Source organism: Peromyscus californicus, unplaced genomic scaffold, assembly GCF_007827085.1.
Source record: "Peromyscus californicus insignis strain IS unplaced genomic scaffold, ASM782708v3 Scaffold_17__1_contigs__length_78620276, whole genome shotgun sequence".
NCBI classification, from domain to species: domain Eukaryota; kingdom Metazoa; phylum Chordata; class Mammalia; order Rodentia; family Cricetidae; genus Peromyscus; species Peromyscus californicus.
This window is the reverse complement of record NW_026294469.1, coordinates 76,903,080-76,975,168: the sequence shown is the minus strand read 5'-3', so window position 1 is coordinate 76,975,168 and position 72,089 is coordinate 76,903,080. Positions and strand designations below refer to the sequence as shown.

At 41.0% G+C, this 72,089-nt stretch overlaps 1 protein-coding gene across 3 annotated transcripts; it reads left to right on the top strand.

Annotated features, from left to right (window-relative positions):
- Positions 1 to 15,238: 15,238 nt before the first annotated feature.
- On the top strand, positions 15,239 to 46,567 carry Socs6 (suppressor of cytokine signaling 6). Of its 3 annotated transcripts, XM_052742731.1 has the most exons (3): positions 15,239 to 15,410; positions 21,661 to 21,785; positions 41,183 to 46,567. In XM_052742731.1, the coding sequence occupies exon 3, from the start codon at positions 41,310 to 41,312 to the stop codon at positions 42,927 to 42,929; it is 1,620 nt and encodes a 539-aa protein (XP_052598691.1). In that variant the 5' UTR covers positions 15,239 to 15,410; positions 21,661 to 21,785; positions 41,183 to 41,309; the 3' UTR covers positions 42,930 to 46,567. The 3 variants fall into 3 exon arrangements, with proteins under 3 accessions (XP_052598691.1, XP_052598692.1, XP_052598693.1); XM_052742732.1 differs by lacking the exon at positions 21,661 to 21,785; XM_052742733.1 differs by lacking the exons at positions 15,239 to 15,410; positions 21,661 to 21,785 and adding an exon at positions 15,744 to 15,847.
- Positions 46,568 to 72,089: the final 25,522 nt, after the last annotated feature.

The following is a 72,089-nucleotide window of genomic DNA, read 5'->3' as shown; positions in this document are numbered from 1 at the left end:
AGCACACAGGAGACTAAGGCAGGAGACCCAGAGTTTGAGGATAGCTTGGATTACATAATGGAAGCCTGTCTTAAACCAAACCAATCAAAAATCTAACTACCATATTGTCATGTGTAACTTGTAGTGATCATAAAGTTTATGGATGGGAGAACTGTAGAAACTGGTTGGACCTCTTTTGTCACAGCAAGGGGCTATGCTGTCAACAAGAAAGAGAAACCAGAAGGATCGATTTGAACAAGAATATGGTGGGTGTGATTTCTTTTTATGAAGATATGGGATTGAGAAATGAGGTAGTTAATATATTTTAAACATTCACAAGTGAATGTTGAATGTTTTTTGGTCTAGAAACATTAGTTGTTTATTTCATTATGTTGTTTAAACACTGAACCATTACAAGTTAAATTTGAATAAATCGGGTGTTAATGGAGAAGAGAAATTAATCTGGGCAAGAGCAATATGCTCCCTCCCAAAACAACGATTACAAGAAGTGAAGAAAATGTTTATTATGAAACCTCCAATTACTATTGTCCTTCTTTTTGTCTGACAAAATACCCCAGCAAAGGGCATGTGTGATGGCTCCTGATAAAATCACTTGCTACAAGTCTAATAACTTGAATTAGATATCTGGAACTGATGGTAGAGGAGAGAAACAGTTCCTGAAAGTTGTCCTTTGGCTTCCACACATGGCACACCCCCATCACAATAATAATAATTAATAATAATAATAATAAATAAATAAAATAATTTTTTAAAATATCCTGACAGAAGCAGCTTGAAGGTAAAAGGGTTTCTTTTGGCTCATAGTTCCAAAAGGATGCCATCATCACAGCTGAGAAGGAGTAGCAGTGGGAAGGCGTGGCAGTGGGGGGGGGGGCGGCAGTGGGTGGGGGCTGGTCTAGTGGCAGAAGCAGGAGGCTGGCTGGTCACACCGCACAGCAGAGAGAGAACAGGTAACAAGGCTAGGCTGTAAAGCTTCAGGAACTTTTCCCCAGTGACTCTCTTCACCCAGACAGGCTACACTGCCAAATGGAACTACAATCTTCCCAAAGAGTACCAACTGGAGATCAAGTGTTCTAACTGAGCCTTTGGAGGACACTTTATATTCAAACCACAACTGTTTTTTTTAATAAGGTCAAATAATATTCAAAGGTTTCACAGCAAAATAAATAAATAAATGCTGTTCATTTTTGTTGTGAACCTAGCACTGATTACTATGGTTTGTGTATTATTTGAGTGTTTCCTTCAGAGGTTCACATGTTGGAAGTTTTGATCCCTGGTATGTTGGTGTTGAAGGGCTGGAACCTTTAAAAGGTGGAGCCTCCTGATAGGAAGTTAGGTCACTGGGGTTGCCACCTTAGAAAGAATTAAGGTATGTGTGGTAATATTGTGTCCCCTCAATATAGTGTGTACCCTAATAAACTTATCTGTGGTCAGAGAACAGAACAATCACTAGATAGACATAGAAGCCAGAAAATGGTGGCACACATATGTAGCTAGAGTTTTCCTGCCTTGCCCACAGTCAGGACAAATCTCTGTCACCCGCCAGTCGCACAGCCGCTCAGACCCGACCAAGTAAACACAGAGACTTATATCAGTTACAAACTGTATGGCCGTGGCAGACTTCTTGCTAACTGTTCTTATATCTTAAATTAATCCATTTCCATAAATCTATACCTTGCCACGTGGCTCGTGGCTTACTGGCATCTTTACATGCTGCTTGTCATGGTGGCAGCTGGCAGTGTCTCCCTCCGCCTTCCTGTTCTCTCAATTCTCCTCTCTGTGAGTCTCGCCTATACTTCCTGCCTGGCTACTGGCCAATCAGTGTTTTATTTATTGACCAATCAGAGCAACACATTTGACATACAGACCATCCCACAGCACACACACCTTTAATCCTAGCATTCTGAAGGCAGAGATCCATCTGGATCTTTGTGAATTCAAAGCCACACTGGAAACAGCCAGGCATGGTGACGCCCCAGGAAGTGATGTCTGGGCAGAGAAAGGTATATAAGGTGTGAAGAAACAGGAACTCACTCTCTTTAGACTGAGGATTTTGTAGAGGCAAGAACTAGTGGCTGGCTCTGACCTCCAATCCCCAGGCAAGTTTATTAGGGTACACAATATATCACTACACCCCTTCTTTGAGTAGTAGGGGCATAGCTAGAACCAACATACACATGCAAATTCTGGTTGGTTGATTTTGTTACTTTTAGCTGCACGATACTGGGCAAGTTACTTCTTTGTGATTTGATTTTCATTTATAAAGTTGCGTGTATTAATTAACAGCTCCTATACTATAAATCGCCTGAAAACTTGGTGGTTATGTTAATTACTTTCCTTGTCATTGTGGCATAATACCTAGTGGAAACAGCTTTAAGGAGGAAGGACTTACATTGGTTCATGGTCTTGAGATACAGCCCCTTGTCCGGGAATGGCTGGTGACTCGAGGCACAGCAGTATAGCGTGGAGCACAGGGGGTTCACATCACCGCTTCTGACAAGAAGCAGAGGGCCAGACTGGAAACAGGGCTGGCCTATAACCCTCAATGTTCACACCTATTACTCCTGTCAGCTAAGCTCCATGTCCAAAAGATTCCACAACCTCCCCAGTTAGCGCCACCAGCTGGAGTCTAAGTGTCCAAATGCATGAGCTTTCAGGAAACATTGCACATTCAAGCCATAACAACGTTTACAAGAAGCATTCATCATTTCACAGGTTCCTTGAGTAATGAGTTCAGAACTGACTCCATGAGTCAGACATCAGTGTCCACTTATTTATCTTTTTGGTTCTTTAATTAAAATGGATGGTGCCACTCTATGTTAGAGAGAGCAACTTGCTTTATTCAGTCTGCCAATTCAATGTCCACCACATCCAGAAACACCTTTATAGACACACCCAGAATTTTTGTGCCACCTATCCCAGTCAAATTGACACATGGCATTGACCATCATAACTACCTTCCACGATGTCCAAGAAAACATGACGATGCCTTTCCAGTACCTAACAGAAATAGTATTCAACATATACGTGGTAAATTGAAAAAGAAAAACTTGATTTTTCAAACTTTATGATTGGTGTATTTTTAATTTATTTATCCACAAAAGAACATAGTTGATGTGTGCTAATAAGGAATTACTATATGCAATCTCCTATTAAGAAAGAAATATTACTTTCTAAGACTGTCTCATTGAAATAATTACAGGGACACAAATGCTCTCACTCCTAAAAGCTATCTCTAAGGAGATTCTCGGGTTTTTCATGCATGATCAAGTAATAAAAAAATTCTCTCATTACTTTCAGATTTAAACATTTCCAGTCCATTGTAATGTCAAATTCAGTGTGCTGCAAATGTAGCTTAGCAGGGAGAGCACTCAGCTAGCATTCCAGAGGCCCCAGGTTGTAGTGGGTAGCCATTCCAGCTTTGATCTGGAAGTTCCAACCCCTATTGAGGCTTCGGTAACTGTCACGCCTACAAGGCGGGGCCAAGGGAGGACCCTGAAGATCCGAGATCCAGATGCACCAGCTCTCTTGGTTCTTGGACCCTGGACGCTGGAGGTAGACTGAGCAGAATTCTCCAGAGAACACCACGGGACTGCGCCACACCTTTTCCAGACCCTGTAACCTATCCCTTCATTTGTAAGTTACCCCACAAAATAAGCCTCCCTTTTAACTACGTGGAGTGGCCTTAATAATTTCACCAATAAAGGAGCACGGTTCTCTCTCTCTCTCTCTCTCTCTCTCTCTCCCAATGGAAAGTATCGGTGTGGCCTTGGAGGCACTCACCCATGTGAATACTGGGTTCTCTAACCTACAGTTCCAATTCAGTGTGTTTCTACCAAAAGACCCACAGTTGCCCTCTGGTCCCTGTCTGTCTTAGTTAGGGTTTCTATTGCTGTGAAGAGACACCATGGCCACAGCAAGTCTTATAAAGGAAAACATTTAATTAGAGTGGCTCACTTACAGTTTCAGAAGTTTAGTCCATTATCATCATGATGGGAAGCATGGCAGTATACAGGCAGATATGGTGCTAGAGAAGGAGCTGAAAGTTCTTACATTTGACCTGCAGGCAGCAGGAAGTGGTCTGAGACACTGGGCATGGCTTGAGCACATATGAAACCTCAAAGCCCACCTCACAGTGACATACTTCCTCTAAGAAGGCCATACCTACTCCAACAAAGCCAATGCTTCCTAATAGTGCCACTCCCTATGAGCTCAAACCACTACACTGTCTTTCCAGGCATGCATCAATCTGCTCCCCTGCTTGTCCTAACAAATCAAGCCCAAATCCAGACTTAGCAGTAGACTTTGTTCTGAAAGATTATTGCCAACACGCAGAGAGGACCTATTGTACTATGGGAGAGGAACTGTTGCTGCTGACTAAGGCTATCCAACGGGAGGCTTTGATTTACTCAGGCAGCAAGGGCACAGTCCAGGGTCTCTGTCTGATTTTCTTAAATCACCTCATCACTGGGCTTATATGAGGAGGAAAACCCTGTTTCTCCATCACTAAAAGATGACATATGTATCTTTTTGTACCCTGAAGCTAGACGGTTGAACTCGCTCAGGCAGAACAGGTTCTGAAGCACCCTTTTTTGCAAATCTGGCAGGGACTATCTAGAACTTAATGCAAAGGTGCTTAGCACCTATTGTTCTAGCCTCAGTCAACACTCGCAGCCAAGAGGACATTAAATGAGCCCTGGCAGGGAAAGTCCCTCAGTGGGAACTGTGCTGCATTTCTTTCTGAGAGTTCTTTCTGGGCTCAAACTTTTGGCCAGCTGAGATTAAGATGTGACTCAGGATAGGAATGCCATTTCAAAGGCATTTTAATTACTAAAGACAGAAAGACTCAAACGAACAATGCCTCTGTTAGGAAATGGAATGGCAGCTGTGGATTCATTAAAAGAGCTGACATGAAGTTACCCTTCATATATGAGCTTTATTAGGAAAGAGGACCTCATGGCCATGGGAGCTATGATTGGGCTTTGAGGTGAGAGAACATTAAAAAGGGACAGTCCATCATATCAAAGACAGTGTGTTGAGGCCTTCGGTGGAAAAATAGGCTTCCATTTAAAACTTGGAGAGGAGCATCATTAAGAGAGATATTTTAAAGTAAAAAAGAGAGAGCCTCTATGGACAGGATGGCATGGGCAAACCCAAAGGAGAACCTTCAGGGTAATCCCCCCAAACACAGGAAAATATCTGACTTTATATCTTTCAGGGGTAATGGGAAGTTCCATATCATGGGATTTAGTTCAACATAGTGCAAAGCATGGACGAGCCAGGCAGCATAAACCAGTGGTTATTAGGCTGCAGTACAACATGGCTTCTTAACTCTCTGTTCTAGAGAAAGAGAGCTACATAGAGGCATGGCCTGATTTCTTCTTCAGGCCATGTAATGTGGTCATCTAGAGTGACCAGCACCTTAAAAGCCCATGAGCTAATGCTTTTATTTAACATACATAATATACTTCTGACACATGTTTGTTGCTAATGGAAGACAGTAAAATCAGGTCTGTATGATATACTCTGAGCTTTAATAACCCATGATGGAGCTCTGGACCTCACTATTTATATTCCATATATTTGCTTTGGGCTGCACACTAAGTGATGTTGAAGCAGGATAGAAAACCTTGGATAATTAAGGGACACAGGAAGGGAAATGAGGCCCTTGCCCTGGACTATGGTTGAGGACTTTTGCCAGCTTTAGAGCTAAGAATGCCAGCATAATTAACAATACACTCATACAGACAGTATTCCTCTTTTTTGTTTGTTTGTTTTAAGATAGGGTTTCTCTGTGTAGCCCTGGTTGTGTAGGAATTTGCTCTGTAGATCAGGCTGACCTCAGACTCAGAGATCCACCTGCCTCTGCCTCCTGAGAGCTGGGATTAAAGGCGTGCACCACCACTGCCAAGCAGTATTCTGCTTATGTAAGTATTTCAAATAAGAATCTTAAAATTTCTGTGCAAGTATAAGGGCCTCATTTTGGACCCCCAGCACCGCACCCACGTAAAATTAGGCACAGTAGCACAAATCTCCAATTCTGGGGGTGGGAATTGGGAGTCAGAGACAGGCAGGTCCCTAGAGTTCATTGGCCAGTTAACCTGAACTGATAAGCTCTAAATTTCAGTGGAAGACTCAGGTTCAAAAATAAGGTGGAGATCGATCAAGGAAGACATCCAACATCAGCCTCTGACCCCCATACACACGTGCACACACATGCACAGACCTACACACACACACAAACACACACACACATACTATTGTTGAGAAACATAAGGGTGACATTCTTGAGAAACCCACAATCTCACTTGGGTGGACATCATTCTTTCTCCAGTGCTTCTTTTTCTATTAAGTCCAAGCTTAAATCTACATTTTCTCATCTTATTAAACTCCAACTCTGCTTCAATCCGGCTATCCTGAAATTCTTTTCTATAGTAAAGAATAAGAAATTCTTTTCTATAAGTAAAGAATCTCAGCTTCACCCAGGTAGAGGTCTCTGTGAAGAACTCCTAGGGCTGCTACAGGCAGCAGTATGGAGCTGACTTCAGCTAATGCCCCTCTATGGCTAATGATGAGCAACCACATTATTTCAAAGCCTTCCTTTTACAGTGATGTTTCTCTCAATCAGATAAGCCTATGTTTCAATCAGATGTTTCTTTTTCATTATCTGGTATCTTCATTCAGGAGACTCTGAATAGAAAATTACAAAAGAACTACCCCAAAGTAAGTGTCTGTGCTGTGGGGTATCAGGCTGTGCTACATGTAAATGGAAAGAATGGTTGCTCTGGAAGCAACTAGAAGACTCAAATTTTGGAAAACTATGTACTTTCTTTCTACTTGCCTAAAAGTAGTGCACAAGTTTACAAAGAAAAAAGATGCCCTTCTGTTTTCTGCCAGAGAGAATAAAGGTGATCCTTGAGGATTGTTTAGAACTCCATGAGCCTAGAAGTGGTTCCAGAGTTATCTGCTTTAATGTCGACTAACTAGCCTTGTTTGCTTACCCAGACTTTGCCTTCCGCCTTTTGCCACCCATACAAACTTGCATTATTTTTCCTTTGTCTCATCATTTTTCTAATACTTCATGTTTCTTTGTTGAAAATCCCATATTGAGGCAAGAGAGACAGACAGGGAAAATTAAAGGGACATTGGGGAAGGAAAGGATTCCCTCACTCCAAAATCTGATGTAAGCCACCTGCTGGCAAAGAGTCAAGTGTTCCACCACAATTAACAAAATTGCTATGAAGATTGCTGGCATGGAGGCAATATTCCCTTTGTATAGTGCTGTGGGATGTCCTTCTGTATGCTGTGAATATGCGTTGCTCTCATTGGTTGATAATAAAGCTGTTTGGCCAATGGCGAGGCAGAATAAAGTTAAGCAGTACAATCAAACTGAGGATGGAGATAAAGAAGGTAGAGTCAGCAGCTGGCTGGCAGCTGCTGAGGAAGCAAGATGTATAGAAAATGAGCTAACAAGCCACAAACTACGTGACAAAGCACAGATAAGAATTATGAATTAATTTAAATATAAGAGCTAGATAGTAATAAGCCTGAGCCATTGACCAAGCATTTATAATTAATATAAGCCTCTGAGTGATCATTTGGGAAGTGACTGTGGAATGAGGCAGGACAGAGAAAAGCCTCTGTTTACAGTACAGAGACATTTCACATAAAAATATTAAGATGAAATGAAGCATGCTTTGCAGTGTAACCATAAATGACAAGAACATTAAACCTGGGTCCTGTCTTTCCCAGGTTTAAGCCTAGAATTTTCTGGGAATCTACAAATAGGACTACAAGCTTCATCCACAATAACATGTTTTAGCTTCCATGTACAAACCTTGTGACCTCTGGTTAACCTTACAATTCATGTCGGTAACCACCCCCAGGAACCGTCTGAGATGTAACTTCAGAAGCATCAAGATTGTGTATTTGGCTACTGTAAGGCTATAAAGACACTTTAAACTAGCTCCTGCAAGTTTTCTTATAACTTTCACATTTATATTATGTCAAGTGTGTGTGTGTATGCAAATACAAACAAACACATGAAATAAAAAATATCTTCTTAATAAACTCAAGCTGTGCTTCATATTGACTCATCTTTGAAATTCCTTTCTGTGAGCTCCACCTGAGTAGAGTTCTCTGAGAAGAACTCAAAAGTGCTGCAGCTCCTCTCTGGGCCACATCTACTGCAATTGATAACATAATGAAATTCAAAGTTACCTCCTGCCTTGGGCATCTCCCATTATGTGTGAAATATACACATCAATAAGTTCATTTTTCTCTTGTGGATCTGTCTTTTGCTCATTCTGTAATAATTAAGATTATATGAGGGTTGAATAAAAGTCATACTTCTTTGCCTACATCACCCTAGGAGTTTGTAACTTTGAATTAATATCGTAAGAAAAAAATAAAATGAGAAAAGATTTAGTTACCAACAAAAACCCTGTCCTTAACTAAACTTTATGTGGGGCTCTCCAGGTCTCTTTCCCAACTTGGCTCCATCAGCCAGTCCCGTGTGGCTCAGTCTTAGCATTCCTTTAAGAAAGCTTGTGTAGAACCTCCATAGTTTGTATCTAGTCACTTTCGCTATCGGACCAGTTTCCTCGGACTCCCCTGTCCCTGCTCTGTCCTCTGGGTAATGACTGGTCTCCCTTGCCTGCCTGCAACACGGAGCAAGCCCAGTTGGCTTAGCTAGAATCCCAGCTGCCAGTGAGGTTTCCTCTTCGTTATTTTGCATCCACTGCCCACAGATGCTCTGCAGCTGTGTATCCCCAATGAACTAGTAAATACCATGTGTTTGGAATTGAGCCTACACTATGCTTCCTTCCTGAATAAAACTCACTCACCATTTGCTAATAATCTGTGTACCCTCCAAATTCATATGTTGAAATCCTTATGATACTGGCAAGGGAAGGGGTCTTCATGAGTGGAATCAGTGGTCTGATAAAGGAGAACCCAGGGAGTTCCTCAGTCTTGCCTTTGAAAATGGCTCTCCATGAACCAGGAAATGGTCTCTAAGCAACCTTTGCTTATTGGCATCTTAATCTTGGGCACCTAACTTTTAGAACCATGAGAAGTAAATGTTTGTTGCTTATGGACAACATGGTTTACAGTGTTTTGTAGTAACTATCCAAACAGACTGACACTGCTTGAATTGCCAATGGTTTCTGACTTTCTTTAATGTAAAAAATCAGGATTTTGTTGTTGTTTGTTTTGTTTTAAGATGGAGTGTCACTATGTTTCAAAGGCTGGTCTTGAATTCTTGAGCTCAAGTAAACCGTCTGCTTTAACCTTGTGAATAGCTGAGACTATGGGCAAGAATTAGGTTCTTAAAACTTGATTAACCTTTGTCAGAATCTGGTGTTTGTAAGTGAGACTTTAAACATGCCTTGAGATAAATATCAAAATATATCTCACAACTATGTGTTATAAAGTTTGTTAAAGAGTGACTAAATTATAAGCAACTCAAAAGTTTGGCAAACTTGATGACAGTTACTTAATTAGTTCCATATATGATATACACACAAATTACCCACACAGAGTCTCATTCACAAATTGACAATACTTTTTCTAAGCACATCTGGGAATTTTGTGAACAGAAATAATAAAAAACACTATAAATCAAATTTATTGTCAGTCTGTTCTTTCCTACCATGCATTTGGTGTCACTCAGACCTAGCATTTTCGTGTTTATGTCTTAGAAAACAAATGCACTGGCATCATTAAATCATTCATTTATCCAACAATGAATTGTTATCCCTGCCTCACACAATGTGCCCAGCACTAGCAAGTTCTGAAGGAACAGTGATGGATGTGATGCCTCTCTCTGCCCTTCTGAATTTTACAGGCTCAGAACAGAATGATGTTTAATAGGTAATCACATAAGAAATCACATAGCTACATTCATAGGAAAGTCTGTGAATGAGAAATAAAGATATTTTTCATTTATTAAGGATTTGTGATAAACTCACCTTGTGTTAAGTATGCTATATAATACTTAGTTCTATTAGCAACCCTATGAGATAAGAGCCATTATAAGTGTTGATGGATTTCTACAACCTAACTATGGCCAGCCATGTCTGAAGTCTGCATGGTTAGTGCTTGCCTTTGTTTGTTGTCAACCTGTATCATCCAGTTTTAGAGAAGACCTTGGTCAGTTTAGAAAAAAACTGATCAAATTACTCATTCCCCACCATCCCTTATGTGCTATGTGACCACTCTGGCCTGTCTGCTACAAGCATTCTCCTCTTGTGGCTCAGGACAAAATACTCTAAATTTATGGCACCTTAATATGCTGAGAACTTTGAACTGAAGGTGTTGGAAGGGCCCCAGATCAAGTTATTTCTGCTTTCCTGTCTCCTGTCCTATCTCTACCTTCAAATAAACCATAGAAACCAGACTCTGTTCTCATGGTGAGTCATAGAAACTAGACTCTCCCTTCCTCAAAGAAAGCCATAAAACATGAAAAGGTTACTTTCTTCCTTGTCCTTGATTCTGGGAAGACCCCCATTCCAGAGGGAAAAGTTGCAGAGGAATGCCACACAGAAAGACCTGAGAAGGGGAAAAAACCCAGACCTTTCTTCTGGCTTTCTCCAGGTCAGTCTGTTCCCCTTACAGTCCTTTTGGCCCAGTCACATTTCTGAATATACAATTCTGTCCACTCTTAATGGCACTGAAGCACAGACACAGTTTTTCTTTGGGTCTTTGAATCTCTATCTCTGAAGCTTCCCGTGCCACATAAAACCCTGATTAAGTAAATATGTTATGCTTATTGCTAATTGCCCTGATACTTTTTCAAAGGAGTGCCATCCAGGACCTTTATCTTTTTTAAAATTTATTTAACCTATTTATTTTATGTGAATTGGTGTGAAGGTGTGAGATCTCCTGAAGTTACAGACAGTTGTGAGCTGACATGTGAGTGCTGGGAATTGAACTTGGGTCCTCTGGAAGAACAGCCAGTACTCTTAACCACTGAGCCATCTCTCCAGCCCCAAGGACCTTCATCTTATGTGAAGGATATATATTATACCTTTTCACTCCTATTCTCTGATTTAGCCATGTCTTCTGCCTCTGATGTTCCTCTTAGTAATTTATGTGCACCGACCTCTCTGACTACAAATCCCACTGTCTCCTTGTGTTTGGAATGGAGCTCAGCTCTGTAATAAGATCTCTTTTCTTCCTTTGTAAGAGTTCCTGAATAAAATTTATTTTCTAATGACTTCATTGTGCAGCTCTGGTGTTCTTTAATACTGCAGTGGGTTTCCATTTTCTGACTGGCTCTATGTTTTTGCCATCTTTATAAAATGGATACTGAGGCTCAGAAATCAATATCCCAAAGTCTGACATTTTGGCATGGTCAGTGTTTCAAACTAAAGAAGTACCAAGGCTTCGGGCGGTGGTAGCGCACGCCTTTAATCCCAGCACTCGGGAGGCAGAGCCAGGCGGATCTCTGTGAGTTCAAGGCCAGCTTGGGCTACCAAGTGAGTTCCAGGAAAGGCGCAAAGCTACACAGGGAAACCCTGTCTCGAAAAACAAAACAAAACAAAACAAAACAAAAAAAAAAAAAAAAAAAGTACCTAGGCCTATCTGACCATATCCCTTCTATCTCTACCTACATCTTCTCTTTTCCTTTCTATAACACAGACATTTTACTGTACTTGAAGAAAATTGAGGATATTTTCACTCATGAAGCCATTAGGGTTCTTGTGGTATGTTCTACCAAGGTGTGCATGCTACCATTGCACCCCCAGGGCTACCTAGGCATGCTGATCATCGTTGTGGTTCACAGTCATCACAGATGTATAGTCCTTTGGAAGCTTCATGGTGCCTTCTGGTACCATGAAATGTAGTTCCCAGAGAGGAGGCTTTCAGGTAAGTTTCAGCTCAGGGTTCTCCAGGTCTTATGTCTAAAGCACATGGTGTCTTCATCAATAGGTACTTGCCTTCCACCTCTGGGAGCAACCAAGAGCAATATCAATAGTCTCTTGGACAACTCTGACCAACTACTCAAAAGAGGATTTCTTGTGTCTAGTGTTGAGTTTTTGTTAGATGGTCTTTGACTCTTACAGGAATCATTGTCATTTAAAGTCTATGTGTACATTTTTATAGCAACTTATGTGTATTATATGTATTTTTAGGTAGATTGTTAATAGTATAACTCCTTATGACTTTTTCAGATGTCTTACTATTATTTTACCATTCTCTCCTTCTTCTGTATTTATCTCCTTTTTACTTTCCTGGTTTCTGTAGTTATTCCATGTGAGTTATTCACTCCCATCTGAAGATTTGGAGCTAGGAGCCTCAGATGAGCCAGAACATTTAAGAGTTGCCTTTTTGGATATGGGTTATCTCACTCAATGTAGTGTAACATGAATCTTAAAAGGTCTTATTAATAAAAACAAACCAAAGCCAGTTATTGGGGTGAATGCTGGAAGATCAGAGAAGCAGAACAAGCCACAGCCACCTCACCTTGCCAATTCCTCAGCTGATCTTGTTTCCTCAAACTGGAAATCTCTGTGTCCTCATCTGAATGGATCTCAGCTGAACTGCTGCTCCAAAGCCTAAAAGCTTAACAGACTCTAGCTCCTGGTCCTCACACCTTATATACCTTTCTGCTTCCTGCCATCACTTCCTAGGATTAAAGGTGTGTGTCACCATGCCTGGTTGTTTCCAGTGTGGCTTTGAACTCACAGAGATCCGGATGGATCTGGATCTCTGTCTCCAGAATGCTAAGATTAAAGGTGTGTGTGTCATCATTTTCTGGCTTCTATGTCTGTCTAGTGGCTGTTCTGTTCTCTGACCCCAGATAAGTTTATTAGGGTGCACAATATATTGGGGAACACAATATCACTACAATGCAGTATTTTCTAGTTCCACCCAAATCTCATGATTTCAGTTTTCTTTACAGTTTAATAGTACTCCATGGTGTATAAATACCATATTTTCATTACTCATTCACCAGTTAAAGGACATTTAGGCTGTTTCCATTTCCTAGCGTATTAGTCAAGTTTCTTTAGAGCAGTGGTTTTCAACCCCCCTAATGTATTGACTCTTTAGTATAGTTTGTCATGTTATGGTAACCCCCAACCATAAAATTATTTTGTTGCTACTTCATAACTGTAATTTTGCTACTTTATGAATCATAATGTAAATATCTGATATGCAAGATATCTGATATGTGACCCCTGTGAAAGGGTCATTCGATGCCCAAGGGGTTGCAGCCCACAGGTAGAGAACTGCTGCTCTAGAGTAACAGAACTTATAGAATGAATCTATCCATTTATCTATCTATCTATCTATCTATCTATCTATCTATCTATCTATCTATCTAGGGGATTTTTTAGAGTAACTTACAGGCTGTGGTCCAGCTAATCCAACAATGGCTGGTTATGAATGGAAACTTCAAGAATCTAGAAGTTGCTCATTCCACAAGGCTGGATGCCTCAGCTTGTCTTCAGTAGACCCTGGGATCCTGAAGACGTAGGCTCTAATTCCAGTGAAGGAATAGACTTGCTAGCAAGGCAAGGGCAAGCAGGCAAAGCACAAAGGCCTCCTTCTTTCATGACCTTTTATAGGCTTTCTGCAGAAGGCATGACCCAGATTAAATGTATTTTCCCATCTCTAAGATTTGGATTAGAAGTAGATCTTCCCACTTCAAATTAAGTAGAAATCCCTTCCATGTGTGCCCTCTATTTGGAAGGTTTAGTTAATTTCAGATGTAGTCAAGTTTCCAACTGAGAATAGCCATCACACCTAGCTATTGTGAATAGAACAGTAATGAACATGGCTGAGCCAAGTATCTGTGGAGAAGGACATGGAGTTCTTTAGGCAAATGTCAAGGCCAAGCACTCCCACTTTTTGAAGGTAGAAACTGGTTAAAACTTAGCAACTAATCTATGTTTACATAGTTCTATGGACTGTCCAAACTGTAACATGGTCCAGGTCTGCCACATTCACAGTCCAGGGTCTTGGCCATGGATACTGCTGCTGATGGCCATTGGTGTCTACTGCTCAGTAATAGTTTCCTGTCCATAAAGCAGATGAGGAAACATCATTACCGGGGGCAAGAGACCGAAAAGCTTCCTTCTACTTAATCACTATTAATCTCTTTGGTAATTTGATTTCAGTCTATATTCTGTTACTCACTGAAAACAGATATCTGACTTCAAGTTAAGTGGGACTGGGCTTATTGGCTCAAGACTAAGGTGGCTATCTTGGGGGTGGCAAGAGAGAGATGGAAGAAAAGAAGGAGAATATGAGGTGAGTTACATTTCAACCAGGATACCAGTAGTGATAGTGTTAATCCATTAATCCATTCAAGTAATACTGAGAATGACAGTGGTCAGTCTCATAAATAACACACATTGCCAAATGGCACTGCTATACCATCCCATTATAAAACCGATTTAACCCACTTTCTATTATTTATCCAGATTTTGTGTTTAGATGAACACCTTCTACTACTGAACGTTTCTGGAAATTAATAGCAATTATTTGAACTTCACTATTATTTTCTTAAACTAACATATTCGATGAAAGATAGCAGGCCTGCAGTTTACACCTGAAGCTCTTCTAACTCTTCTATTCCCCAGCCTTGTTTCTTTGTATAGTTTCTTTTTAAAAGGCCCATACCTACCATTCAAGAAACACTTTCAAAGCTCACGCTAATTCTAAGCTAGATTTTAACAATATGTATTCACCCACTTTATTGAGATATTAATATTTTCTTTAATTGCTCACCATTATAGGAAAAATAAATTCCCATTGGCCTACTTATAAACAGTAATAAAATGGGTCTGCTATACATTAGAAGCATATTGTGTTAATTTGTAAAAAAAAAGTGAGTTAAGTTGCCAAAGCCTAAACACACACACACATACACCTATTAATTGCAGGAATTCCACTGAAAATAACTCCACAGAAGGGTAAATGAATTGAAAGAAGGGATAAGCGCTCAGTTTTCTTAAGCTGTCCTCAAGACCAAGCAGGAGTAGGTGCTGGAAGGCTTTCCCACTTGTGGCTGAGCGTGGACGGCCTGGCTCAAGGCGGCCTGGGAATCCCGGGAAGAATTGCAGAGCGTGCTCCCACCCTCTCTACCTGGAGCCCCTGAGGACTGAGACCCGCCCGGGCTGCTGGCTCTGAAAGGGGCGGAGCCGCTCGCACCCGCGGCCCCGGCCCCGCCCCCCGGAGCCCCCTCCCACCCCGACGCCCCGCCTCCCGGGCTGTGCCGAGGGCGCGGGCGGCCCGGGCTGCTGTGCGGCGGCTCCGCTCCCGCCTGGGCCGCGGCCGCGCGCCCTCCCTTCGGGGAGGAGGAAGAGGAGGGAGGAGGAGCGGCCTGAGGAGGGCCGAGCGCGGCAGTCGCGCCGCCGCCGCCGCCGCCGCCGGGAGGAAACGGAGCCGGCGGCCGCAGGGTGAGCGGCGCGAGGGGCGGCGGCGGTGGTGGGGCCCGGGGGCCGGGGGAGAGCCGCGGGGTCGCGTGCGGCCGAGCGCGGGGAGGTGGGAGGGAGGCCCAGGCCCGCGCCCCGACCCTCGGCTCCACGCCGGGCCCGCCGCCGCCGCCGCCGCCGCCGCCTTTGTTGCCCGCGGCCCGCGGCTGTGCGAGGCCGGGGCTCGGCGAGGCCTGGGCGGCGGGGCCTGCGGGCCGGGCCGGGCCGGGCCGGTCGGTCGGGGCTCCCGGAGCGGGACCAGGGGATCGTCGCGGCCGTCCGGACCGGGGGTGGCGCCCAGGGGCCGGAGCGGGGTGCGGCGGAAGGGCCGCGGGAGGAGGGCCGGCCGAGGAGGCGTTGGAACTGCCCCGATCCCGCACAGGCCCTCCTCCCTCCTTGGCGCCCGGAGTTGGCAACTTCAGGTACACACACCATTGTGGGGGCCCCCGAGCGAGCCGCGCCGCCCGTGTTTCCCCGAGCAGGGCCTGGCCCCAAACTTGGAAGAGTTGTGTGCACCCAACTTAGTGTGCAGTCAGAACGCGATCCGGGGTTCCCGTCCCCACTTTTTTGTAATTGGAGGCCGGTGAGACGGAGGTGGAACTCGGGCTTCCGGTGGGGAGATAACGTGGGATTCCTGAAGGTCTCACTAAGGCGGCATGCTGCTGCTGTGCCCGAGGACTGTGCAGTATACTAATTAGAATTATAATGTGAATTAACACACGGGAGACTTCCCAGATACAGGTTTTAATTTACAGTGTTCCTTGGAGTAAAGATAAACTTGTAATCAAACAAAGGTAAACTCCTTCCCCACGCAAAGGTGAAATATCAGCCACAGTAGGGCAGCAGTGTACTTTTAACCCACCAACTCCCACAGTGGAATCCACGTAGTTTGCTTGAATGAATGAATTTCACTTGGAATTCTCAGTGCCGTGGAGGCAGTGAAAATCACGAGTGGTATTGCTTACAGGCTTCACGGATAAAATTCAGAAGAGGTAGTGTATAATCTGTGGCTTTCTTCTGCACTGATTTCTCTTCAGCGCTGCGTGTATGGCTGTGGGAAGAAAGAAGGTTTAGGGTCCGTCCCTGCCCCAGGAAAGTAGGTCACCTTAACCATTCTCCCTAACCCTTGTTTACTTGAGGGCACGACTTCTGGACAGTGGGCTTCGTCAGGGATGTAGGAGAGTTTATTTTCCAGGGCCGGATAGGGTCAGGATGTGCCAAGTTATTTACCTGAACCTCTACCTTTTCTAGGACTCCATTTAGCATCTCTTTAAAGACACTGCTTGTTTGCTTTTATCTTTTAAGACATCCTCTGAATTGGTCCCTGGCCCTGTTCTTTTCCCTTCTGACCATGGAACTAAAACACTGTCTCCCTCAGGGATCCTCTGAGTGCCCTCCCCTGTTAGGACACCTGCAGGGAGTGGCCAGGCAGGGATTTGGGTGCCAGCCGAAGCACAGGGTGTGGTGTGGAAAAGTGCTGCTGTACCAACTGGATTCCAAGACATTTACCTTCCCATGTGCTTCTCCAGTCTTGCTGTAGAATGGAGAAACCGTTGTTTTTAAGAGCTGTCTTTTCAGAGAATAGAAACCAAGTGCCTTCGTGACCTTCTTGTGTAACTTCATCCTTAGAGAAAACCCTGCTATTTTTTTGCACTGTGGACAGTTTTAGGAAACTTTGCGTTAGCAAGAGAATCTCTCATTTTGCTTACAGAGGTAATTGTGTGATTTTATTTAAAAGTCCTGAGGTACATGGAAAGGAGGCAAAGCCTTTATGTCCATTTCTGAGTTCTTGGTGGTCACTGGCACTCTCAAGAAAATGTGTTCACAAGAAACAGGATGATACACACATATGTGTACGGCACTGGAGTGTGAGGCTTCTCTTCTGACCTCTTGCAGTTGTAAAGGTGGTGCTGATATCTGGGGTACCTCTCTGTACTTTTGTAAAATTATTATTTTCATGAAGAATCAGAGTGTGGCTGTCTTAAACTGGCTGTCTTGTTGATATCTAAATGATCATATTTAAGATTTTCGTTTTCATACTGCACACAGAATATGACATGTGTTAGGGTGTTGATTCACTAGCATTGTGACCTTGAACAGACTTTGGATCTCTTGAGTCTTATGCTCAAGTGGATCTAAATCTATCTCACAGGTATATTAAGTATGTATTTTATTTGAAGTAAATTCAAACTCTTAATTGGGCTACAGGATTTCTGCATAGGTTTGCACCTTGTCTTATACCATAGTCATACCCCGGCCCTTCCATTCCTCAGCATTCCATGCTGCTTTCCAACACCCAGCCTTGATACACTGGTTCCGTTAACCCTCAGTGTTACAGAACATGGGAAGGTAAATGTCTACCAGGGGCTACTTGTGTGGCCTTATAGCCAGTGTCCACACCTCAGAGAACCTTCCTAAGTACCTTGGAGTAACAAATTGGCGTGTGTCCTTCAGACATGCTGTCTAATTATTCTCTTCTTTCTGCTCTGTTCTCATACAAGTTCATAGGGTATACGCCTGTGATGGTCTCTTTTCCCTTTGTGTCCTTAACATATCCTGTGGAACGTGCACACTGAGCAGGGTCCTAGTGTGCAGAAAGTGTATGTAGTACTCATCATATGAAAGAAAGAAGCTCGATGTGTAGGTATTAGGTAGCCTTTGGTATTGTGTGCTGTTGTCTTTGTCCCAGCTGGCCTGCTCAAGTGAATACACATGACAGTGGTAAAATCCGTATGACCCAAACAGCCCTTCACAGAGAACTGTTTCCCTGTGGAGCCATCATGTATGTGAGTTTCTCATGAACCAAACTGGCTTAGGGCACAGATGGACAGATCTGCCTCACTTTCATAAGGGTGGTTGTTTGCCAGTGTGGAAAGTAACTATTCTGGAGCATATTTCCTCACTGTTCCTTTACATAGCTCAGTGAAGTCAGGCCTCAGTTATCTGGAACCTCTTGGCAGCCGCAGTTTTCAACAGAGAATCAAGCAAGAAAGAAAAACCAATTTGTAATTAGAAATGCCAGACACTTAGAAGATTGATTGCAGCAGTCTTTCATTGGAACACAAATCTAGATTGAATTTTAACACTTTGATTTTGTAGAATAGCTTTTTTAAAAGTTTTGTTTCATCTGTAAAGCAATAGTTTCTGAGGTGAGATAAAAAATCGAGAGTGCATGTGACTAGGTTGATGTTTAGAATATAGCAAGTGATGATAGTAATAATTAGTTTAAAATGTGCTTGGGTCGGTCAACAGGAATATGCTGAGGAACCAGCAATGTCTCTGTATGATGCAGACATTCTTCTTAAAGAAGCCAATGTGAGAAAAGGGTATAAGACAGTGGTAAGAGAAATGGACATGGGAGGGGAAAGCAACTGGGCATCTGCATGGATAACTGGTAGTGTAAAAGCTGCTCTGTGTGTGTGTGTGTGTGTGTGTGTGTGTGTGTGTGTGTGCGCGCGCGCGCGTGTGCTGTATGTGTGGCAGGGGTTCACAGGTCACAGCATGGGTGCCAGGGGAGCTTGACTGTTGGCTTAATACTCTTAGATGGTGTGAATGAAGTTCCTCGACGTGTGGTATAAAGCTGTCTTCCTCTTTATAGCCACCTCACTAAAGTATTGTCTTAAAATTATTGAAAAGGTTTTGAAGACAAATTATCCCATTTTCCCATAGCCAACTCTTGGACATTAGAGAAGAAAGAAATGATGGAATAGAAGATGTCTAAAGACCTTAGTGGCAGTGTGAACTTGTGTTTAAACTACCTCCTTACAAAGGCATAGGATTGCGTGGCTCCTATTAGATAAAGATTTTTACCAAAACCTAATCATTTAGTTTTGATCTTTATAATTAGCTTGGTTTACTAAGTGCTTCAGAGAGCCAGTGTAGCTAGAGTTTTCCTGCCTGGACCACAGTCAGGACAAATCTCTGTCACCTGCCAGTCCCACAGCCACTCAGACCCAACCAAGTAAACACAGAGACTTATATTGCTTACAAACTGTATGGCTGTGGCAGGCTTCTTGCTAACTGTCCTTACAGCTTAAATTAATCCATTTCTATAAATCTATACCTTGCCATGTGACTCGTGGCTTACCGGCATCTTCACATGCTGTTTGTCATTGTGGCGGCTGGCAGTGTCTCTGACTCAGCCTTCCACTTCCCAGCTTTATTCTCCTCCTTGTCCCGCCTATACTTCCTCCTGCCTGACTACTGGCCAATCAGTGTTTTATTTACCAACCAATCAGAGCAACACATTTACCATACAGAACATCCCACAGCAAGCCAGTCTTTGCTGTAGACATTATTCTGACCATAGTGTCAGAAGTGTCAAATGATTGAAGCAACAGTGTCAACACTCTGAGGTTAAGTTCTCATTGGTGATGTACTACTTTGCATGTGTGTTACTTTCCTTGCGCAAATTTTGTTTTGATATTTATAATACATTATTCCAAAAGTTTAGCTTTGGGTTTTTTGTTTGTTTGTTTTATCTTTTTTCCCCCCCAGACAAGGTTTCTCTGTGTAACCTGTCCTGGAACTCACTTCTGTAGACCAGACTGTCCTTGAACTCACAGAGATCTACTTGCCTCTGCCTCCTGAATGCTGAGATTAAAAGCATGTGTTACACCCAGCAAGCTCTGTTTTCAATTGAAATAGTACCTTCAGTGAGTACTTGTCTGTTGGCATCCCTTTTAATGAAAAAAACAAAAAACAGCTCCCATATTTAGGGAATAATGTTACCAAATATCACAGACTGGTGGAATATATAAACAAGTAGGAAGTGTCTTGATTTTTGTACTTTTATACATCTGTAAAATTGTAATTTCAGGCTAGAAGGAATTCAACAGATTATGGTCAGTCTTCATTCTTTTACAGATGATTAAATAAGTAAATAAATTCAGACCAGTGTTTATGGAGTTAGTCTATTTGTATGTCAGTTCTTTATAGCATTTCAACATGGCATCTCATGCACATATCTCTTCTTGATATTGATGCAAGTGGTTTAATTTAACCCTGGAAGTTGGGCATTTGTACTTCTGTCTTCATGGACAATCTCCTGGGTTTGGCTAGGGGAGATATAGAAGCAGGGACAGAAAGAGCCCGTGTATCAGTCTGGAAGTTGTTTGGCAAGGGGAATCCCTTGTTCTCCTTGAGTTGCTGGAACTCACACCTGTAGAAACTTCTTGGAAAGGGAGGAAGCAGTACCTGTCTGGCTTTGTCTTGTGTGTCAGAAAATGCTTGCTCCAAGTATTTGGTTTATAGTCTGGCTATGTATAGAATTTTAGGTACAGTTTACTCAGAAATAGGTTATGTGGCACTGATGGATTAACCCTAAAATCTCAGTGTGTTATGAAGGGTGACAGTTGGCTTTTTGCTTTCCTAGTTTTTGGAGGCATGGGATCCTTATGACTTCTTTTGGGTCTGTCTGTTCTTCTGCAATTGCTGTCCTATGACTCCAGGCAAGTGGAGAGGATAACGGGTTGATTCACTGTTAATCCACTACCCAGACTCTATTGTGTGGTCTTGCAAGAATGCCAGGGAATGTGGAAGATTCAAGGAGAGCTACTGAACTGTTGTGGTGATGGCCGCGGAGGTTTGAAAGCAATGCCATTGTCTCCGGCCTTCACTATTACCTTGGGGCAGCTACCACTTGTTTATAGCAGTTGTGTGTCTCCAGAAGTCTTTTGTTGTTTTTGTATTATCTAGTAAATACTAAAGTTTCTCAGTGGTATGTCTCGTCCTTATTCTTTTATTCATAGAATGTAATATTCCATTGATTTTAGACTTAAAAGACTTTAAACTTTTCCTTTGTAATTTCTTCCCCCTAGTTTTTATGATTTTTTTTTTTTTTTACTTCTCTGAAGCTCTTTGTTGGCTACAGGAAGTCCTGGATTGATTGATTTATTAGTTATTTTCTCAGTTTTTCATGTCAATCTTTTGGGGGCGTTTTTGTTGTTATATATAAATGTTTCACAATTAATTTTGGCTTTATTACCCTCCTGCACCTCTTTAAAAAAATAACCTTGGACTTGTTTCAAATTTGTGATCTTTTCTCAGGCCTATTTCTTCTTTCTTCCCTTCTAGGACTGAATTTACTTACTTATTTTTTCCAGTGCTGGATCTGGAAAGCAGGACTTGGCACATACTAGGCAGGTGTACTATCCCTGAGCTGGGTGCTGCAGCTCAGGCTTGTCTCTACCAGTTCACATTGTTCCCACGGGTCATACTTTTCTTTTGCTTTCAGGTTTTCATTGTGTATGGGGGAATGGTAGTATGCTCATCAGATTTTTGTCAACTGGACACAAGCTACAGTTATTTGGGAAGAGGAACTCTAAATTGAGAAAATGCCTCCATAAGGTTTGCCTGTGGGTAAGTCTGTAGTACAGTTTCTTGATTAATGATTGATGTGGGAGGGCCCAGCTCTTTGGGAACAGTGACACCTCTGGGCAGGTGGTCCTGGTTGATAAAGAAGGCTGAACAAACTATAAGGAGCACTGGTAAGCAGTGTTTCTTCATGGCTTCTGTTCCAGTTTTTCCAGGTTCCTGCCTTGAGTTCCCACCCTGACTTCCCTCTGTAATGGACTGTGGTCAGAATGTGTAAGCCAGATAAACCTTTTCCTCCCCAAATTGCTTTTGATCATGGTGTTTTATCATAGCAATAGAAACTCCAGTCAAGAAGGTAGCAGTTAACATGTATGCTCATTTTTGTTGGTGATGGAGATTTTTGTTGCCGCTTGTTTTTTGAAATAGTTTTGCTATGATGCCAAGACTGAAACTCACTGTAGTCTAGGCTGGCTTCAAACCTCCATTCTTGTGCCTCAACCTCTCAAGTGATAGGATTATAGGCCTCTATCACATACTCTGCTCAAAAACTATATTGTTAATAAATCAGGACCTCACATAAAACTAGCAGCTAGCTGGTGTAACTTGAATCTTAAAAGGTCTTATTAATAAAAACAAAACCAGGAGCCAGATATTGAGGTGAATGCTGAAAGATCCGAGAAACAGAACCAGCCACAGTTAACCTCACCTCGACAATTCCTCAGCTGATCTTGTTTCCTCAAACTGGAAACCTCTGTGTCCTCACCCGAATGGATCTCAGCTGAACTGCTGCTCCAAAGCCTAAAAGCTTAACAGAGGCTCTAGATCCTGGTCCTCACGCCTTATATACCTTTCTGCTTCCTGTCATCACTTCCTGGGATTAAAGGCATGTGTCACCATGCCTGGCTGTTTCCAGTGTGGCTTTGAATTCACAGAGATCCAGAGGGATCTCTGCCTCCAGAAGGCTAGGATTAAAGGTGTGTGTGCCACCATTTTCTGGCCTCTATGTCTGTCTAGTCATTGTTCTGTTCTCTGACCCCAGATAAGTTTATTCGGGTGCACAGTATTTTGGGGAACACAATATCACCACAAGCAGGCTTGCCCCCCACCCCTCCTTTTTTCCCCCTTGTGTTAGAGCTCAAACCCAAGCCTTGGTTATCCATGTTAGGCAAGCAAGTACTTTACCACATTCTGCATCTCCTGCCCAAGGCCTGTTAAGCTACACTGGGCAACATGAGTAGTTTTAAGTTGTATTGTTTTGGAGAGTCCAGTCGGTGGACACGTGGAGATAGATGACAATTTATAGGAGTTGGTTCTCTCCTTTCACTGTTTAGGTTCTGGGGGACTGAAATTCAGGCCATCAGGCTTGGCAATATCAGTATCTTTTACCTGTTAAGCCAACTCACTAGCCCAAGTTGGATCATTTAATAGGTAGACGCCGGGCGTGGTGGTGCATGCCTTTAATTCCAGCACTTGGGAGGCAGATGCAGAGGCAGGCAGATCTCTGTGAGTTCGAGACTAGCCTGGTTTACAGAGTGAGTTCCAGGACAGCCAGGGCTACACAGAGAAACCCTGTTTCTAAAAACCAAAACAAACAAACAAACAAAAGGTAGAAGGAGACCTCATCTTTGGGAACTCTCAGTAATTGATTATTTTAGATAATTAGTTTACAAAGCAAGCAATCTTTTTATGAGATTGTTAAATTTTTTGCTTAGTAGGGTTGCATTGTTTAAATGATTATTATTATTCTCTGAGCTCTAATGATTAATGGATAAAGTTTAATAGTAAATCTTCTGTTATTCTAAAATCTCATTCTTAATTTAAGTGTAATTTAGAAAATGCAGGGTTTTTTTTACATAAAGCTCATAACTTATGGCAGAGATAATAAGAATTATATGTTCTATATGCAAAAGCATTTGATTGATGAACAAATTTCTTTTTAGATTGGAGTTTCTGTACCATCTATAGACTTCAGCAATTTGTTTCTTTTTAGTCATTATTTGTATGTCTGTGTTGCCTTCAGAATCTGAGTTAAGTGCCAGGGTGGCAGTGGTGGCGATTGCCTTTAATTCCAGCACTTGGGAGGCAGAGGCAGGCAGATCTCTGAGAGTTCAAGGCCAGCCTGGGCTACAGAGCTGGTTCTAGGACAGCCAAGGCTACACAAAGAAACCCTGTTTTGGAGAGAAAAAAAAGAAGATGAGTTAAACTTTTTGACTATAATAGTTTAGTACATTGAAGAGATTTTTATTTATGAGCAAATTATATCTCTAGAGAAAATGCAAATTCTTGAAAAAATCACATAGTAGCATTATTTTGCTGTACTACCTCTGCTCCAGAATAAAAACAAGCTGGCAAAATACAGATCTTTGGATTTTTATGTAGTTGTTCAGTTTGTCCAGAATTCTTAAAGAACTTTATCTACTTGGCAGCTTCATCAGAAAAGTCACACTGATTTTGTGGGCAGTGAAAATGGTGAGCATTTTGGGGAAGTGAAATGTTTCAGCTAATACCATTCTGTGGACATTTATTAAAATGTTAGTTGATTTTAATTTTCAACTGTCAGTAATATGTATCAGTAAATTCTATTAAAACAGTTACATTTATAACAGAGGACAGGGTTTATGACATTACATAACTTATCACTGAGTATTACAATAGATCTTTTCAAATAGTCAGCTGTAATTGTGCCTTAGTCAATAAAATGGGTATGTGGGGATCGTTAGGATTTGATAGTAAGTTGGGTAGCATGCACATGATTTCCTTTATCAGTGTTGCCCAGGTGCCACTTGTTTATTATTGAGGAAACAGTTTGTTGAAATGTCTGTCAGTTGTTTTATAGATGACCTGGCCCAGGTATGTAGGTGTGTTAGTTACCATGTATTTTTAGTACAATTATCAATTTCCAGCATGAAAACTGGTGGTTTCCATTGTGACACTGTCCAGAGTAGCACAGACCCCACAGGTAGGAGCTTAGTCCGCAGACTTTCCCCATTCAGATGCCAGCTTGACGTCCTGGCCAGCCATTAAGTCAGAGGTTCCTAGTGAGGACCTCTTCTGATTAGTTAATTTGTAGAACTCAGTGAAAGACTTAGTTGACTGATTTATTATAAGGATTACATGCCAGGAACAGCTGAGGAGAAAGGCTGCATGGGATGAGGTGTTGTATGTGATTTGCAGCACCTATGCCCTCTTGTCATGCCCAACTCTCCAAATACTTATTGTGTCCAGAAGTTGGTGATCCGGTTAAAGAGTGTTTATAGTGCCCAATCAGTCTCTTAACTCATCCCTTCCCTCTAGGATGTGGGGGGTGGGGCTAAAAGTTCCCACTCTGTAATCTAAGTCACTTCATTGGTTTAAACTCTGGTATGATTGAAAGTCACCTGCCGTATCTAGGAAGATACTTTAATCACTCAGGAAATTATAAGGTTTACCATAGCCTTCATCTTTAAAGCATGCAGAGAGACTTGTATGTTTAACTTGCAGAGCAAGTTTTACATGCACTTTTCTAAGAATCTTTTATTATAACCTATTTATTACATTCCTGCTACATTCAATAGGAAATAAATGTTCACTTACAAAAAAGTTAATGCAGCTAGCCTTTAAAAATTAATGAAATGAATGTTCATTTTTCCTTAATTACTTTATTCATTAACAGGTTGCACTTTAAAAAGTAGTAGATATCTCATGCGTTTAATCCCAGAACTTGGAGGTAGAATCAAGTAGATCCCTATGCCTTTGAGGGCAGCCTGGTCTACATACTGAGTTCCAGACCACCAGGCTACAAAGTGAGGTACAGTCGCCAAAAAAAAAAAAAGTGGTACACAATCTACCAATTCAGTGCTGTCTTTTGGTGTATACAGACATTTAAATCTATTATGCCCATTTTACACCTGTGTTGGCACTTGCTAATTCAAACCACGTATAATATCATAGGAAATATTTGGTCTTCGTCTCAAGTTCCATCCAGAAGAGGCTGGAGGGAAACCAGCAAGGGAGTCTAAAAGTGAGGTGCCCTTGTAGCAAAGACACAAATGTATTGACAAGTTTCAGTAGCATCTTAGATAAGGACTGAGCACTTAGCCCCAGGCTGCATGTGCTGTGTTGGAGATGGCTGTGGCTGGTTAAGAGACTGTGGAAAGTAGGAATTATTGCTGCTGATTTTACAAAGGTCTTTGGTGACCACTGCTATGAGGGGAGCATATTCTAGGGAATATGGCTTGCAGAAAGTGGGATATTTATGTGAGAAATAACATTTTTAGTAATGATCCAACGAAGGGGAAATTGTTAGGAGATGAGGTGTGTGAAGACAATGCTGTAGTGCCTTTAGAAAGGAGCTGAGGAGTCTATGTGTAGCAGATACTGCTAAGTAGATTGACACATGGTAAAATCTACCATTTCCTCTTTTCCTTCAGTTTTGGGTGCTGAGCTTTAAGCATAGGACTTCATGCTTGTTGGGGAGGCTCTCCACAGCTGAGCTTTATCCCTAGCCATGAAGTTTCCTCTTGATGACTTATTTTCTCTGGAATTAGAGCCGGGCCATCAGCTAAGATTGAAGATGGAGTATTTAAATGTGAGGAAAGATGTGGGTGGAGTGGTTAGCAACAAAAGAGAATGAACCAAAAAAAAAAAAAAAAAAAAAAAGTTGATTTCGAGGTAGCATTAAGAATTAACCTCAGCTGTCGATCCAAAGTTCGTGAGATCCTTTGAGCTTGGTTCAGCTTGGTTCAGTTGTCTCTGTAGATTTCTCCATAATGATCTTGACCCCCCTGGTGCTTGGTTGTGGATCTCTGCATCTGCTTCCATCAGTTACTGGATGAAGGTTCTATGATGACAGTTAGGGTGTTTACCAATCTGATTACCAGGGTAGGCCAGTTCAGTCCCACTCACCACTATGGCTAGTAGTTTAATCTGGGGTCGTCCTTGTGGATTCCTGGTGGAACCTGTGTGGGATTGGACTGGACCCTCTGCATACGGGAGACAGTTGTGTAGCTGGATCTGTGTGAGGGGCCTCTGGCAGTGTGATCAGGGTCTATCCCTCGTGCATGAGCCGGCTTTCTGGATCTTATTACCTACGGTCGGACACCTTGTTCACCCTTGATGCAGTGGGGAGGGACTTGGTCCTGCCTCAACTGAATGTACCAGGCTTAGCTGTCCCTTCATGGGAGAACTTAGCCTGTTGGAGAAGCGAATGAGGGATGGGGGGTGGAGCGAGAGGAGGGATGAGGGGGAGATCTGTAATTGGTATGCAAAATGAATAAAATTTTTTTTAAATTTTAATTCAACAAGAAATAAAAAAATTAACCTCAGATATATGGCCCTGAGAACTAAAGGAGACCAATCTGAATGCCTGTTTTTCCAGCCATTTTCAGCTATGCAGGTGTGGCCTAGGCAAAGACATAACCGCTGCTCTAGTGTAAGTGGAGGGAGGAAACTGACTGGGTGTCTGCAAGGGAGTGATTACTGTGGTTAGCTGTGGTCCATAAATTGAGTAGGGAGGGAGATGTGCTATTGAAAATAGGCTTGTCATTTAAATTTTGAATATATAAGGCCAGTCGACCATGACTCACTCTGTGTGTGTGTGTGTGTGTGTGTGTGTGTGTGTGTGTGAAATCTTTTCTTATTTTTGTTTGTTTCTTTTTTCTTTTTCTTTTTTTTAAGATTTATTTATTTATTCATGTATTCTATGTATATGAGTGCTCTGTCTTCATGCACACCAGAAGGAATCTGATCCCATTACAGATGGTTGTGAGCCACCATGTGGTTGCTGGGAATTGAACTCAGAACCTCTGGAACAGCAGCAGTCAAGTACTCTTAACTGCTGAGCCACCTCTTCAGACTGTGTGTAAAATCTTGTGTATATCAGCATAAAAATTTCATGTCAGATTCACAAAATGTTCTTTCCCATAGATAAAAAAGAGGAGGACGTATTGAGGTTTTACTAAAGCAAAAATAATAGTCTCATCCATTGACTTACTTTTTGTTTGTGAATTTGTTTGTTTGTGAAATAACTTGACTCCCCAAAGGAAACTTTCTGCTTTGCTTGAAACTGGTGGATGTACTTGGCCATTCCCACGTAAAATCAGTTTTCAGAAAAACAAAAACCTCACAGATTTTACTCACTTAAAAACACTCCAAGTTCATATTAACTAACATGTCTAAAGAATTCTGCCATCTAACAACAGCTCTTTCTGGTCCACTTTACTCCCTATTCTTTCTACATAATTGAGACCACACTTTACATATAGTTTTATTTCCTGTGTTTTGCACTTAACAAATGAACACTACGAGCTCTCCCCGTGTTATTTATAGCTGTATAAATACCAATTTCAGAGTGCTCCAAGTTCCATTGTGTAGCTGTGCCAGCATTTGTTTTACTGCTTTCATACTGTTGGAAATTAGGATGTTTTTGATTTTTAAAACTCAATTATTTTTAATCATAATTCAGGGAGCATTGTTATTTCTTTAAATGTAGAAAAAATAGTATTGCCAAGAGAGAGTATGATAATTTTTAAAAGTTGAATATTGCCGAATTAATTTGCAGATCTTTTAAGCAATGGCTAATTGATTAAAAAATTTTTGGCTAATTTGACTTGAAAAATGCTCTTACTGGTTTTTTACTTTGATTCTTATGAGGGTCAATATTTTCTCTGACACCAATTAGTTATCCAAGTGGAAAATTTAATCCCTACTTCATATAAATTAGTATGACTAACCAAAAACTTAAATATAAATGGCAATTTTTTTTTGTAGAAAACACAGGCAAAACTGTATTTCAGTGTCAAAAGGATTTCTTGAGGGAAAAAAGGGTCAAAAGAGTGCAAGAGAGACAGAGACAAAGACAAGACAGAAGGACATAATCATTATGTAGCAAGGGAAAATGCAGACAAAGCAGGAAACAAGGGAATCTGTGGGACTGATAGATTTCTAGGCATCTAGAATGTATCATAAGTTCTTTGTATAATGAAATAGAGCTATTTAGACGATTCTGAGTGGTCCCTGTTTTTATTAATTGATCATTGGTGTTAAACAACTTGTTTGTGGGGCATGAGATAGCTCAGTGGATGACGGTGCTCACTATCAGGGTGATGACCCAAATTGTGTAGAAAGAACGCAGCTCCTGCAGGTTGTCCGATACAAACACATTACATAAAGCAATCCTGACAGCACAGCCCACACAGACACATAAAGATACAAGCCTTCAGTTTGATCATAATGATTTCTACATGTTGTCAAATTTGGTTTGCTGATACTGAGTTAAGGCTTTTTGGATCACTGAGGAATACCCACCTCCAGTTCTCTCAGTGTGTTTGGCTTTGGTATCAGGTAGTACTGACTGCCTGGAGTAATTTACAAATTATCTCTTTCTTTATCATCTGAAAGAATTTGTTAGAGATTTCCTGCTATCTATCTTACAAGTTTCTACGTTGTCATTCACTGTGTGTGTGTGTGTGTGTGTGTGTGTGTGTGTGTGTGTGTGTGTGTATTTTTCCCCCTGGGTTGAGTTCTATATTATACTTGCTATTCCTTAGAATTGGCTTGATTTAAACTGTATGTTCTCAAGGGTCTCCTGTGTGCCGTCCACACTGGCCTCAAATTCAATTACTGGGATTACATGAGTGTGTTTATAAACTGCTTTTCCAAGCACCACTTTATTTATATATATATATATATATATATATATATTTTCTGTTTGAAGTATGTTTTAAACTTACGGCTTCTGGTCTTTAGTCCATGGATTATTTAGAAGTATTTTGTTTAATTTCCTAATACTTGATGGTTTTCCAGATTTATTTCTGTTGTAGATGTATAATTTAGTTCTGTTGTGATCAAAGAACATATCCTATATGATGTCAGTCCTTTTAACTTTGTTGAGTCTTGATTTTGTCTATCCTAAGAATGAAAACTTAAAAACAACATTCAAAGCTGTTGTTAGTGTTCAGTTCCCAGGTTGAGCATCTGTCATCCAGAGTGTTTGAGACAAGTGTTTCTTTCTGATTTTGGATTCTTTTCAGAGTTTGAATATTTGATTGTATATAATGAGATGACCTAGGGAAGAGTCTGCGATTGAACGCACAATTCTTGTGTTTTGTGTTCCCTTAGTGTACATAGCATGACGGTGATACTTTTATTTTTCTCAGCCTTTCCTTTTGGCTATAATCCATCACACCAGGTTAGGTGTGAAATTGTCAAAATGTTGGATTTCTGTGTGTTTCAGGTTTCAGATTTTTAGTTTAGGGATCTTCAACCTCCTAACCTCTCACCCTTTCTCTTTCTCTTCCTTTTTTCCCCCCTCTCTCTGCTTCTTTTGTCTGTCTTTCATTCTCCTTTCTTCTCTTCCCCCATTCTTCCATCTCTCCCCCCCCCCCCCCCCCCCCCCCCCACAGTGGGGATTGAACTCAGGCTTTGTTTCTGTCAGGAAACTGTGTTTACTAGTGAACTGGGAGCCTGTCTTTTTGAAATCTGTAAGTGTTATTGAATTGTTTATTTCTCCTTTCACATCTTTACTTTATGTACTTTGGGGTTTAATGTTAACCACTATGCATTTATAGTTACTATATCTTGATGATATATCAACCTTCATTTCATTTTAAAGTGTCTGTTCTCTAGTAGTACTATGTTTAAGTCTCTAGTAGTACTTACTCTCTTAAAGCTTGTCTTTTTTCTAATGTTAGTTAAGCTATTTTAGCTCTCTTGGTTACTCCCTTGGTATTCTTTTGTATCCTTTCAAATGATATGTATGCATCATTCATATTAGAGGAATCTTATAGATAGCATGTCTTAGTTTGTTTTCTGTTTCTGTTGTAAAACACCATGGCCAAAAGCAGCTTGGAGAAGAAAGGGTTTATTTGGCTTACATATTCTGGTTTAGAGTCCATTGAGAGAAGTCAAGATAGGAACTCAAGGCAGGAACCTGGAGGCAGTAACTGAAACAGAAGCAATGTGGGATTGCTCTTACTTACTGGCTTGCTCTCATGGGCCTGCTCTCTGTACAAATCACGGCCACTTACTCAGCAGTGGCCCTCCCCACAGTACCCACATCCATGTCAATCAAGAAAATGTGCTGAGATGGTGCCTGCTTTTAATCCCAGCACTCTGGGAGGCAGAGGCAGACCAGGCTCAGAGTTGAAGCCAGCCTAGTGTGCATAGTGAATTCCAGTGCTACACAAGAGACATTATCTCAAAAAACAGCCTTCCCCTCCCCCACAAAAAAGAAAGAAAATATCTCCGTAGACTTACCTACAGACAATCTGATGGAAGCATTTCCTCAGTTGAGGTTCTGTTGATCCCACTGATCAAGAATAAGACCACTACCACATTTTAAAGCCAAATTTGAAGCAAGCTTTAATTAAATACTGGCCAGTTGGATGGGTTCTGGTTAGGTCTGAACAGGTTCTTGGGAAATGGCCCCAAGTCATGGTTTGCAGCAGCTTAAGAAGCATTTCCCATCAGGTCCAATCAGGGCAAGCATACATCTTGACATACCTCCAGCCTATATCCAATTTGGGCAAGCATATATCCTGACATATTTCCTGCCTGTGAACCAGGTCAAACAAACTTGTTTAGGGGAGTGAAAAACATGTGGCTTGTTATCTCCCATAAACAATAGCCTCCAGCATTTCAGGAACTATCTGTCCTTGAGCAAGAGGCTTGCAGATCAGAGACATTTTTGTTTCATGGATCTCTAAGGCATAATAATTAAAACTTAAAATGTAACTTTGGCTCTCATAGTTCCTCTTCCCAGATGACCCTGTTTTGCATCAAGTTGATAAGAAAATAACCAGCATACAGCACATAACTCTCTTTTTTTATTCATTCTGACAGTCCTTGATTAGGATAGGCATCTACCAACTTTTTCTGTAAAATACCAAGTATGTTAACTTTTGCATGCTATAGAACCTCTTAACTCCTTGTTTTGAGGAGGCAACCATAGACAGTCTGTGATGTAGAAGTGTGATAGTTGCTTGGTAAAACTAATTTACAGGCACAGAAATTTGAATTTTATATAATTTTTTGTGTCATAAACTATTGTTCTTTTGATTTTAGCCAGCTAGTAGTAATACCGTAACTATTTTTCCTCGATGAACATACAAAAAGAGTGATGAGCTCAGTTTGCCCACAGAGTACATTTTGAACCATAACGCCTTAAAAGTTTAGTCCATTTACATTTATTGATGTCACATTTACATCTGTCATTTTGCCAGCTTTTAAATTTACTTCATTGTATATTTCTTCCTATGATAGGGAACTCTTGTGTTAAATGCATCTTTTAAATGTTAACTTCAGATTCTCAGAGTACTTTGTGACTACATCGTAGACCCTTAGTTATTTCTTACCACAGTGTACTTCAAAATAATGTTAATTCTGGTAAAAATATAAACTTGCTCTTTCCTATGTCCTTCTCATCCTTTGTGCTGTTTTGCATACATTGTATCTGTGTGTATTGTTGCATCTGCATGAGTACAATTGATTTATATTTTCCTGTGTTCTTTAAAGCAGAGGAGTGAGAGAAATGAGAGGATTTAAATTAACCTTTACTTTTATCATTTCCAGTCATTGCCAAATGACACTTTCTCTGGAGCACTTTCCTCCTGGTGTGTTTGTAGTTCAGACCTGCTAGCACCCCAGCCTCTTTTTAACACATGGATGTTAATGTTCATGCTAATTCTTCCTGATTACCCACATTGCTTTGGCTGTAGAATTCTTGGTAGCAGAATATCCTTCAGCATTTGAATGTGCCATCCTAGTCCCTTCTGGCCTCCCTTGTCTCCTTTATATCTGTGCTTTCCTTTCTGATGAATCCTTCCTCTCTTGCTCTCAACCTTGCCATCTCCTGCATAGATTGCTTCCTCCAGCCTTCAGTAATGTTCCTGAGCATGTATCTTAGTACTACTTGACATATGAGCTCAGCTTCAGTTATTTCGTGGGGGAAAGAACTCACAAGCCTCCTTATTGCATCATGCTACAGGTACCCCCTAGGCATATTACTGTTTTTGCCTGTATTTCTGGATGAGGAAACATACCGTGGGGCATGCAGAACATTAGGAAATAAGTAGTCTTGTGAAATGACCCAGGAAGAATGGCTTATCTGTGTACTTGATCTCCCTGTGAATTGTCCTGCTTCATTCATGTCAGTATGTTGAAATAGGTGGTCACTTGTAAGTCATTCACCAGCTTTCAGTGCTTGCATGTTATCCAGAGGAGTCCTTGTGGACTTGGGAGACGTTATTAAACTGTCTGAGGCTTATTTGGTTTTTCTGTAACATAGGAATGACGGTGGCCTCTTTTAAGTAGAACTCTTGTGAAGGGGCAGGAAAGTAAATGTCCTTTTTGGTGCATTCTGACTTCCATAGCTGCAGTCATCAGCTCTATAGTCAGCCAATGAGAGGAGATGTATGAAATCAGATCCCTACTGCTAGTTTGAGTCACTGAATGGTGCAGCATCCTAAGTGCTTTTCTACTGTATGTGATTGCTGGAACCTGAAGTCCTGGAGAGTAGTGCTTTTGTCCTTCAGCCTGTGTTTTTAACTACTGCTTGTAGCTAAGTCTTCAGACTCTTCTGGGAGTACAATGTTTTGTCAATGTCTTGACAGTCATATGTCTTGGAATGATAAAGGAAGTGGTGGAGGCAAAGAAATGGGTATAAATGAAGGAAACCTCTGGAAATTGTATGAGTGATGGAAACTACTGCTTTGGATGAGTTTGGGTGTCAGGTTGTTAAATGTCAGGGATTTGGCTGGATGAGTTGTAAGTTCTAGGGAACAGACCCATCACAGTAGATTGAGTTGTGATTGAATTGGAAAGCAGTGCTAAAGTGAGTGTGGGATGTATAGAATGAGGTCAAACATGAAAAGGCTGTCTTCATTGTGACATTTAAAACTAGAAAGACTTGGACATGGCTAGGGAGGGTTTGAGGGGAGTACCTTTGGTAGAGCCTTGTCTTGTAATACACTGTTCAACTTTGGCAGATAAGGTGGCTTGGAGTGATTGTTACAGAAAGTCCTGAATAAGGAAAGTGGGCTTTCTGACCATATTTTCCTATTCTTCTAAGGTGTGACTATTGTTGTTCATGTATCACCTGAGGTATTTAATGTACCAGTTTAGATGTAAACACACACACAGAAATAGGACCATTTTTGCATTTTGTTTTATAGCTTTCTTTTTCTCAGTAATGTTTTTTGAACATCTTTCTTCACCTATATGATTTATTGAACTAGTCTATAGATATTTGATGTGTGTGTGTGTGTGTGTGTGTGTGTGTGTGTGTGTGTGTGTGTGTGTTGTTTCCTACAGTTTAGGTTAAAGCTGTGTTTTTTCTAAGATGAATTATGCATTATAAAGGTGTGTGTAGTGATTAAGTAGACTTTTGAGTCAACTGATCAGGTGTGTGATTTTAGGCAAGTATCTTGTGTTTGTGCCTCAGTTTCCCTATTTCTTTAATGGGACTATTACTACTTACTACTAGCTGCAAGCATTTGGCCTACTGGTATATGACATTGCTTTAAGGACATCTCATATATAGGCATATTTTAACTCCATAAGTTACATAAGTGGTAGATTTAGTTATATCTAAGATCATATCATTGCTAAGGAGAGCTGAGAGATGCATAAACTCAATTTAGTTCCACAGTGTCATAACTGCTTCATCAAATTTACAAAGCTCTAAGATGATAAGAACTGATGAAACAGTGTATTCAAAAGACTTAGTTTCTGTCACTCTGGCAATATGTAGCTTATATTTACCACTATAAACAACTGTAAGCAACAGTAGGTTTGTTTAAACCAAATGATGGAAGGACATTGTTGTCTTATAGCTTTCGCAAAGAACATATCCAAAAGACAAACATGTCTACTTGCTTAAAGCATGTATGAATTGTTTTTCAAGTAATCTTACAAAGCTTTTTGCAAATTCTATTTGATCAACAAGCTATGGTGTTGAGTTTGGGATATCCTTCCCAATATCATGCTGCTGATTTAACTCCCCCAATTCCTGGGTGAAGGTATTATCTTTATATAATTTATTTTTATTTTATGTTCATTGGTGTTTTGCCTGCATGAATGTCTGTGTGAGAGTATCAGAAGCCTTAGAACTAGAGTTACAGACAGGTGTGAGCTGCCATGTGGGGTCTTGGAATTGAACCCAGGTCCTCTGGAAGAGTATCCAGCGCTCTTTACCACTGAGCCATCTTTCCAAGTGTTCATTATTATCTTTTTGTTAAATACTAATTTTTTATTTTATGTATGTATGCGTGTGCCTGAATGTAGATGTGTGCACCACACATGTGCAAATGCCCTCAGAGGCCAGATGAGGGTCAGGTCCTCTAGAACTGTAGTTCCAGATGATTGTGAGCCATCTGATAAGGCTCTAACTAAATGCCAGGAATTAAATGCAGGTCCTCTACAAAAGTAGAAGAACTTTTCACTGGTGAGCCATCTCTCTGACCAGAAGATACTTTGCTTTTACTTTTTTTTTTTTTAACATTACATTTTACCTTTTAAAAGAATTTCATACATGAGTGTATTTACATAATTCCCATGCTTGCCTCTTCCTCCTTTTGATTTTAACGAGAACCACTGCACTCCTTTTGCAAATACATGACCTCTTCAGCTATTGTTGCACATGCATATGTGCACAAATATTGTAAACACCACCCGATGAGCCTTTAGTATTGCTTACGTGAATATGTGTTTAAGGCTGACAACTTGAGATTGGATTACCTTTCAAGGGACCCATCGTTGAAGAAGATTAATTCTCTATTAGCCATTAATTGCTTATAGCTCTTTCTCTAGAGGTGGGATTTTGTGAGATTTCCACCATCTACTTCAGGTTGTCATCTGGTGTCACTTTGCAGGTCTTGTTTAGGTGACTATATTAAGATTCCATGGCTGTGCTCTCTGTCATATCTAAAAACATCTAGTAGCCGATGTTCTGGACTTTTGGACTCTTAGAGTTTTTCTGTCCCCTCTTCTGCAGTGTTCCCCAAGCCTTAGGTATGGGTTGTGTTGTAGATGTATCAATTGGGAGTAGGCACTCCATGGCCAGTTGTTCTCTGCCTTGTGGCCAGCTATGGATTTCTGTGATGGTTTCTGCTGCAAAAAGAGGCTTCTCTGATGAGCTACACTTAACCTGTGAAAATAAGAAAATAGGTATTTAGAATACAGTTGGGTAATATACTGGTTTAGCAAAGTGGCAATAGTAGGTTCTCCTGGGTCTATGACCTCACCAGCCAAGAAGGGTAGTTGGCTAAGTTTTCAGTACCAGGTTTGAATTCTTTTCTGTTGAATAGACCTTAGTCAAATGGGATGACTATTGGTTACCCCCAAGATACAAATGCCACTATCGCACCCTTTTTGTATAGCTTGCTATGCTGGTCATTGTTGTGGTTTCTAGGCCTTACAACTGGGTGGGTCTATTAATTTCTTTTCTCCGTTTGGATAGTCCTCAGGGAGGGAGGCTTTCAAGTTAGTTCCAGTTTGAAAGGCAGTTTCCCATGCCTGGAAATAGAGTTTTTGTTAGCTAGTCTATTGCTGTGGGATGGTCTGTATGTCAAATGTGTTGCTGATTGGTCAATAAATAAAACACTGATTGGCCAGTAGTCAGGCAGGAGGAAGTATAGGCGGGACAAGGAGGAGAATAATTCTGGGAAGTGGAAGGCTGAATCAGAGACACTGCCAGCCACCGCCATGACAAACAGCATGTGAAGATGCCAGTAAGCCACGAGCCATGTGGCAAGGTATAGATTTATAGAAATGGGTTAATTTAAGATATAAGAACAGTTAGCAAGAAGCCTGGTATGGTCATACAGTTTGTAAGCAATATAAGTCTCTGTGTTTACTTGGTTGGGTCTGAGCGACTGTGGGACTGGCAGGTGAGAGAGATTTGTCCTGACTGTGGGCAAGGCAGGAAAACTCTAGCTACAGTCTATGGCTCTTAGAAATTTCTGTTTGAGTTTTCAAAATGAGGTATAATTCATCTACAATGAAATCATGTCTTTTAGTACACAGTTCATAGAGTTTGACAAATGGATCCACCCATTTAAGCCCCACTGTAATTAAGTCTTATCACCCCCAAATTCCTTGAATTTCTTAAATTTTTAATTTTGGGGAGAGTCAACCTCTCCAGTATCCCAGGCTGACATTAGACTCTTACTTAAAAGAACAATTGACAAGCATTATGGTCATTCAACTTAAGTTTCAGATTTTTTTTTTTCTCATGAATGGTTAGAATGAGCCTCTCATTTCCATGAAACCAGTAAACAGTATTATTGTTAATGGCCCATTTTAAAATTTCAAACAAAGATTAAAATTGTAAAAATCTGTGTCTCTCACCATTGCCTTAACTGCTTTTTCTACCTATGGACTTTTCTAGTGTAATCAGTGGTGATATTCACAAATATGATTTTTGTAAAAAGTGGAAACAAAAACAAACCCTTTTCTGGTGTTGTATTACTAAAGCATAATATTACATAATCATGTATGAGCAATGATTCAAATGCAAGATACAATTAATTTGTATGAAACAGAGTAAAAGTAAACATCTTGATGCAGTTTCAGATTTCCAGTACAATTTAACTTTTAAGAAATTATCATTTGGGGCTAGAGAGATTGCTCAGTGGATAAAGTACTTGCTACACAAATATGAATACCAGTGTAGCTAGAGTTTTCTCCAGTCCCGCCTGGGCCTCCAGCCACTCAGACTCAAATAAACACACAGACGCTTATATTAATTAAAACTGTTTGGCCTAGTGGCTCAGGCTTCTTGCTAGCTAGATCTTACATCTTAAATTAACCCATTTCTATAAATCTATACTTTACCATGTGACTCGTGGCTTACCGGTAGCTTTACATCTTATTTCTCATGGCAGCGGCGGCTGGCAGCAACTCCTGACTCAGCCTTCCACTTCCCAGAATTCTCCTCTCTGCTTGTCCGGCCTATACTATACTTCCTGCCTGGCTACTGGCCAATCAGCGTTTCATTTACCAACCAAATCAGAGCAACACATTCACAGCATATAGAGCGATATCCACAGCATACCAGAGTTTGGATCCTAGAACTCATGTAGAAAGATGGATGTTGCAGCCCACCTCCTGTAACCTGAGTGCTAGGGGACTAAAGATAGGCTGATTCCCAAAGCTCATTAGAATAATGAGCTCTAGGTTCATCCAGAAACCCTGTCTCAAAAATAGGAAACAGTAGTAGAGGAAAACATTGCAACATCACATCCACATGTACGCATATCTATGAATGTGCGAACAGACACATGTACAGAAACACAAAACAACCACTCGTTGAATTTATATACTATCAAATTAAAATATGCACAGGTATATAAAAGGTATTAAGCAAAATACCTTTTCTTCCCATGGTCTCTGTTTATTAGATTTTTTTTTCTTACCCTTGGAATAAAGAGCATATTGAAAGATGAAATGCAGAGGCAGATGTAAGCTCAGCTGCGTTCTCTGTCAGCACAAGATTTTTAGTAATGTGAAATGGTGCTACTCTCCTCTGTTACTGTTTTTATTGTTTGGAAAATACAGTTCTTTCTCAGGAATTTGATTTATGTTAATGCATAATGAGTATATTAGTGCTTTTAAATAAACAGATAAGTATTTTTAAACTCAGTTTTAGTTTCTAATAGGACAACTTTCAACAGACACAAAATCCATAATTAAAACATTTTGTGATTCCCAAACAGCGTTTTTCAAGGTCTTCTAAGAAACTAAAAACACAGAAGGTGGAAAGTTTGAGGAGCACTGACCTAAGACTACACCTGTAGGCAGGGTGTGTGGCACAGGGGAAGAACTCGCCATTCCCAGGAGCAAATGATTTCGCTTCATTGGACAGGTTTTAATTTCTCTGAGACTGAGGTTCCTTTTTGTAAAATGAGGGTAACAGAGCTACTTTGTTAACTTTAAATCATTGTTTGACATGTCTCTAGTTTTTATAGTAGATGTTAAAATGAATGATACACAAGGATACCTGGAACCATCCCTTTAAAAAGAGGTGGTAGCGCCCAGAGTGAGGGCGCTCCCCCACCTGTAATCTCAGCACTTGGGCTCATTGAGTTCAGGGTTTTTGTTGGGCTACATAGTAAGTTTTACGCCAGCTGGTCTACCCAAGACCTTGTCTTAAAAAAAAAAAAAGTTGTAAAAATGCAGTTAGATGTTATTTTCTGTCTATAGAGTATTTTTTTTTATTTAAACAGTTTTTAATGTTTAGTGTATGTGTGCTTGCATATACCATTGTTGTTTGTGTATAGGTCAGAGGACATCAGGCTTAATGGCAAGTACCTTTACCTGCTGGGCCACCTCACTGGCCCTGTAGAGTTTTTTGTTTGTTTGTTTTGTTGTTTTTTTATGCCTAAATCCTTTTCCCTTGAAGTATCATACAAATTTTCAAGTGTATGCTTAAACTTAAAACTTTGAATTAGAAAAGTGTCAAGATTGATTCAGAACACTTACTTGGGCACAAGACAGATGGTAATCCTATAAAAAGATGGCATATATTTTTGGAAGTGCAAACAGGAAAATAGATACTCTTTAAAAAATTCTAGAGTAGTCTTTGCCTAGAAGATGTAGGAAAGAGATTAAAAAACATATGGCTTAATTGAGCTACTTTCTAATATCTAGGATTGGATCATGTTCCCTTAATATTAGAATCGGTTGCATATGCATTAGTAGCATTTTTCAAGTAGATACCTGCCAAGTGCTTTTCTCATCTGTGGTGCAGCTATGTGATAATGGCAAACAGGACTCTTGGAACCCCAGGTTTAGTGACTTCATTTACCATCTCAGAATCAGCTACCAAGTCTATCTGGGAGTTAACCTCTGCTTGGGGACAAGACCAGGTACTTAGTGAGTTCACTCAGGGTACAGCTTAATGTTTAAAGTAACTTGTGCTCCAAATATTTATAAGTATTCTATTTTTACAGTATTGTAGCATGAATCTTAAAAGTTCTTATTAATAAAATCCAACCTGAGGCCAGTTATTGGGGTGAATGCTGGAAGATCAGAGAAGCAGAACAAGCCACAGCTTTCTCACCTTGCCAATTCCTCAGCTGATCCTGTTTCCTCAGACTGGAAGCCTCTGAGTCCTCATCCAGAATGAATCTCAGCTGAACTGCTTCTTGAAATCCTGAAAGCTTAACCAGGCTAGTTCCTGTTTTTCATGCCTTATATACCTTTCTGCTTTCTGCCCTCATTTCCTGGTATTAAAGGCGTGAGTCACCATGCCTGGCTATTTCCAGTGTGGCTTTAAACTCACAAAGATCCGGATAGATCTCTGCCTCCCAAGTGATAGGATTAAAGGTGTGTGTGCCACTATTTTCTGGCCTCTGTATCTAGTGGCTGTTCTGTTCTCTGACCCCAGATAAGTTTATTAGAGTGCACAATATTTTGGGGAACACAATACCACCACACAGTATCTTTCAAAAACAGTATATGACAGTGAGACTTAAAACTGCTGCTGCTTTTTGTGGAGATGATAGAGCTGTTCCTCTTGATAGGTTGTCTGGTCTGAGTGGTTTCATTGAGCATGATTTCATGCAGATTCTGTCTATACAACAACCAGCTGCTGTCTGTAGTTAAAACAACACTTGTCAGATTCTTTTCTTCCCTCAACTCCCACCTGTGTTAGCAGTGTGTTTCAGATGAATTTGTACTATAATTTACCATTCATGTATCTGTCCCTTCTCCTGACTTAAGACCGTATAACTAGCATTCATATTATTGCACTGTGTTGTGTGTGTAGTAGTGGCCAGTCAATCAGAGTGAGTTAGAGCTGTGGTCTCCTGATAATCAATTGCGTTGCACTAAGTAGTTGGAAAGGTGTTACGTTTCTTCTTCTTCTAGTCAGGCAGTGCCCCTGTGATGGCCAAGAGCTATGGCCTTCAGGAGTATGAGGGGCCATAGAAAAGGCTGGTCTCACAGTACGTGTGTGTGCTTGAAGTGAGGACTTGTTCTTCCAAGGCATTCACAGTGCCTCACTGTGCTTTGCTCCTTCACCCTGGTGCACGGGCAGTGCTGAGTTTGCTCCTTCAGACCTGGTGCAGAAGATGAGCCTGGTCAGATAGAAAAGACCTAGTCCTGACCTGTATAAAAAACACAAACGCCTTTAATCCCAGCACTCGGGAGGCAGAGGCAGGCGGATCTCTGTGAGTTCGAGGCCAGCCTGGGCTACCAAGTGAGTTCCAGGAAAAGGCGCAAAGCTACACAGAGAAACCCTGTCTCGAAAAACCAAAAAAAAAAAAAAAAAAACACAAACAAAATATAAGGAGTAAATGAAGGACCCAGTATTTGCCCAATGCCCCGTATATAGCAGGCAGTTATCCTAAACTTCAGGGTGAAATTCCTAAGAATAGATTTGGACTCTTTTGTTTTGAAGCTTAAAAAAAATTCTGTTTTATTTGAAAACTAAAATGTTTAATTTTTTTTTTTTTCTTTTTCAGAAAATAGCTCCAGAGGTTAAATGAAGCTGGGCAGAGTTCATCCATGAAGCATCACAGCCCCTCCCGATGTTTGGGGATAGTTGCTCCAGAGAGAAATTGACCCGTTTGGATTAGGTAACTAGTCACAATGAAGAAAATTAGTTTGAAAACTTTCCGGAAATCTTTCAACCTGAGTAAAAGCAAAGACGAAACCGAGTTCATGGTGGTTCAGCCCCAGTCCCTCGCTGGCGACTTCGTGAAAGATGACTCCTTATTTGGGAGCTGCTATGGCAAGGACATTGCCAGCTGCGACATTGGCAGTGAGGAGGAGAAAGGGAAGAACAGGTCCAAAAGCGAAAGCCTGATGGGCACCTTGAAGAGGCGATTGTCCGCCAAGCAGAAGGGCAAGGGCAAGGGCGGGACTGCACCTACAGACGAGGACACCTTCTCCTCGGCTTCAGCGCCCGGGGGCCTCAAGGACGTGCGTGCCCCACGGCCCATCCGTTCTACATCACTGCGCAGCCACCACTACAGCCCCACACCCTGGCCGCTGAGGCCCACCAGCTCGGAGGAGACATGCATCAAGATGGAGATGCGGGTGAAGGCCCTGGTGCATGCTGCCAGCCCAGGCCCTGTCAATGGTGTGCGCAAGGAGCTGCGGGAGCTGCAACCCAAGGAGTTGCGGGACCTGCAGCCCAGAGAGCTAAGGGACCTGCAGCCAGAGCCACGCCCTGAGTCCCGCTGCAGCCCTGGTTCGCCCAGGGACCTGCGCCTCCATCTGGAGGAACACGTGCCTGTAGTTATCGGACTCATGTCTCAGGACTACCTTCAGTACACCGTGCCTTTAGAAGACGGGATGTGCCCTCTGGAAGGGCCGCGCAACTGCTGCCTGGACACGTCCTCGCCCATGGAGGTGTCGGCCGTGCTGCCAGGGGCCAGCGCCTTCTCTGAAGACGACAGTCAGGTGGACCAGGACCTGGTTGTAGCCCCGGAGATCCTTGTGGATTCTTCGGTGAACAACTTGTTGATTGGCACCACAGGAGTCATGTTGCAGAACCCTAGAGCAGGTCATGACGATGCCCCTCCCCTCTCACCATTGCTACCTCCAATGCAGAATAACCCAATCCAAAGGAACTTCAGCGGCCTCTCAGGCCCGGACATGCACATGGCCGAAAGCGTGCGCTGTCATTTGAATTTCGATCCCAACTCTGCACCTGGGGTTTCAAGAGTTTATGACTCGGTGCAGAGCAGTGGGCCCATGGTTGTGACAAGTCTTACGGAGGAGCTGAAGAAGCTTGCAAAACAGGGGTGGTATTGGGGTCCTATCACACGCTGGGAGGCAGAGGGGAAGCTGGCAAACGTGCCTGATGGTTCTTTTCTTGTTCGGGATAGTTCCGATGACCGCTACCTTTTAAGCCTGAGCTTTCGTTCCCATGGTAAAACACTTCACACTAGAATTGAGCACTCAAATGGTAGGTTCAGCTTTTACGAACAGCCAGACGTAGAAGGGCATACATCTATAGTTGACTTAATTGAGCATTCAATCAGGGACTCTGAAAACGGAGCATTTTGTTATTCACGGTCACGGTTGCCAGGATCTGCGACTTACCCGGTCAGACTGACTAACCCAGTGTCCCGGTTCATGCAGGTGCGCTCTCTGCAGTACCTGTGCCGCTTCGTCATACGTCAGTACACCAGAATAGACCTGATTCAGAAACTGCCTCTGCCAAACAAGATGAAGGATTATTTGCAGGAGAAGCACTACTGAGAGATTAGGAGCCCTGCTTCTTGCACTTTGGGGTTCAGAAACAAGACTGGAGTACAGTTTACAGACTTACATCGCCATTGAAGTCTTTGCTGCCATAACTATTTTAGTTTTTATGTCTGAAAGGGTCATCAATTTGTTCAGGGTTGGGGAAGTGTCTGCAAGGTGTCTTGAGTTTATTTTGATTCTTTGGAAAGGGTTGTCTTGAGTCTTGAGGATCTAGAAGTGTGAGTTATCTTTCTTTAATGTAATAATCACAATGTGAATGACCAGATTCTCCCTAATGCCCCCCCCAGTCCTTTGCTGCTATCCACTGTGATTCTTATGCATTAAAGCACATTTCATGTGTGTTCAACCCTAAGTAAAGTTGAATGAAACGTACAGAATAAAAATTGCTATGACGTTAAATGGCCCAGTTGAATAAATGTGTGGGATAAAACATATTTACATGTACACTGAAAAATGATTTTTTTAAGTCTCACACTTTAAAAAAGATTTATTCAGAATTTTGAATTGACACAGTCTTGGTTAATGGAATGTAAATCTGCAACATATCTTGTACAACACTTTTCTAAATTATTTTCTAAGGATGTGATAGTTGTTTTGAATTTTTCTGTTGCCTTTGTTTTCATCTTGTGGTTTGTCTCTTTTGATAAATGGCCTTACATTAAAAATTGTAAACAAATATATACCCAATTTAGAAATTGTTGCCTTTTCTGTCATTAAACTCGGGTACAAATTGGCATAACTTAAAGCCCTGTAAAGCCCAAACCATTGTTACAAAAGTGAGATAACCCTGGTATCTTGTGAGCAGTGTGTATGAGTGTGTGTATGAGAGAGGTTCTTTCAGTTAAATGTTTGATCTGTGATTTCTTTAGTCAATACTTTTCTCCATAAACTTGACAAAACAAGTTTCATAAATGAGTTGTATTTTCTTACATTAAAGTTTATATAAAGTTGTAAATTGATTTGAATAGAAAAGTTATTTTGAATTTGACTTATCTTTCTTCTATGTAGTCATTAGAGTGTGCTGGGGTTTGACCATTCTGTCCCCAAAATAACCCTGACTGACATCGATTAAATAATTGGAAATTGTGTTGCATTGTGTGAGAAAAACTGTAAAACCATATCAGATATGCAAAAATAGTTTCCTGCTGTGACTGCCCTTTGAAGATTATGCTAATTCTTAAGTAACTTGGCATCTCTTTTTTTTTTTTATCATTGTGTTGGAGAATGATGTGCCAGGTTTTAAAGCTTATTTTGGAATATAGACTGTTAAGTTCAGAGTTCTGCAATGGTGTTACTAAAACTTTTAAGTGATAGTATTTGAAGATTGCCCCATTCAGAAAGTATTTCCAGCTACACATGCTTTAAAAAAAAAAAAAAATCACAAGGGGAAAGGTCTTAAGGTCAAACTTTCTGGCTTTGTCATCCAAACATATATGTATCTTTAAATTTTTCTCTATTTTTCTAGGGTTAGAATTGAGATATTACAAGAAAAGGCACAATGCCATTGTGTTACAGTGTTAATGGCATCTTGACTTCTAAGGAGCAAGGTACTTACTTTTGATGGAATGTTGGTTGGACCTTGTTACAAAGATTTTCATTTTCTGATGTCTTTCATCTAATATGATGGAATATGGAGTATATTGTAATAATACATGCATTCATTATAAGCTGTTGGAGTAAGAACTATTGCAGAGTTGTAGGCTTGTTATCAAATTAATGCAAGACACTTAACTATTTTTTTGGAAAACTATTTATTTTTAAACAACTGAAAATATATCTAGGGTGAAAGTCTCTGCATCTACGTTAGATGGCAGGTGTCACATAGTCACCGTATTGATGGTGAATGTCAAGATGGCTTCATATCTCAGAAACATGCACATGTTCTCAAGATCATGGCTCACTAAAGTCTCTGGACTGTCCCCAACATGTCTCACATGAACATAGCTTGTTTCCTACTCTTTCTCATGGTGCCCTGTGTTTTGGATCTACCCATTAAATGTCAAGAGTATTCTGATTTTCATCTAAATCTTTCTAATAATAAATTTTGTGTTATTTTTAGGGCAATCTTTATTATAAAAAACAACTTTTGATACTTAATATTAAAAAAACAACTTTTCATACTTAATATGACCTGTCCTAATTCAATTTGAAATCATCAGGTTCTGATAGTTTATGAATAAAAATCAGCATTTATTGAGAAATCAGATTCACAGAAAGGTGTATTATCAGTATTTTTGTTTTTTTGTAGCCAAGACATCCATTTGACAGAAATAAGAAACAGTGGGAAATAATGGCTTTGTAGGATGCTGTCTGTTAAAAATGGAAAGAGAAAGATTGTCCTTGTCTTGTATCTTGGCTTAAATAGAAGTTGGTTAACTTTCTGGGTTTCTTTGAACTTAGATGATACAAATACAACCTGTAAGCTGTTCTTAAATCTGCACATTTAAAATTCCTAGGTTAAGGCAAGAAAATAGCAAGCAGGAAAGCTGCGTCCATTTGTAACAAGTGATTCAGTTTTTTTACTCAAATATTTCACCACTAAACTTGCTGAAGGCTGGAAGTTACTTTGGGGCTTCCTAAGACACTTAACACATTTTTATAAATATGAGAACTACAGAAAGTACTTGAAAACTACCTTGTTTTCTCTAAGGAAGACTGTTTTCTTTCTACATGGTGCAATAATCTGAAAATTTAGGTCACATATCATAGTAAATAACCATGGAACTAAAAAATAATTTTAAGGAAACCAGCTACAGAGGGCAACCGTCTCGCTGTTGAATAAAATCATGTGCCATAAAGGCTAACTCATTGGCATTAAGGAGATAAAACAAAGTATATGTCATAGTTTCTGAGCCAGTATTACTGAAATAGGACAGCAGTTACTGAAATCTTACCGGTTTATGCAGTTTCTTTCCTAGTGCTAAGTATCTCTAACTGCTTTCAGGAATGCCAACTTTAATTACTGTACATTTCACTTTATATATGAAAGAAACTTTTATGAATGATTCAAAATAATATGTTTTGATTTAAATCTGAATTTCTTTCATTGAATGTGAAGGGTTAATTGGAAAATGAAATGACATTACCAGCAATAGACAGTTTTGTTGAATATTCTTTAATGAAGAACAGTTGCCACTTCCACAAATAACTTTAAAATTATAAAGGTATTGGTACGTTAATAATAAAATTTGATTTCTTTTAATACTTTTTTAATCCTGTAAAGTTTTTATAACATCCTTTTTATTGATCAGTCATAATATAACAAGGCAAATATGTACTTTTTTTGAAAAGCGACCCAAATTCTCCAACCAGAGAGGATGAGGAGGTCTTAGAATTTCATAACAGTATGTATTCATGTTGGGGTAAAGAAGTCTCATAGTTGGTGTGCTATGAAATTAATACCTGCAATCCAGATTGCTGTAGTTTACACTTTGTATGTTTCAAATCAGGTGTGTACTGTTTGTACTGAGAACACCACAGAATGAACTATCCAAAGTCCATTGATTTAATAAGTGTTTTGGTTTGTAAGCGAAGTATAGTAATTTCTTGCACATTTTTTGGAAATCAATTGTATAAAAAATTATGTATCTGCTTCTAGATACAGTGTGTAAATAAAAGTTTCATTCACAACATCTGCTGTCATCTGTCCAGGTGCAGGGCCTGACTTAATTAGTATATGATTAGCTAGAGTTTTGACATGTTCCATGAAATGGGCAGATACTGAAGAGTGGGAAAAAATAACATTTTAGTAAAAAGGGAACTGTGAAGTGTCATTCAAGATGACCAACCTAGGGGTCAATTGATGGTGCTGATAAACTGCAGTGGTTAATATAATGGTGGCTGGAGTGCATTGAGAAACTTGCTAAAAGACTAAATTAAAACTAGCAAAGGTAACAAAACCTTACAAAAAGCAAGTTAGGCTAAGTGATAAAATGTTTGGATTGGGACATTAAAAAGCATCTCATTATTTAATCGTATTTTACCAGAAAAAAATATGTTTTCCAATAACCACTGAATTTTATTGTCTGCTTTGTAAAAAAAATTGTGTGTGTGTGTGTATTCACAAGTTGAAACACAAGATGGTATTGGATGTCCTCTGTCACTCGCTGCCTATTACTTCTGAAAGCAGGGTCTTTCTCTAAACTTGGAACTCAAATTTTCTTGGGTAGACCAGAAGCCAGCAAGCCTTAGGGATGCTGTCTGTCCCCCTCAGGACTGGGGTTACAGTCGTGTGTGGGCCACCCAGCTTGTTAAATGAGTGCTGGGATCCAAACTATTCCTCATTATGCAGCAACAACCCTTAACCACTCTCTAGCCCTAGTTGTCTGCTTTTAAAGTTCCTGTCTTATTTTTCTCTAATGATAAAATACCCTGGCCAAAGCAGTCTGAGGGAGGAAAGGTATTTTTGGCTCACAGTTCAAGGTATATAGCCCATGTTAGGGAAGTTGAAACAGCAGGTGCCCAAAGCAGCTGGTCGTAGTAAATCCTCACCTTAAAGATCCATAAATGTTGCTGTTGTTCAGTTTCACTTCTCCACGTAGTCTAGAAGCCCATCCAGGGAATGGTGATGCCTGTGTGAGTGGGCCTAAGTCGTAAGACAATTCCTGGTGATTCTAAATTGCTTGACAGCACTCGCACAGTACCGAAGCATCTTGAGTTAAATATTGCTTGAAAGAGTTCCCCCAACATTATCTTAAAGTAAACCCTTTAAGAATGTCATAGCTAATTGAAAGATGAATTTTAATTTTGCTTGTTCAGAAATACTTTTGCTGTTTTTTTTTTTTTTTTTTTTTTTTTTTTGGTTTTTCGAGACAGGGTTTCTCTGTGTAGCTTTGCGCCTTTCCTGGTACTCGCTTTGGAGACCAGGCTGGCCTTGAACTCACAGAGATCCACCTGGCTCTGCCTCCCGAGTGCTGGGATTAAAGGCGTGTGCCACCACTGCCCGGCCAGAAATACTTTTAAAAATTTGGTGTTAGTAGAACTCAAATAATAGAGAGCTTTATTCAGAGTTTCCAGAGCCTATTCAGTTGATAACATTGATATGATGGAACTAATGAAAACCTTGATTATGAGCCTAAATGGACAGGCCTCAGCCATTGTATGATAGAGTAGACTAAGAACCTATCAACATGTGCAGATGGACAGATTTTTAAAAAGTGACCCAGATGCTGATTTTCTTGACTGTAGTATGTAAATAGTGCACAAAGACACCACTTAGCACTGTCCTGTGTCTTAGTTTCTTTTCCTTTTGTGATAAAATACTCCGAAAAATGCAATTCAAGGGAGAAAGGATGTATTCTGGTTTGTGTTTCAAAGGTACAATCATGGTGTCACAACAGCAGGAATTTGAAGCAACTGATCACATGAATCCACAGGAAGCAGAAAGCGGTGAATGCTTATGCTCGGCTCATTTTCTCTTTTTTTTTTACACACTCTAGATCTCAGGCCCAGGGAATGATACTACCTGCTTTTAGAGTGGGCCTTCCCACCTCAGTTTAAGATAATCCCGTAGATCTCTACATGAGCAATCTGGACATGAGGTGGGATAATGAAGGGCAAGGGTTGGGGAAAAGAGAGCTTAGGGGAGCAGAAGATCCCAGCTGGATCAAGAACAGAGAGGGAGAACAAGGAAAGAGATAACATGATAAATGAAGACCCCATGGGAATAGGAAGAAGCAAAGTGCTAGAGAGGTCCCCAGAAATCCACAAAGATATCTCCCCAATAGATTACTGGCAATGGTTGAGAGAAAGCCCGAACTGACCTATTCTGGTGATCAGATGGCCAAACACCCTAACTGTCATGATAGAACTCTCATCCAATGACTGATGGAAGCAGATGCAGAGATCCACGGCCAGCCCCCAGGTGGAGCTCCAGGAGTCCAATCGGCGAGAGAGAGGAGGGATTATATGAGCAAGAGATATTGAGACCATGATTGGAAAAAGCACAGGGACAAATAGCCAAACTAGTGGAAACACATGAACTATGAACCAATAGCTGAGGATCCCCCATGGAACTGGATCAGGACCTCTGGATAAGTGAGACAGGTGATTAGCTTGAACTATTTAGGAGGCCCCCAGGCAGTGGAACCAGGACTTGTCCTTAGTGCATGAGCTGACTTTTTGGAACCTAGGGCCTATGCAGGGACACTTTGCTCAGCCTGGGTGAAGGGAGGAGGGGACTGGACCTTCCTCAACTGAATCTACCAGGCTGAGCTGAATCCCCAGGGGAGTCCTTGCCTTGGAGATGGGAATGGGGGGTGGATTGGGGGAAGAGGGAGGACGGGAATCCGTGTGTGATATGTAAAGTTAAATCAATTATAAAATTAAAAACAGCAACAACAACAACAAAAAGATATGTAAAGTTAAATCAATTATAAAATTAAAAACAGCAACAACAACAACAAAAAGATAATCCTGTATAGGCAAGCTCAGAGCTAGATAATCCATGGAGGCCTGTTTCCTGGTTTTGTCCTGTTGATACTTAACACTAATTGTCATACCTTCTTTTCCCAGTTATTATCTTACTTGATAATAACACATCACTGTGAAGTCAGAATGATTCTCTAAAATCCTCTATGGCATGGCTTAAGTCATTTCAAATCCCAAGATTTAATAAAATCTAAATAACAAGTAGCTTCAGGGTTTAGCTTAGCCAAGAATAGTTGTTCCATTTACTGCCCTGCAGGGCAGACGTCAAAGGCAAGACTGAACTTCTTTTATTGGCCCAAAGACCATCATCCCAAGAGGATGTACAGATCTGTAGCCTGCTTCTTGACTGTCTTATCTAGGGTGTGTTTAGGAACATGGTGAAACTTATTACCAACCCAGCTTTTGGTTCTAGAGCTCTCCCTAATGTAGTTGCAGGACTGTTTCTGAGAAAATGGATGGCTCTTGTCAGGAGAGCACATACAGCAAAATTTTGAAGACCCCAATGTGTCCTTCCTGACCTCATGGGCAGTGTTCATGACAATCCAGAGCATTTCAGACTGTCTATGAGTAAAGCCGGACTCAGGCCTGCAGGCCCAAGGATCTGAGATGCAGTCCAGGTAGTATTCAATAGTGAGAGCATATTTGGAATGATATCTTCAGAGTTGAACTTCTTACAGTTATTTTGAGCACTTGAAATTTTTGTGTTTTATGTGAATTACTTATTTTTTTTTACATTTTAAATTTAAGAAAATTGCATCATTTCCTCTTTTCCCTTTTCTCCCTCCAGCCCCTTCCAACTCCTTCCATGTTCTCCCCTTCACTCTCATATTGATAGCATCCTCCAAGATTGTTAGACACATGTGCACCCAGGCACATGAACACACACACACACACACACACACACACACACACACACACACACACAAATATATAAACACAACCTGCTTTTATCCTCCATCCTATTGCTAGAGTCATTCATTCTACCCCGTAGAAGAAGAGGGGGACTTGCTGAGAGACCAGATGGTGTCCCTAAAGGTCTTACAGTCTTTGTGAGGAGGGCAAGAGGAGAGAACCATGCCCTGACGATGAAGGATCTGGTGCTACAATAGCAGCTAACTCAGTGGAAACATCAGTCTGGCCTTGGAATGCTAAATTTACTCTTATGCTTAAGAGCCAATTTCTTTTACTCCCACCTTCAAATTCTTAACTCCTTGCCCCTGCCCCAGGCCCAGATGTTTTCTTTCTTTTCTGAGGCTTTTAACTTCTGAATAAAAATAGTTAACCTTTATTTCTGTTGAATTTGTCTTCACAGAGCCTGATAGTTTGGCCTCCAGTGATGTTTTTTCTTTTCTTTAAAATCTCTGCCCTGGGTCTGGAGAGATGGCCCAGGCTTCCCTTTAAAAAGGTTCACTGCTCATTAGATACTATGAGTTTTGTTCATGGCACATATGTGGGCAGCTCACGGCTATCTTTAACCAAAGCAACAAGGGACCTCTCTTCTCTGTAAGACTTCACTACCACATGAGGATTTTTTCCTGGGTCATCTGTGCCTTTGAAGTGGCAGTTTGGTGTGTGAATAGGGTGTTCTGTACTTAGGTAATTCAGTTTTTTTCAGGAAGATCAGTCATGAACCCATGTTAGCATGGCTTTAGCTAGACATGGGACTCATACCTAAAATCTGATCACTCGGAAGTTAGAGGCAGGAAGATCAGGAGTCCAAGATCATCCTCTGCTTACATGCATGTTCAAGATTAGTCTAGGCTACATAGAACTGTTTCAAACAAAAGGAACCACTGGCTTTGAGGAGAAAAGGGAGCTGTTTGCTAGGATGGATCACGGGAGAAGTCAAATCAGGGGCTTCGGAAGTGCCGAGGCCTGTCCCTGGCAAGGAGCCAGTAGTGTCTCTAAGTACAGATAAGTTTGTATGTGTATGTACGTGTGCTCCTGAGTTCAGGTGTTTGAGTATGTATGCATGCATGTATGTACATGTGTGCAACTGTGTGAAAGCCAGAGGTTAACAGGACGTCTTCCTCGGTGGCTTCGCCTTATTTTTTGAGAGAGGGTCTCTCCCCGAAGTTGAGCTTGCTGTCTCAGATTAGAATAGCTACTTAGTAAGCCCCAGGGATCTACCAGTTTTCACCCTTCAGCACTCGTGTTACAGGAATGGCTGCCATGCCCAGCTTTTTATGTGGGGTTTAGGGATCAAAATTCAGTACCTACCAGCTGAGCCATCTCCCAGCCCCTACAGCTGAGTTCTGTAGCCATGTTCCTTTAACTACTTTTGTACAAGACTGCACTCTTCCCTACTTAGGACCATGAAGCCTGACCAGCAAGCATTCCTGGAAGATAGGAGTTTTCTCTTGGGAATGCCTCCCATGGATTAGAAACACAAAGAAAAGCCAAAAGACTTCAGTATGGAACCAGGCCCAAATCCCAACAGCAGCATGGGTTCATGTGATTCATAGGCAAGGAGGGGAGGTGTCTATTAATGGAAGGTAGATTTATCTTAACTATAGTCCCTACTTCCCTGGCTCTTTAACCTAGTCTCTAGCCTCATTTATGTAGCCCCGGACTCTCCCTGTTTTCTACTAGTTTTTAATGATGTTTTTGCATGTTATATATGACTCTATAGTATCTTGATGAGTTAAAGCTTGTGGGCAAACCCAAGTAATAACCAAGAAGGTATTTCTTTTGCTTTCTGTAATTATCTGAGTGGATGTATCTACTCTGGTATTGAAGTCATTCCTGTGTTGATTTGATTTTAGTGTATTCTTACCCATTCTCCATCCAAGACTTTGTTGATTGTAATCCAGTTTTGCCCTCGTTATCCTGAAATACTATTTTTGTTTATTCTCTATCACACTGACACATGTAATTCCAATATATAACAAACTTTTCTTTTACAAACAAAAAGGATTTGATTTTTATTGTTGTTAAAGATTCAATTCTAATACATGCCTCCCAGACTCACTGCAAATAAATTAAAGGCAAGAGAGAGGTCAAGCTGCTGAAGCTCTTCTTATAATATTGAAAACCTCCAGCTTCTTTTTTCACTGACACGGTGAAGCCATGGTAATGAAAATAACACAAAGAGGCAGGAAGCAAAATTACACACCAGTACTTTGCTCTGATAGGACCTTGGGGTTCTCAGGAAATGTGCCTGCATGACCCTAAGTCATTTACAGAATGAGTTTTTCACAGTTTTGATCACTTTTAAAGCTAGTCTTTTGATTGACCCATATCATAGTTTCTTCTTTTCCACATGAGAACATTTCTTCAGAGAGCAGAAAAGTTTGTGAAATGTAACTTTGATCTATTTACTTTGATTTTTTGGGGAAAATATGGATGTAATTCGCTTATTAGAAATCATGTAATGTTTAAGCATTCAGTTAGCAAGGACGACTAATATGTGACATATAGAAGTTTATATTTATGCCGTTGACTTGCACTCACTATTTGAATCCTAACTGCAGACTTCACTCATAGTGAAGGCTGGTTTTGGTTTAGTTCTCTTTGTGCGTATATGTGTGTTTCTTTAAAACTACATCTAAGGAAGTAGTTTTTCCCTGTTTAGAATTTGAAGACAATTGGTGGAATCCAGAAATCCAGCAAATGCCAGCTGGAAGGGGAAATCTGAACTTGAGTTCTTAGAACAGTTTAAATCAAGATACTAATTTTTCTCCCTTTTTGCCTAGCATTCTGCAATACCTGTGCATTTATATTGTCTTCAGTCATTGGGATTTTACAAACTATCTATGTTTGCTCTGTAACTGGATGATTAAATGTAAGTTCTATATTTAATTAATAATTTAATTACTTTGAGTTATTAACTCAAGAGTATAAAGGAGTTCATGTAAGAACATAAAATATGTAGTATTATCAACTACTAAATTGTTATCCTTCATCATTAATTGACACAACCTTGGATTTTAACCCTGCTGTTAAAATGGGTTGGAAGGATTTCCCTATTTATAAGAACTGGATTTTAAGGTCAGAAAAGAATAGGAATATATTTCTTTGGTTTTCTGAGGAAGTTAAAATGCAAGGTATAGAAATGCTCAAAAAAGTATATATGTTTAGAAAACTCTGGTTACAAGAAATGTATTCATTTTAGTTTAGTTTTTTCCCATATCAACCCCAGAATAAAAGTTCAGCTGTAACATGGTAAAATTTCAGCTGTAACAGCATAATACTGGTTTCTGTTCAGAGCTCCTGCTAATACATTCAGATCTAGAGGTTGAATACATACTAAGAGATCTATTTGAATTTCCTTCTATATTTTTAGTACATTTTTCATCAAGTTACTTTTGTTTTTCTTCATCTAAGTAGACCACAGGATAAAGTTCTTGTAGTTGGAAGATTTCCTGTGTCTAGCCTGGCCCATGGTCAGGACAAATCTCTCACCCACAGTTCCACAGCCTTTTATAAAATAATCACACAGAGGTTTAATATTATTTATAACTGCTTGGCCATTAGCTAAGCCATGTCACTTCCTGTCTCAACCTCCCTAATGCTGGGATTAAAGGTGTGTGACTCCCAAGTACTAGGGTTAAAGGTGTGTGCCACCACTGCCTGGCTCTGTTTCCTAGACTGAGTCAATCTCATGTAGTCTAGGGTGGGTTTGAACTCAAAGAGATCCATATGGATCTCTGCTTCCTGAGTGCTAGGATTAAAGGTGTGTGTCACCACTGCCTGGCCTCTATGTTTAACCTTGTGGCTTGTTCTGTTCTCTGATCTTCAGGCAAATTTTATTAGGGTAGACAATATATCACCACAACTTCAAGAAGCCAAATTCAGCTCACAATCAGAATGAACAGTAGATAGACTCTTTCTAAGAGTCCAGATATGAACCATCTTTCAGACATGGAGACTTTAGCTCTATGAGGCTCCTACCTGATGTAATGTCTGCAGAACTGTGAGATTATGTAAGTCTGTTATTTGGGGACTGTGGAGATTTGTATTTGTTACATACAGCAAACAACAGGAAATAGGATGGACATGTTATTTAAGTCTAATAGACCTGTTTTACTTTACAAGAGTAAACTTGTTTTTATTTTATTTTACTTTTTATGTATAGTTATACATATCTGTGTATATGTGTGAGTAGATTGTGTGCCCTCAGAGGCCAGCAGAAAGCATAAGGTCTCCAGAGCTAGAGCTACAGGGAGTTGTAAGCAGTCAAATGCAGGTGGTTGGATCTGAACTCCAGTCCTCTGCTAAAAGCAGTAAATGCTCTTAACTGCTCAGCCATCTCTCCAATCCTGTAAGTTTATTTTGAGTATACAAAAATTTAAATCTCTAGTAAGAATTTATGGATGCTTTCTTGGTGAGATTAATACATATAATTCAAACTAGTAGACTCTTTCCAACTCTTCTTCAATTAGGTATACTGCACAAGAATCCTGGCGGCTTTGCAGCCCATGACCTTGGATAATGACCTCTGATATTTAAGATACTGTGGATGCTCTCAGTGTCACATCTATGCCTGTTTAGCTACAGTAGTTTAGCATCATGACTGCATAGAGGCTAACATTCCCTCTATTGATAGATGGTGTCATGTGCCTTATCTTTTGATTTAAGATGGTTTGTGACTACTTTGACAGTAACCAGTAGTGACCATTTATGACTTCTGGTGGTTAGAATATGAAAGGCCAAGGTGCTTCAGTCTTGGATCTGAGTCACAACATGTTAAGTTCTGGTTCTTATGAGATTACCTTGTTGGGGAGGTTCCACATAGGTACCCCACTCACAAATCTACTGGAGCTAGCCCATAGCCACCTTGCTCAGAGAGATATTTTTATGCCTTGATACTACCACTTAGGGTCCCTTCAGGGTATTCCATTTTCCTATTAAGAACCATAAGTGATATTTGCCAACCTGTCATAAAACTGAAGAATGTCTAAGATTATCCCTACTCCAATTCCAGACCTAAAAAAAAATCATGAAACATAATGGCTTTTATTTTCAGACAACAATTTAAGCTTTTGGAAAAGTTTTTAGGTAGCAATAAATGACTGTAACAAAAATTGATTAGGTACATATTTTGATGGAACCTCTATAGCCTCAATATCTAATTTATCTTTGAGTTAAAGCTGTGGATTATGCTTTAAAAAGATAAATGGAAAATTTTCCCTGGCAGGAAAAAATATCACCACTAGTAGTCACCAGGCTCTCCCATAGAGCAGAATTCTTATTCAGTGATGGTGGTCAGGTGGTAAGGAGATGTGTGAATTCTACACTTAGCAAAAGTGATTGGTTAGTTGTTGTACTCTTGCCCAAAAATAAGAGTTTTATGTTTTGTGATTTTTAGAATCCATTGAGATATTCTTTAATGTTCTAAAATATAATCATTCATTGAAACCTGCCAAATGTTCATATGATACACATTTTTTGTGTGAATGTGTTTTTAAATATCTGTTGTTCATATTTTTCAATTCTTCCTGTAACAAAAACACTTAGTTATTATGACTGTCATTCAGACCTCTTTCCAGAAACATCAGATGAACCAACTCTGAGATGAGGTGAGAGCTCTCAGAGGTGTGCCCTTGTTACACCCTCATAAACTTCCTGAATTCAAGGCAGTGAGATTAATCGTATGGCTAGGATGAGGCAAGGCAAGGGTGTGGCCTCAGGCAGGCGGATTTATATTCTAAATGCCCTCTGGTTTATGGAGACTTTATTTCAACCCATTTCATGTTATTTTGAAAGAATAGCAGCATGGCTAACTAATAAAATAAAATGCTAGCTGAACCTCAAGTAACTCTCAAACAATGTTTTACATATTTACAGAATATTTCTCTTTTTAAATGACATTTATGAGTGTATGTATATGTGTATGCAAACAAAATCATGCACACGTGCTCACGCATGCTATAATTCATATGTGGACATCAGAGGACACCTGGGGGAATAGGTTCAATCATGTTGGTCCCAGGGATTGAGCTCAAGTGGTCAGACTTGGCAGCAAGTGCCTTAAGTCCTGGTGCCATCTTGTTGCCCCCATTTACAGAGTGTTTCTTTCCTGCCTGCTGGTTCTATATATTTGATAAGTATTTGTATGTCATGCATGCATGTGTACATGTTCATGAGTGTACACATGAGTGCCTAAATTACTTTCCACTTTTTTTTTTGAGACAGTGTGTTTCATTGAACCTGGGGCTTGATGCCTCGGCTAGGCTGACTGTACATCAAGCTGCAGGAACCTTCCTGCCTCTTCCTCCAACCCCCACAGGGGTTGTAGTCTACCATGCCCTACTTTTTATGTGGGTACTGGGGATCTGAACTCCGGGCCTCATGCTTGTGTAACAAACATTTTACCAACTGAGCTGTTTCCCCAGCTCCACTGGTTCTGGACATTTCAGTTTTGTTTACTTTGTGGAGGTTGTTTGAAAACAGCTGACTTTTAAACATTGTCATATCTCTTTTCATTCTGGTTCTTCCTTCATGTCAGTGGTTCTCAACATGTGGGTTGCAACCCCTTTTGGGGGGCGAGGGTCAAAGGGCTTTATCACAAGGGTGGCCTAAGACTATGGGAAAATACAGATATTTACATTATAATTCATAGCAGTAGCAAAATTACAGTTATGAAGTAGGAACAAAAATAATTTTATGGTTGGTAGTCACCACAACATGAGATACTGTATTAAAGGGTCACAGCATTAGGGAGGTTGAGAACCACTGCTGCATATCTTTTTTTTTATCCCTTTATTCCTTTTTATTTAGGTATGTGGGTATCAGAGAATGAGTAGACTGCTTAATTGCAATGATTTGAATGAGCCAGTTTGATTTGTCTACCTTATCTGCATTTCCTTCATACCCCAACCTAGTTTCTGGGAGGTGCTGGGAGCCAGAGTGACTCAGTTGAGTGTGCTGAGTCACCAGGAGAGTGCCTGGGAGCCAGAGGCTGGATGGAGATCTAAAGTCCTTACCATCTCACCTCTGTTGGTTTATTGGCTGTTGACCTGGGGCTGCTTTTTGACTATGGCTTACAGCTAATCATTTAATTGCATGTTCTTTTCATCTCTCCCCTCCGATGAAAATCGTCATCCTTTATCCCTTCACTTCACCATCAGGATACTAATTATTAAAAATAAAGCAAAGCAAAGCTTAATTATTAATAAAAGTAAAACTGCCATTGTTTCCACTGGCAAGGTTTCTCTGTGGCTTCCTTGTTCTTCCCAATTATGCCTACAAGTTAAGCAACCACATGCTCATTGAGAAGGAAGCTTTGCAATTTCTTGCAGAGCTCACCTGCATTCATTGCAAACTGTTACAGCTAGCTCTTTCTCTGCTAGTAGCTGGTTTTTCTTTTTTTGTTTTGTTTTGTTTGAGACAGGGTTTCTCTGTGTAGCCCTAGCTGTCCTGGAATTAGCTCTGTAGACCAGGCTGGCCTCAACCTCACAGAGATCTGCTACCACTGCTGTTTCTAAGTAGTAGCTGTTTCTAAGGCATGCTAGGTTTTGATGGATTGCTTTTGCGTTTGTGGAGGCTTATGAATTTACAGGCTCTACTTCTCATCTGTACAAGTCCATGTTTCCTATAATGCAGGATAGCAGAGATGGGTGGATGAACCCACCAATTGAAGTGTTTATATTAATATGATGTGTAGAAATAGGTGTTCTTAGGTTTGCAGGTGGCTTAAGGTCGTGGGGTCCCATGCTATTTCTTTTCTTCATTCTGTAGCATCTTTAATTTTTGTCCTTAGGTCTAACACTTCGTGGTCACCAAATCATTGCCGTACTTCTCAAAGCCAAGTCATTACATGAATTTTTACAGGTGCAGAAACAGGGCCTCTGCCAAGATCATGAGAGAACACTTTCCTCCTTTTCTCCATGAACAAAAGTCTTTTCCAGAAGTCCCTTAACTCTGCACCTATTAGGGTCAGTAAATCTCATGGCTTCTTTGTACTGCTCCCAGCATGACTGAGAAAGTGAGCAAGAATCTCATTGTTCAACATCTGTGTTGAGAGGAAAAGGAATGAGAAATGATTAACTAATGTCTTTATCACAGCTCCCAAGCTCTTTTTCTGTCTTCTCCTTCTGTGTCATTCACAGGAACGATTACCTGTCAGTAACACTTTTGGAGATCTGAAGAAGTCCAGAATGAATTTGTATGTTGGCATGGGCATGGCCATGCCAAGGACTAGTGCCTCAGATCCATGAAAAATAGGCAAATCCTTCTCTCAGGTCAGAATCAAGAGTGTGAATGTTGTCGGTGTGTGCAACACTAGCAACTAAAGCTTCCTCCTGGATGTTCACAGCCTGAGACTGAAACCTACAGAGCCCTCCTATGGAGACCAGCTAACTCTTTCCTTCTGTGCTACTCATAATAAAGGCACTAAGGTTCCAGATTGTGTACTCCATCAGAGTGGGCACAATCCACCAGACCCCAGCTTTTCTGTACATGTGTCTGTAGCCATTTGTAGCTGGAAGTTTTCCTGTGCTCTTCCCAGCCCTCAGCCGCTCAGACCCAACTAAATACACAGAGGCTTCTATTAATTATGAACTGTATAGCCTATTGGCTTAGGCTTCTTGATAGCTAGATCTTACATCTTAAATTAACCCATTTCTATAAATCTATACTTTGCCACATGGTTCATGGCTTATCAGTACCTTTACATCTTGTTTCTCATGGCGGCAGCTGGCAGTATCCTCTCTGTTCTGCTTTTCTCCTTCCTCCTCTCTAGTTAGAATGTCCCGCCTAACCCTATTTTGCCTCACCATTGGCCAAACAGCTTTATTTCTCAACCAATCAGAGCAACATTTTTACAGCATACAAAGAGACATTCCCCTGGCATGTGTCTGTTCTTTCTTCACCTCTTTCTTCCCTCACCGCCCTTTGTCAGGTCAAGTTCCAGCCACATGGGTAGCTGTACGTTCCCATTCCCCAAGGACAGTGTTTGACACACTCATAGCCCTGGAGCTCCACTCTCTCCATCTAGGATGAAAAAACAGAGACCAGCGCTGCATCCCACTGTCTCTGAGTGCTTCTCAAATGTGCTGAGTGTACAAGACGTATCTGTTTAAATTGTGCTGACACTGGCCCAGAAAAATACTACAAGACTATGCAACTTCAGGAACAGAGGTAAAAGAAATGGTACTGTTACCAGTTTGCTTCTCATGTAGCTTTGTGCAGGAGGTGGGCAGCACTGTTTTGACAAATGTAGAGTGGCAGAAATTCTAGTCCTAGGAATTGGGTATTCATAGCTTCCTTTACACATTTGTTGATGAAAGATAAGCTTTATGTCTAAGTACAGTTAGCATTGTCTATCCAGAACTGGGATTCATCATCTGAAATACTAGGATCCCTTGGGTGTCCACATGGCGGAGTGGGCTGCCATGCTAGAATCCCCTTTTACACCATCGTTTTCTCCAATTTTCTTTCCTTTGCATTAGAATTTGTAGTTTGCTCTCTCTGAATAGTTGGGGAATGACTTGGTATGGGATTACATGAGGATAATATGCACTATCATTGATTCTGTCTTTTCCTTACAGAGCCACTTTTCATTGATAAGAATATAGAACACATAGATTGGCATCATGACCATATAATTTAGCTTTATTTTTATTGTGTTGCACAAAATATTATAATTAGGAGAAGTTTGATGAATTATGACTCTCTTTCAGTTTTCCTTTCTTGCCTAAATGATAGTCCTGAAACCTGACTTCCTTTGGGTATACAGTAGGTTGGTTTTGGTGAGACAGGAGGGCAATTAACACATCTTTCTGCAGAAATAAAGGAAGCTACTGGCTGGGAATAAAATTTCCCAGAGAATTCCAAGAAAAGTTAACCCTTCTTGTACTGGCTGGTGTGGTGGTATTGTGTTCCCCAAAATATTGTGTACCTTAATAAACTTATCTGGGGTCAGAGAACAGATAGCCACTAGATACAAAGGCTAGAAAATGGTGGCACTCACACCTTTAATCCTAGCATTCCAGAGACAGAAATCCCTCTGGATCTCTGTGAGTTCAAGGCCGCATTGGAAACAGCCAGGCATGGTGACACATGCCTTTAATCCCAGAAAGCAAGCCTTTAATCCCAGGGAGTGATGGTAGAAAGCAGAAAGGTATATAAGGCGTGAGGACCAGAAACTAGAAGCATTTGGCTGGTTAAGCTTTCAGGCTTTGGAGCAACACAGTTCAGCTGAGATTCATGCTGGATGAGGACTCAGAGGCTTCCAGTCTGAGGAAACAGGACCAGCTGAGGAACTGGCAAGGTGAGGAAGCTGTGGCTTGTTCTGTCTCTCTGATCTACCAGCATTGACCCCAATAACTGGCCTCAGATTTGATTTTATTAATAAGAACTTTTAAGACTCATGCTACAGGCTGGTTTTGTGTGTCAGCTTGACACAAGCGAGAGTCATCAGAGAGGAAGCTGCCCCTGTTGTGGAAATGCCTCCATGAGATCCAGCTCCAAGACATTTTCTTAATTAGTAACCAATGGGGGAAGGGCCCAGCCCATTGTGGGTGGGGCCATCCCTGCGCTGGTGGTCCTGGTTCTATAAGAAAGCAGGCTGAGGTTAAGAACACTCAGAGGTTAAGAACACTGGCTATTCTTCCAGAGGTCCTGAGTTCAATTCCCAGCACCTATATGGTGGCTCACAACCATCTGTAATGAGATCTGGCTCCCTCTTCTGGCCTGCAGGGATACATGCAAATAGAAAACTATACATAATAAGAAAGCAGGCTGAGCAAGCCAGGGGGAGCAAGGCAGTAAACATCATCCCTTCATGGCCTCTGCATCAGCTCCTGCCTCCAGGATCCTGTCCTGCTTGAGTTCCTGTCCCGACTTCTTTCAATGAAGAACAGCACTGTGGAAGTGTAAGCCAAATGAACCCTTTCTTCCCCAACTTGCTTTTTGGTCATAGTATTTCATCACAGCAATAGAAACCCTAACTAAGATACTTCTTATTCTGAAGGGGTTAAGCACTCCCACTCTCACAACTGAATTTGAATTTCAGTTCTCTGAGAAGGGCAAAACAGGTGTCTCTCCTAACAAAGGGCCATTTATCCACAATGTCCTTGTATTCAAGGATGAGGCCTGAGCCAGCCTCACAAGGTCTCAAGGACAAATCCAGCAGCCTCTTCTGAGTCACATCTGAACTTGCCCAAACTTGTGCAAGTAATCAAAAAACGGTAATACTAAACCTCAGCCAACTAAAAGTATACTAATGTAACTACTGCTTGCTTAACCAATCATGTATGAGATGACCTAACTGTCTCTGAAACTCCTCTTAACTGTGCTTAAAAGGAGCCTGCATGCTCCTCTCGGGGTTGTTGCCATTTTGTTCAGGGGTTGACCACTGCATGCTGGAATATTAACAAATGCTCTTTGCTTTTACCTACAATTTGAGTCTGGGGTCTTCCTTCAGCGTTTCATAGGGCCCTTACAATTCTACATTTTCCTATTGATACCAATTGAGCGGAAGGTCACAGATTTTTGACACTGCTTAAATGAGCCACGGTTTATTTACCATGCAACAGCATTGGGGTGGTCATTTCAAGGACTAATGAGGGTGGTGTAGACTTTGGTTACCTGTGTCTGTCAACTGTGCTATGCTTCTAGTATAACTGCAGAACAAATGAGAATCATGTTATCAATATGGGAGCAAGGACATGCACGAGGAAGGAAGGACAGATAGCCATTTCAGCCCTTGGGACATTTCTACAAACAAAAAACTGTTATCTCACCTTAACTGCCTCTTACAGATACCTTTGGCTACAAGAGAACCTGGTGTTATAGGACTGTGTGTGTTTGTGTGCACATGTATGTGTGCAGGCATACATGAATGTATGTGCACATACGTATATGTTGAGGCCACAGGTCATTGTCCAGTGTCTTGCTTAATCACTTTCCATCTTAGTTTTTGTTTTTGTTTTTTGAGACAGGGTTTCCCTGTGTGGCTTTGGAGCCTGTCCTGGAACTCGCTGTATAGACCAGGCTGGCCTCAAACTCACAGAGATCCTCCAGTCTCTGCCTCTGGAGTGCTGGGATTAAAGGTGTGCACCACCACCTCCCAGCTCTACCTTAGTTTTGGAGATAGGGTTTCTCAGGGAATTTGGGGAATCAATTTTTACTATTTTAGCTAAACTAGCTGGCTAGTGAGCCTCATTACTCAAAGCTCATTGAGCCATGAATCATCTCCCCATTGAACCATGAGCCATTGCCCCAGCCCTGCTCCCCTCCTCCTCCTCCTCCTCCTTCTCCTCCTCCTCCTCCTCCTCCTCCTCTTCTTCTTTTAAGGCTGGGCACATTGCTATCTTGTGAAAACTGAAATTCTTTTAATGAGGATAAACCAAGGAAGTGGTAGTCTCTAAACAGCTCGTGGTGTGTAATATATCTACTATATTCAGGCAAATTGTGGTATCATTACTTTGAACATCCATTTTCACAGTGAGAACAAGCTGAAGTGATCGGATACAAAAGTTTACCTTCTCACTTTCTTTTTCCAGTAAGCAAAAGTAGCCTTCCTACTCATGCTTACATTTGACCAGAAATGAGGTTTGCTTACTGCTTTCACCTTTCTCTCCCCACCTCTGTTTGTCTACTATTTTTATATCTGCTGCACACCTCTACACCTGATCCTACTGCTGCCTCGGCTGCTGGCTGCATCCCCACGGCCACCGCTGCTGTCTTCCTCCTCAGCATCTTCTCAGAAACAAGCTCTCTTCTACTCTGTCTGAAAACAAAACTCCCCCAACTGCATGTTCCTCCCTTCCACCTCCTGTGCCTCTCTTTCTCTGACCTCCCCACTTCCCCTCACTCTATGGTTACTTCCAATCAGCTGGTTGCTTGCTCTGCCTCTCAACCTATGGTTGATTTTATTTAACGAAATCTCAGATTTCACAGTGTGATCAAATATCTTTATTTTGTGTGTGTATGGGGGGGGGTGGACAAGTGTTACAGTGGAGGTCAGAGGACAGCTTGGGTTGTCAGTTCTCTACTTCTACCATATGAGTACCTGAGTTTTAACTCAGGTCAGGGGTTGACAACAAGCACCTTTACTCTCTGAACCACCTCACTGGTCATTCTCTACTGTTTTATGTTCACAACTTTACATGCATTTGTATTTTAAATATGTGAAAATATACATCTGTTTAGAGTACCCACTGTATCCAAGGTTCCACATCTGTGGATTCAGTCAGCTGTGTATTGAAAGTATTCAGGAAAAATGTGTGTCTGTGCTCAGCAGGTTCAGACTCTTCCCTTTGCCATAATTCCCCCAAAGATACAGTGTGACAACTCTTTCATAGCATTGGCAGGTTGCATCCGGTGATGACCTAAGTATCAGGACAGGTTGTGTTATATGCAAACACTATGCCTTTTTGTACAAGGATCTTGAACACCTGGGACTTCGGCATCTGTTGAAGGTCCAAGAGCTAATACTACATGGATACCAAGGAATAGTTCTACCATAAACTGAGAGGATCATAAAATAAGTCTTATTCTGGAGACTAACAAGTTCAAGATCAAAGTGCCAGCATACTTGTTGTCTAATGAGTGCCTCTTTTCTGGATTTGTAGATGGTGCTTTTTCCAGTGGCCAGTGAGCTCTCTGAGTTTCTTCTATCAGGACACTAACTCCATTCAGGAGAACACAATCTTCATGCCCCAACCATCACTTCAGTTGTTAGAATTTCAACATTGATTTTTGGGAGATTACGAACCTTCAGTCTATTGAAGTTCACTTAAATAAATAAAATTAGCAAGAACAAAGGTCATTATGTTGACCAAGGAGTGAGGGAGACATCTTGAGGAGACTGCTCTATCACCTACCTTTCCCAACACACACACACACACACACACACACACACACACACACACACACATGCACACACACACACACACACACATACACGGGGGGAGGGGAGAGAGAAGGAGAGCTTGTGTACCATCTACTTCACTTTCAGAATTAGGGAATCTCAGCCCTTGCTAGATCTGGAGTGGACTTGAGTTTCCTGAAGGCTAGGAGCAGCTTCTGAGTGAGCAGTTCTCAGTGTGGCCTAGCTGCCTGTCTGGGATGTTCAAGTCCATTGTACAAAAGGGCATAGTGTTTGCATGTAACACACACTGCCCTGATACTTAGGTCATCTTTAGATGCTACAATGCCAACTTTCTTAATGGTGTCATAGGCAAAGGTCAATGTAAATTTAAAAAGAGCTGAAGAAGTGCTGAATACAAGGCCTGGGTGTGTCATGAGTCCAAGGTTCCTATTCTTGGAACCTGATTGAAACAGAAATACCAAACTGAGGACTCACTGTGAAGTCAGCCTGTTGCAACCTTGTAGCTAATTGGACTAGTTTTTTTCCCCCCTGCTAGCTATTTTTCCCTTTATTTCCTCCTTTTCTTCTGTTGACATTTTGTTTAGAAATTGATTTAGAGACTTCCAAGTTCTTCTGAGAAAGTAATAAAAGCACCTTTTGAGCCCTCTGCTTGTAGAAATCCTAGAAAACTTTGTTCAGGTTCTGCATGCCAACTTACAGAGACAAGTTGAGACACTCACACAGCTCGCAGGCCAGCTCTGAGTAATGTGTAAGAAAGACTAACTTCTTGCATCAAGCTGTGATGAAGCATCTTCTATTAGACTTCACAACCACCTGCCAACAGGGAAACTGTAGTTGTACTTAACAGAACGACTGAAGGGTCTTAGGAACTCATTGCTTCCTGCTGCATAGACTTCCATGATTCAGAGTTAAACGATAGCTTAAAAGTCTTTATAGGAAAGTTGGAGTGGAAGTATCTCAGAAGCACAGCAACAGTTCTGCATAAAAGCTGAAAACATTACTAATGTGATAAAGAGAAACGGAACCATATCTCGTGCAGCTCTGTCACCTTTAAAATTAAAATACTGAGGCTATGCTGTCATGAGGGTCTTTGAACATTCTAAGTTCAACAGTATAAAACAACTTATATCTCCTTTCTCTCTTTGTTCCCCCTCCCCCTTCCTCCCTCCTGTTTATAACTATGAGAGTTTCAAGGAGAGGTTAACCAATTTGAAGTAGCATGGTCAGAGAAAATTCTGTGAGTTGAGGAAAGGATTGGATTAACCTAGAAGAAGGAGGGTGTGGGTATTAGGATGGGAGAGACTGAACAGAGAGATGGACAGTGTAGTAAGTTTTGTGAATTCAGCTTGAGTCATTCTGTATTGATTACTCACACAGGAAATGTGCACCCGGCAGCAGCCAGGACTGCTCATGCTGCCTTGTGCTCTGTTTCTCGGAGACCAGATCATTTACTGAGTGGAGTCAAGTTGAGCAGTCAGTAATTCTGAACATTCCTCTCAGAGAGCCACCCTTCAGAGCAAGGCACTCCCACGGAGGTAGTGTAGGTCACGTGCCGATCTAGGCAAGCCACTTGTAACTTTATCTGCTTCTCTTTTAACAGTAGGGCAAAATACAAAGGGAAGTGGAACTCTCGTGGAAGACAGCTGCAGGTGCTGTGTTTGCTTTTGCAAGAGTGTCACTTCTGATTTTAATGAACTGTGTCTGTGACTACAGTAGATGATTTATCCTTGGGATGAACACTTGTGGAGTGATCGTTTATTTGAAGCACATAGTTGGTACTCCTGAGTCCCTTTTAGTATATTCAAAAGGATTTGAAAGGACAGGAAGTAAAAACAGATAGTGTGGTTTAAATATAAAATATCCCCAGGTTCATGTTTTAGATGCTTGGTTCCCAGAAAGTGGTGTTACTTGAGGACCTGGTGGGCCATACTGTCCAGTACCTCTTCCTGTCTTGTTTTCTGCTTCTTGGTTGGTCACAAAGTGAGTAGCTCTCCTCTACCACATGCTACTAAAATAATGTTTTCCCCAAGCCAGTGGGGCTAAATGACCAAGGTCTGAAAACCCTCACAAACTGCAGGGCCAAATGAATTCTCTCAGGTTTTTCTTATCTGGTACTTTTGTCACAGTGACAGAAAAGCATGAAAGACAACAGAGCAAACAGAAGTCTTTGGTTCCACGACATTTTACTTGGGTGGCTGAGTTTGTTAGGTTTCAAGTTTCTTAGTGAGATATTTGTGAGTGTATGGAGGTGGTAGAACTTGGTGGTGAATGGAAAGCTTTCTGATTGGCTCTCCAGTTCATCCGATAGTGTTTGCTTGGCTCCTGGTCAGCATTCATGTGGGAGAAGCACACAGGCTTAGGCTCATGGGCCTTGTTTCTACTAAAAGAATATCTAGTTCTTCCCTTGAGTGAGGAGCGTGCAGCATAAGCTTGTTCTGTGTGATTATTGCACTGATCTGTCAGCTCCCTTTCCAGCCTTTGTCAATACCTGAAGTATAGGAGGCATCGATACATGTTTGGGCACTATGTAATATTTTTTAGGAAGGATTTCACAACAGTTTAATTTTCTTTTTTCACTAAAACAGTATTCATTTATTTGCTTTTTTTATTAGCATATTTTGTTCATGTACAATTTCATATATGTACACTGCATCTGACTCCTCTCTTCCCCGTATTCTCCTGTTTATTGTCCCTCACCCCATAATTTTTTCACCTATATACTAGTTTTGGTTTTGTTTAGTGTCCCATGGAGTTTAATCAGGGCCATTTGTATTGTCCTTAGTTTGGAACTAACCATCAGAGCCTGGAGGCCTCACTGGTGGGTACTCAGTAAATACCATGCTTTACCTTTCTAGGATATGCTGGTTGCCAACAGATCAGCAGTATGTGATCAGGCCCTGTGAGTCCCTTTCCCCTCCCTGCTTGACTGTTAGGAGGGTTCAAGTTCTGTGACACCTGTGCAGGTAGCACAACTGCTATGAGTTCATGATTGCCATATTCTCCAACACTTTAATCTTTTTCAGATATGAAAGTTGAGGATTTTGGATAATGTGAATTGTCATTTGCTCCTGGTTTAGATTCTGCAACTAAAATATTATTCTTTTTAATTAAAATTGAAATTTATTGAATAGGAATGGAGAGAGTTTACAGACACCCTTTTCTTGGTCTTTAAATTAGTGGAAAGACTTTGAGTTTTTCTCTACTTATCATGATGTTGGCTGTAAGTTTGTTACATATTTGTAGCTTTCTTAGGTTGAGGTATGCTCCTTCTATGAAAGTTAAATATAACTGCTCCTTCATATACTGTTAGGAAGATTTTCATCAAAATAGATTTACTTGTTTATTTTTCCTGTTTGTTTCCAGTGTTATTGTATTTTCACATCATTACTCTCAAGTGCTAGACATTTGTTCACTACAGAAAGTCTAGCATATGGCCTCTGACCATGAGGGAGGGATGAGGTATGCAAGCAACCAGGAATCAGTACATATTTAGAATTAGAAACCATGGGTTTGAGCCTAGACTTTGTCCTGTGTAGCTGGATCAAAACAGCCACTCAGTCATTACACTGTAAAATTAAGATAACACTTAGCAGTACTTAATTTACTAAGGAAGATTATATATCATCAGTTAAAATGTGGTAAAAGTTACCTGGGTGTGTGTTGGTGCACTTTTGTAGATGGAAGTTTTCTTGTCCTGGCAGCTGCTTTTCAAATAACCACTCAGACGCTTATATTAATTATAAATGCTCAGCCAATAGCTCAGGCTTGTTACAAGCTAACTCTTACATTGAAATTAACCCATATGTCTATTTATGCTTTGCCACGTGTCTCATAGCTTGTTACCTCATTTTCTATACATCCTGCTTGTCGGCGCTGGCTAGCATCTGTCCCAACTCCCCTGACTCTGCCCTTCCTCCTCCTATTCTCTCTGCATCAGGCTGCCTCACCCAATTTCTTCTTACCCTGCTATCAGCCAGGTTTTTAAAAATTATTAACAATGAGCATGATCCACAGCATACTTTTCATAGTCATAGCTCAAAGAGGTTAAGAGACAGAAGGTTCACAATTTTAAGGTCAGCCTGGCCTATGTAATGATTGAAATTATTGTGGAAAAGGATGAAAAACCAAGATTTTAAAGTTCCCTTCACAAAGTTATCTCCACTATGTCTGGAAATCATGATTTCATGATATTGATGACTGCTGAGACAGCGATAAAGTGTGTGTATTTTGACAGACACATGGAATGTACTACATCCAGTCTCTTTCCTTTTGTGTGTGAGGCACAGGTAGAGGAATGCACCACCATACTTGGCAGTCTTATTACCCTTTTATTGCTGTGATAAAATACCATGTCCAAGGAAATGCTGTGGATATCGCTCTGTATAAATAAAATGCTGATTGGCCAGTAGGCAGGCAGGAAGTATAGGTGGGACAAGCAGAGAAGAGAATTCTGGGAACAGGAAGGCTGAGTCAGAGAGACGCTGCCAGGCACCACCATGAATACCAACATGTAAGATACTGGTAAGCCACGAGCCATGTGGCAACTTATAGATTAATAGAAATGGGTTAATTTAAGATAGAAGAACTAGATAACAAGAAGCCTGCCACGGCCATACAATTTGTAAGCAATGTAAGTCTCTGTGTGTTTACTCAGTTGGGTCTGAGCAGCTGTGGGACTGGCGAGTGAAAGAGATTTGTCCTGACTGTGGGCCAGGCAGGAAAACTCTAGCTACAAGGAAACTTATAAAAGAATTTAGTTGGGTTCTGGTTTCAGAGGGTTGGAGTCCATGATGGCAGAGCAAAGGCATGGAAGCAGGAAATTCTGAGAGCTCACATCTTGATCTGAAACCAGAATGCAGAAAGGACACACAGGAGTGGCACCCTAAGCCTGCTCCCAGGGACATACCTCCTCCAAAAAGGCCACACCTCCTAATTCTTCCCAAACAGTTCCAAGTATTTGGACCCAACTGGGGTCCAAGTATTTATGAGGGACATCTTATTCAAACGCCCACAGGCAGCAAGGATACATTTTCTTTTTCTTTTTTCCGGCTTTTGTGGTGTTACTTAAACATGAATAAAACATGCACAGGAGCCATCTACTCTTTCTTTGTTTGCTGCATAGCCTGGCACTGGATTGGTGACTCTGACATGCAGTGGTGCTACCCTTTCTGCTTTGTGTTTCTTGGAGGAACCATGAGTGATCTCAGCACAGTAAGGTTTGTTGCAATGTAGCAGCTCTTCCAGCTCCTTGACAGTATGGACCAGAGCTTCCAGAAGCTGCTGGGCAGTGCATGCTTGGTTTTCCTGTGGCTCCAATAACCAGTGTTGGACATCAGGATCTGCCTCTTAAATCTTCTTGGGTACCCTGTCGTTGATACCTCTAGGTTTCCACCCATTATTTCACTTAATTTTGACACATCGATGTGACTGGAGCCTGATGAACTCCTTCATCCTCTTTTTGACAATCTTGAGCTTCACCAGAGGCTGGAGGGAAGCCAGGATGCCATAAAAGAGATGGCAGCCACCTCGCAGGTAGTGCTGAGGAAGAATGGAAATTTCCGTGTCTTTTACACATTTGTAAGTATTTTATCATTCCTTATTCATTGTTTCCTATCCAACTAATACAATTTCAAAATTAATTAAAAAATTATTTCCTTTTGAGAACTTCATGGATCAGCACTGCATCTACATCACACCCAATGTTTCCCTCCTCACTCTAACTCCTCCCACATTGTCTTAGTTGGGTTTCTTTTGCTGTGATAAACTCTATGAACAAAAGCAACGTGGCAAGGAAAGTGTTTATTTGATTTACAGGTCATAGGACGTCATCGAGGGAAGCTGAGGCAGGAATTGATACAGAGACCATGAAAGAATGCTGCTCACTGGCTTCCTCCTCTGGCTTACTCAGGATACTTTCTTTTTTTTTTTTTTTTTTTTTTTTTGGTTTTTCGAGACAGGGTTTCTCTGTGTAGCTTTGCGCCTTTCCTGGAACTCGCTTTGGAGACCAGGCTGGCCTCGAACTCTCAGAGATCCGCCTGGCTCTGCCTCCCGAGTGCTGGGATTAAAGGCGTGCGCCACCACCGCCCGGCAGGATACTTTCTTATATACCCCAGGGCCACCTGCCTAGGGATGGCATCACCGACAGTGGGCTGCACCTTCTCACATCAATCAAGAAAATGCCCCTCAGGCTCGTCTACCCAACAATCTGCTGGTGACATTCTGTCAGTTGAGGTTCCCCTTTCTCAGATGAATCTGGCTTCTGTCAAGTTGACAAAAGCTGTGGCCCTCCAGCACACGTGTCCTTCAGTTCCCTCTCAAATACACACATTGTATACAGCATACTGTGGCCATTTAATGCTGCTCATATGTTCATGTGTCCAAGACTAGTCACTTGAGGTTAGACAACCTTTGCATGTTTTTCTTTTTATGCTTGATAACTGATAAAAGGCAGATAGAGAAATTTATAAGGGCATTCTTCTGAGCTGAAAGGTGATGATCATATACAAAGTTTTTGGTTTATTTTGTGAACAAATATGAAATTTTAGTGATTCAAGCCAGGCTTCCCTACTCTGTGTTACGATTTAAGTGTGGAATGTCTCCCACAGGCTTGTGTGTTAACTGCCTGGTATTCAGTTGGTGGTACTATTTTGAAAGGTTCTGGAAACTTTGGGAGATGAAACCTAGAAGGATGAGTAGCTACAGGGAGAGGTGGTGCTCTTGGGGAGTGGGATCTTGTCCAGGCCTCCTGTCTGTCACTCTATGTCTCTTCTGTCTACTTTGAAGCAATAGAGCCAAGGACTATGTACTGAAACCTCTGAAATCATGATGGAAAAACCTTTCCTTCTATGTTTTCTCACTTATTTGTCTTTGAGTAACGCACCCTTCCCCAATCCACTTCATATCACATTAGGTGTTTGTTGTACATTTTTCAATGTAATATGAGCAAGGAGGTCCTATTAAGAGGGATTAGAAATGGTTTTATTGTTTGTTTTGGCAGTGCTGGTGTTAAATCCAGAGTCTAGAACAAGCTAGGCAAGCACTCTCTTCTGAGCAACATCCTAGCCCTATACTAAGAAGACATTTGTGTTGGTGGGCATGGTGGTTAATGTCTCTCATCCCAGTACTTGGGAGACCGAGTCAATAGGACTGTGTATCCCAGAAATGAGTATTTTCCTGTCTTTCAGTGCATTGCATAGCTAATTGGCATGAAAAGTTCCCCTGTTCCCCAGGCTTCTTTCAAAAGATCATTGTTATATAAATGTTAAGAATGTTGGTGTTAAGGCACGCTCCTTCACCATTGTTCCTTCCACTGTCTGGAGATCTGTGGTGGTTTAAATGAGAAAATTTCCTCATATTTGAACACTAGGTCTCCAGTTGATGGCACTGTTTGGAGAGGTTATGAAGAAATGAAGCCTTGCTGGAGGAAGTATGTCACTGAGGGTGGGCTTTGAGAGTTTATAGCCTCACCCACTTCCATTTTCTTCTTGGCTTCATGTTTATGATTGAAGTTCTAATCTCTCATCTTCCTGATCCAGTTGATCAACATGGGAGGGCCCACTCTGCTACTGGTGGTGCCACCTCTGGGCAGGTGGTCCTGGATGGTATAAGAATGCAGATTGAGCAAGCCATGGGAAGCAAGCCAGTAAAAGGCATTCTTCCATGGTTTCTGCTTCAGTTCCTATCTCCAGGTAGCTACCTTGAATTCCTGCCCAGGCTTCCTTTCATGATAAATCATAAGCTGTAAGCTGGAATACACACTTTCTTCTCCAGGTTGCTTTTGGTCACGGTGTTTATCACAGTAATAAAAAACAAACTAAGACAGTATATGTTTAGTATGTTCAGGACCTATAAGTTCATGACTATAATATTTTCCCACCTTAAAAAAAAATCTGTGGTTAAAGGTGTATGCTATCCTTGTAGAAGACTGGAACTCAAGTCTAGCA

Coding starts and splice junctions, on each gene's coding strand:
- Socs6 (XM_052742732.1), top strand. CDS start 41,310: ATGAAGAAAATTAGTTTGAAAACTTTCCGGAAATCTTTCAACCTGAGT.